Here is a 72089-nt window from a genome sequence, read left to right as displayed (position 1 = left end):
TTCAAAGAGTGTGAGTATTGCAATCCTTGCAAATGCTAAAGATATTTGACCTTAGAACATGCCCATGACAACTAAATACTTGTCATATCACGTTGCGTCTGTCCAGCAACCTGCCCCAACTCTTCTCGTAGGTGTTATGAAATACATCGATGCTTGCTCTACTTTCGCTTGTCACATCGCAAATTTACCATGTCATTTTGTTCTATACACAAAGCTGGGATAGCCATTTCTCACTGTCACCTTACGCTGCACCATAGTGTCACATAAATCAACCACCATAAAGTCTTCTGCCTTTTAATCTGTCCACCAGTATAGAGATATTTCAAAGCTTGCGTGGCTGTGTCCCAAGTCGCCCCCTTTATTATTTCGTTGTGGAGAATGATATAAACCCTTTTAATTTACCATCTTATACGTAGGCAGTGTATGAAAGGCACTGTGAAAGTCACTGCTTCTTCAGCATTGTCGGTTTTCGTACTTATGGTGGTTAAAATGTCCTTTTCTTGCGTTGTGACCCCTCCATTCTTTTCAATCCTCCCTGCAGAATGATCCCGTCGACCAGTAAGACCTTCCAGATCAACGACCTGGCCGCAGGGCGCGAGTATGACCTCTGTGTGCTTGCGGTGTACGACGACGGGATCACGTCGTTGACGGCCACCCGTGTGGTCGGCTGTGTGCAGTTCCACACGGCCAACGAGGTCAGCCAGTGTCGCTTCATCCACAGCCAGTTCCTCGGGGGCACGATGATCATCATCATCGGCGGTATCATCGTGGCTTCCGTGCTGGTGTTCATCATCATCCTCATGATCCGCTACAAGGCCTACAGCGGCCCCTACGATGGCAAAGCCAAGGTCAGCTCCAGCATACACTCTCAGACCAACGGCAGCCAGCACAGGCTCCAGCACTCCGCCTCCAAGCAGGTATCCGAGGAGGGCGGCCGCGAAGCAGCCCAGGCGCCAAAGGAGTGCATGGCGCTGGTGCTGAGGATCGACAGCGATAAGAGAGAGGACGTGGCAGCTACCACTTCCGTCCTGCAGGTGGAGCTGCCTTACCTGACCGCCGACAAGCTGAAGAGGAGAACCAGCCTGGATGCACAGTTCTCTGGCCCACCGTCTGAGGACACGCAGACGGACAGTAGCGTGACTGGCTCCACCATGTCCCTGTGTCTCATAGGCACCAATGCTGGTACTAAGGAGGCCCCGAGGCTCAAGGACAAGAAAAGCACCCTGGCCAATATGGGGCTGCTCCCCAACGAACTGGCACGAACTAGGCACAGGTTCTCATTCGATGGAGGTGATTACTCCATATTTCAGAGTCATAGTTACCCACGCAGAGCGAGGACGAGGTGGCACAAGTCCACCAACCAAATCGACGTGGAGTCCTCGCCGCTTGCCCACCGCAGAGTTACATTCAGCAGCACTGAGTGGATGCTGGAAAGCACAGTCTGAGAGGAGAAGTCTGGTCTCCATGGCCACAAGCACACGCAAACAAGCGCACACACACACACACACACACACACACACACACACACACACACACACACGCGTGTATGTGCACACTCACAAGCACACCACAGATACCCATGTGCACTCATACACACAGAAACAGACATACACGTACATAATGTGAACCATACATACATAAACATACTGTATACGCAAAGCACACAATTGACTGTACACGTCATACTATATACACACATGCATATTCATACATGCAAACTTTCTGTGAGTTGCTGGAGAAGAACACAGTCTCCTGTCATGTCCTGCCTCCCCATCCTACTCCCAGAGAGGTCGTTGACCATGTCATTTCTGTATGCAGCAGTGCCTTATTCTAAAAGATGTACGAATGGAGGATGCTGCTCACTGTAGTCATAAACCTTCCTCTCTGTCATTGTCTCCTCTCTGTTATGGGGAGCTTTTCGTTCAGTTGTTGAATTTCCATTTTTTTCTATGACATGCCAAGGGGTGTGGCTTTGGATGTGACTGTTTTTCCTGTTAATTGGTAAGAAAAAACAGCAAACAAAAAATCAAACAAACTACTACATCACACTGTAAAGTGAACAGCCAGGTATCATGTATGTCAATCATCCTTTGGGTTCTTTCAGACAAAAAAAAAATCGAAAAAAACTTTTGCACAGAAGACACGAGATACAACGACAAGTATCACCACCAGTCTATACAACAATAAAAAGATACTAGAAGTATACACATGCCGATTTCTAATGTTAGCATAGCGAGGATGGACCTGTGAACCGTGGATTCCTCCTTAACGGTTGGGACTGTACAATATTAATAGGTATTGTTCCTGATGTGACTGTATGATATTAATCGGTACTGTATCTGGCTGGTCTAGATAAAAAGACAACAAAAAAGACATATATAAGTATATTAAAACATTGGTGTATGTGTACTAACTATGTAAGTAAGTAAGTCATATGTCACATGACTTTTTACAAAGCATTTGGGTGCTGGCTGCAAGTTTTTACATTAAAAACCTGTGTCATCACACCTCCCCCTATATTTAGTATGTCAAAGTTTGGACCACTTAACCCTTATGAAAGGGTATTAAATTTTTTGTGTGAGTTAACTGTATTGTTTGTGTTCCCAATGGTGTTTTCTTTGTGTGCTTCAAGAGCAGTGCATGACTGCCAAAGAAGATGTCCTGCCACTTTTTAGTGGCCTAGATAAAATGAGTTCATTGTTCAGGTTGGTGTATCCAAGTGCGTCTAGGGAGGATTGTGGGATCATGGCAGATATAATTACCTGAATGTCATGATGAATACCAAACCAACCAAGGGTTATCGAAGGTGTACTACAGGTTGAATCCCACTAGGTGGAGACAAAGAACTAATTAATTAAATTAGCTGGTAGCTGGAGATCCATGGCATTTTATGTTTAACTTTAAAATAAGTTAGCTCTCAAAAAAGTCAAAATAGAGAGGGCCGTTTGGTCGTTTGTGGAATGTGTATTGTGGTGGAGGATTCCGCTTTCCTTCCAATTACATTCCAGCTGGCCCAGGAGCTGTGTCAGCCTTATTTCACGCTTATAGTCAAGTCCTCAAAATGTACACTCAATGTTGAGAATTTGCCCAGGATCTATGTCTTTAATAACTGTGCAGCTTTTGAAGTTGGTTTTCAGCTTGATGTTATTTTAGAGTGTAGGCCTAATAGCTACAGTTGCACGCTTTTCTTTCAGACGTCAACCCATATTTGGCCTGCTTGGGTTTCTTTCTCAGCACACACTGCCGCTGCTGACAATTCACAAATTGCTTCTAAATTACCTGTGCATTGAAAGGGCTCTGAATTATCTGCAGGAAGTTGCACCTGTATCTTGACAAATACAAAATCTGGGAGCCCTCAGGTTTTAGAATGTTTAATTAATTGGTCAGGGTGGCCCAGTTACAGAGTACAACAAAGTCCATAGTAAGTTTATCAGCAGTCTGTGTTAGGAGAACAGTGCCTTGGGTAAGTATTATCCTGGCTGGCACACTTCCTGTCAACACATTGATGTAATTCAAGGTCTTGAGGTATGAGATAAAAGGAAATGCTGATAATATATTCTCGGGGTATCAAATCTTCTGGTCCCTAGCTTCAAATCCATGGCTTTGGTTTGTATCTAGGTGCTATACTAGCAGCTAGACTTTGGCATTCGAATACATGCTTTTAAGAATAAGGATAACTCTCAAGCCGAGGCTGCTGTTGTGCCGAGATTTAATTCGACTCCCTGCCGAAACCCCTCCAGCTTCTCTCTTGAAAGAACCACCATCTTTTTTTGGCAGGGGGGGATGGAGTGTGACAGGACAGGGTCACACATTCGTCTCTAAGCTCACATTTGGTGTTTTGGGAAAATTGAAATAAATTCCCCTTGTCCACTGGCAGGGGTGGCAGTTCTAAAGCTGCAGTGGCACACATTTAGCACAACGGAAGCAACGTGAAAGTTTAACTCGTGCTCGACCTTACATTTACTCCAAGAGCATAGGCGTTTGCAAATGTCCATTGTTGTTAAATCCTCAATTTCACGTTACTCATTTAAATCTAGGTTACAAGATTCTAAGCATGAATGTCAACAGCATTTTACACTAAGTGAGGATGTGGGTTATCTTTTTCATAGAATACTCAATAATAGTCTTCTGTGTTCACACATCTAATCATTTCTACAAAAAACAAGACCCACCACTTATCCTAACTAAAATCCTGATCAACACACATCTTGTAAGTTCTGATAAACTGCTCCTGCTATACTGAAGGCCAAACATGCCTTCCATTATTACATTACATTACAGTCATTTAGCAGACGCTTTTATCCAAAGCGACTTACAATAAGTTCATTCAACATAGGTAGGGAACGAAACTACTAATCACCAGAAGTCTTTCATTATGTTTTATACAGCTGTACCACAGTTAATTCTACCAGTAGTGGTAATTTCTTCTATAAGGTATCTCATTTGTCATGTAATATCTTGTGCAGGTACAGGCCACAGAAGCAGTATATTTCTTGCAGATGTCAATGACGAGATAAACAGAAGAAAGTTCTGCTACAAGTGAGGTCAGTGTCCATTTTTGTAAAATACTATATATCTATACCTGCTTAAATAAATAAAAAAGGAGGGGATGCTTTATTCATAAGCATCCCAGTAAACTAAGTATTTGACTGATGGCATGGCATTGAGAATGTTGGCTCAACTTGCCCAACACCATATTGCTAATTTTGCCCTTGACAACGGTTTTGACATAATAGTGTCACTGAAAGAATAAAGCAGAACTTGGGTTTGGATTGTGCCATTTTACTAATGTGTAATTTAGAAGTTTTCATTAGTTAGGAGGATGATAGGCCTAACATCAATTCAGATTTTGCTTAAATGAACTATACTCTTATATTTGGTGTTAGATTAGCAATAACTTTAATACTTTTTCATGTTCAAGATATAGAGGGTTATTCAACCAACTGCTACATATAACTATACTCTACCCTACATCAAGGATTGTTGTGATTTTCAGAAACTGTCAACAGCTTTTTCAATGTTTTATTTAAAAATGCTTTGGTTGGTATTTAATTTTGTATACAAAGGTTGCCAAGATATTTTCTTTTCATGGTTTGGTTGATTCGATGTAGTCTACAAATAGTAAATATCTACTAAGTAGTGTAAAATAATGTATCAGTTATGAAATCCTCTTTCTAGACATGCCTCAGCAGTTCAAGGTCAATGTAAGGTTTGAATGTTGCTATTTTTTACATAGCCTGTGGCCGTCTGGCTTGGCCAGGGTATTAGTATGTCCCAAAAGGCTAAAATGATTCATCCTGTTAGCCATGGCCTAAAAGCAGAACACAGCCCAAATAAAAGTACCGGCTACTCTGGCATTTCAGTAAACGTAGTTAATGGTGAGATGGTAAGACGGTTTGACTATATCAGTGATGATCTGATCTCCTAAAAGTCTGACTCATAAGTCTGACATTACTCTGATGTTCTCAGAGTAATGTCAGACTTTTAGGTACCCAGACAAAGACAAATGTGTTTTAAGCCATGCTTAAATAAAGCCTTAGGCGTCATATTTTGCATCAGAGTCCCTAGGATTTGTTTCTCACTAGAATGCCCCATCCTGAAGAGCTACCTAATTGCCTTGGAACAGTTTGGACCTTTTTGACCCAGTGCAGCACACCTGGTTTCTTTTTAATGACTCATTCACTTTAATGACTGGATCATGCTTTGTTTGCAGTGTATTAATTGTACGAGTTTCACATAAAAGACAGAACATTCAATTTTTAACCAGGTTGTGGCAAGTGAGCCCACTTGAAGCCATAACAGTCTGCAGGTCATAAACCTAAGGTACCATTTCTTCAGCTACACAGTTAATATCTTTAACCACTTATGCCCCATTTTACACTCTCCAAAATAGAGAAAATAGCCTCTCCAAAATAGAGAAAATAGCCTTTCTACAAGCCCACAACTCACTACACTGTGAACTTGTTTTAGAAAGGTTTAATTAAGAAATTTCACCTTTGACATGCGACTTTGAAAGTGTTAAATCTGGAATGTAATTATTCTCAATATGCCAACACGATCTGTCATAGTTGAAAACATAATAAATTTGAGCCTTGAAACAAAATCTCTATTGATCAAATAAGCTACAACCATCTAAAACCAAACTTTCTTGATCATATAAAAAAAATACACAATCACAAAAATCATTTACAAAACAGTAAAATAGAGATTTATTTCTCACCTATGCCATTGATTTGCAGAAAAATGTTATGACAATTTACAAAAAAGTTAAATAATAAATAAAAAGTAAAAGAGCAGACACATCACCTCATAATTGGTCAGTTCAGTGGCATAATAAATCTGCTCAGATTTTCTTTCTTTGTTTTGTCCTAAAAAGAAATGGTGGTCAATTCAGGACACACAAACTCCCAAGTAAGAGGTACAATGTGGTGACACACAAAGTCAATAATCAAGCAGACTGATAGCCTACAGAGCTCTTAATGGAGTGGGTGGGAAGAAGGTCTGTCACAATACACTGTACACACTACACAGTACTTGAAACCTCAGTTACGGGTGGTGAGGTATCGGTGTTAGGAATGCCCACAGAATGGACTGACAAGACAGAGAACAGCATGGAGGAGGAGAGAGAATTCTGCACCGATAACAAATACAAAGGAACAGCCCATCAGTTTCCTTTGTGGTTACCTGAGTCGGGGGAGTATTATGTGTGATGCATGTTTCACGCAGTAGAGCTGTCGTGAGTGTTCTCCTCATTTGCTCTCCAGTTTTTCCTGTTTCCTTTGCGAGTCCAATCCCAAGTCTGAATCTTTATCATAGTCCTGCTTTCGCTTCCTGCTAGAACGCGCTCTCTCTCTTTGTTGTTCATCGCTGTCTTCAGAGCTGCTGTCGTCGTCGTCTTCCTTCCCCCTGTGCTTCTCGCTCTTCTTGCATTTGCGTTTAGTTTTAGTCCTTTTCCTCTTCTGCTTGCACTTGGAAGTCTTTGAATCGTTATCGCTGCTGTCGCTACTAGTTTCTTCGAGTTTCCTTGGCCTTTTCTCCTCTTCCACCTTCTTTTTCTTTTTCTTCTTTCTGGAGGATTTTTTGGAACCTTTGGACTTTTCTATGCTGGATGACTTGCACTTCTTGATTTTGCGATGTCCATTCCTCTTTGTTTCACGTGACTCTTCTCTGCAAACATAAGACAGAGATATTAAGAAACTAAATTAAATTACACAAAACCACAAGCCCACAGATCTTTAGCCCTCAGCTATTTATAATATGATGCAGTGCTACAGTCTACAGAATACTCTATGGCAGAGAAACAAGACAAATACAGCCTCATGAGAAGCTATGTTGATGGATCAATATTCACCCCAGCAACATAAAAATTCAACCAAATATTTTAACTAGTGGTGGACAGTAAACAAGTACATTTAACATGAGCACTGTATTTAATTATCATTTGAGAATCTTTTTTTTTTTACTCCAATACATTTCTAGGAAGGCTGTCAAGTAACTTCTGAATTTGTTGGTAACCAACAACGGTGTAAGACCACACAGTATAATTAAATTACTAACTTTTCCTTACCAGGCCAGGACCTGTAAATACATTGGGATGCCAGAAAAAATAAAGGTTTGGACCAAAATTAAAAAAAATCGCTAATGACTAGCTTTTTCCATTCAGCTCAGAGTTACAGCTAACTTCACCGTAAAAAAATAAATAGTGGTTCTACAAGAATGTCAGTTAATTTTTTTTATGTGGTTTCAGAGAGTTACATGGTTCTGTAAATGCATTGTGAACAATACAGCAATGCATTGATATTCCAAATAAAACGTACTTGAATATTTTAGTATTTTTTAAAGTAATTACTCTTTTTCTTGGTTAGAACAAAAAGGTTTTTATTATTAAAAAGTTAAAGCTCTAAATTCTGATCGTAATCATTGCTATAGAGTTTGTTGAATAACAGGGTTTTCCCGTCTCTCCAGCTCTTTAATAAACAGAAAATTCATTTTCAGGTGGGTTGCCAGCCATCCAATCAGGAGAGAGCACCCATTTTTCAGCTTCAATTTTGTTCCAGTGCAGATTTTGTGTGCTCATTTTTTCATTGTGTCATCACTTCCAATATCACTTGTTTATCTTATATAAGTCCTTTCTCCTGATTGGTTAAAATTGGAATCCGTGACAGCTGTTAACTGGTCTGGTTGCCTGTCTGTGAGAATTATCTCCCCATAATGTTAAATCTAAATTTAACTCCGCGAGGGTACAGATGGAACCAAATGGACCCGTGGTCCATTTATCTGTACCCTCTCACTCTCGGAGTAACAAAAACACAGACAACGGCTCTTCTAAGCCACCCGCTAATATTGAACATAATTCCTAAGTAAATGGTTTTTGAACAGCTATATCAGTGTGTGTGCCTCTGCTAGGGCTTGGGTGTTCTCTTGTGTTGCTGGTGGTTCTTCTCGGTCGGTGTTGGAGGCGGAGTGTGTGTGTATGAGAAGTCAAGTGACCGTACTCTCTTCATGTTGGTCGCAAAAAACTTACGTTTTTTGTCTTTCCATAGTTTGAGAACCGCTGCACTATAGCAATGATTAATATCAGAATATTGTTATTTAACACTTATTTTAACAAAAATATCACTTACTGCACCATTAAGTCAAGTAAATATTTGACTGACTTAATTTCACTTGTAGTTGAGGAATATTTGACCAGGAGTATCGATCTATACTTTTGAAAGTACTGGGGTTGAGTGCTTTCTCAACCACTGATTTTAAACTTAATTAATTTGTTTAGATTTTCCACAGTGTAATCTCGACATCATTGTAAACAAGGGTCACCCTCAATTATTTTTTTACAACAATCTCAAATAAGGTTGAATTCATGAATGACCTGTTTACTGTCATTTTAACTCATAGAATAGACAGAATAATCGCTTCTTACCTATCACTTTTGAATTCCTCAGGATAGAGCTCCTTGAATCCACTATGTCCCCATCTGTTTTGTGAGAAATCAAATTGAACTTGTCAGATCACATGGCACACTCACATCTGTGCCCTGTGCTTCCCACTTCCCACCCAGAGACCTGAAAGTGAATCTATGTGAGAGGTTAGTGTTTACCTGTCAGGATCGTTGGCCTCAAATTCATATAGTTTGCGAGACCAGTACCGAGCCTCTCTTTCATCCACATGGCCTGAGGTAGATTCTCTTCTTCCAGTTTTGCTTCTAGATTCTGACACTCGATCACAGTGCATACTCCCCCTGAAAACAATACAATAACAATGTCTTAACCCATTTAGACCTGGAAAGCCTATTACCTTGTTATACCTTTAAGTCCGGGAAAGCATCCGTGTCGTTTTAGTTGTTACTATATATCGTCACTGTCCGGCAGAAATTCTCCAAGTTTCAAATGAGTATTTTTTACCCCCACAAATTAAAGCCTTTCTTCATCATACAAGAACCGTTTTGAACATACAAGGTTTCCACCTGACAACGATATAATAGCTTTTCTTTTATTGTTTTGAAGAGAATCAAACGTTTTTCAGAAAACCTAGGTTAGGAGAAGGTGTTTGTAGAATCGGCCTCAGGTCTTAATGGGTTAATATAGTTATGGTATGAAACATAATATAATCTTAAACCTAAATTATTACTGTTAATGTAACAGACCTATTAGATTCTGTGGCTGGCAACTGTGTTGGCTGTTTCTCCCAAGTTCTCTGTTTCCACATCTCTGATTCCTCCTGGATCTGCAACGGGTCACACAGTTGACAAAGTATGTCAGCGAGTAATCTCACACAGACATTAGATATTCTCAGTGGTGAAAAAGGTCCTCAAATGTTTTTCCTTAAGTAAGAGTATCAATACTGCAATGTAGAAATACTCTGTAACAAGTAAAGGTCCGGTATTCAAAATGTACTTCAGTAAAAGTACAAAAGTATAGGCATCAAAATATACTTTAAGTACCAAAAGTAAAAGTACTAATTTTGCAGAAGGTCCCATTTCGCATATTTTCAAATCCTTTGAAAATAGCAAGGCTTTGTGAGCTTGTAGATCGGCTATTTTAAAATTGTACACATATACACACATATACATACATATATATATATATATATATATATATATATATATATATATATATATATATATATATATATATATATATATATATATATATACATATACACACACACACACACACACACACACACACACACACACAGGTCTGAAGAGGTTCGTAATAAAAAATAAAAAGCTACTACATAAAAAGTTTTCAAATAATTGTAGTGGAGTTAAAAGTAATATTTGCCTCTGAGATGTAATGGAGTAGAGGTAAAAGTATTGAAAATTGGAAAAACTCCAGTACAGTAAAAATATATATATACCTAAAAAATGTACTTAAGTACAGTACTTGAGTAAATATAGTTAGTTACTTTCCACCACTGGATATTCTTTGCACCCCCCCCCCCAATCCCATTATACAGTACCTTGTTGTGGGCACCTGTATGGCGAATTACATTCCTGAGTAATATCTTTCCCATCGGCACCCCAGACATGATGATAGCACCTGTTTACAGAGAGGATCAGAGCTTAAGACAAAAACAACAGAACCGCCTGTATATGGTTGTTATGCTAAGTATACAATTCGTCTGAGTCGCCTCAACAACAGAGATTAGCCGGGTATGCTATGCTATGCTAGTAGCGAGTGTTGCCAGGTTTTGAGAGAGAAACAAGCAACCAGGTCTATGATTATATGAAAACAAGCCCAAAAGAAGCGACTAGGCCACATAAATCTCGCAACATCGGTCTCCGGCACACATTAGGATTAGGAAACAAGCCCAGATAAGCAACTACACTTTAAAAACAAGCCCCCCAAAAAAACGCAACCCGCAATTAACCAATATTTACAAGCAACTTTACAGAAAAACAAGCCCAACGTCGCTTATAATAAGCAGACATGGCAACGCTGCCTACAGGCTAGCTAACGGCCGTTGACTTCATTTACTGTACAGTGGCTGCCTGGTCAATCCGACATCAAACGTTAAACAGTAACATATTATTCGCGTATTTGCTTCGATTTGTATATCTAGGCTCAAAACTTACCTAACTAACCTAGTTGAGTTACTGGTCCGGGTGTATGTATTCCTATGTAATGTAATAATAATATGCTAGTGCCACTGACTGTATGTACTGTTGTATTCATTACATGAATGAGCCTAGCCTATCTGTACTTCCGCTTCAGGGTTGCCATGTTGTGGGAGAGAAATAAGCAACCAGGTCTATGAAAACAAGCCTAAAATAAGCGACCTGAGGCCACATGAGCGCTTTAACCCAATTTGAAAATAGCAGATCTACAAGCTCACAATGCGTCGCAATGCGACACGTTGTGAGCTCGTAGATCTGCTATTTTCTTGATCTTGATCTGCTATTTCCTTTCTCCAAATCTTGGAGGAAAATAAGGGGTATTTTCAAATCCACAAAATCTTGTATGGGGGACGGGTCTCTGGCACAAAATATTTTCAGAAGGTTGGTTCTGCAAACAAATGCATATTAATTTGGGGGTCCTTGACATGAAAATGTTTGAGAACCACTGGTTCAAACAACATTTAGGAAACAAGCCCAAATAAGCAAATACACTTTAGAAACAAGCCCCCAAAAACGCAATACGCAACTACCAATATATACAAGCAACTTTACAGGAAAATAAGCCCAAAGTCGCTTATATAAAGCAGACATGGCAACGTTGACTTCCGTTTCCGTTGACATTGCTCCGCCTATAAAGCGAGCTCTCATTGGTGGGTTTAGAAAGTGGGAACTGTCGTTGGATGGAATCTATGTCCCCGCCCCTTCCGGGTTCCACCGCAAAATACTCAATGCATTTTTCCCATTGACATCAAAAATATTTATATCAATTAATTTAAGCCTAGAATCAAGCCATCCAGGGTCCTGGTGAATCATGACCATAAAACGTTTGATTCTGTGATTTTTTTTTTTGTTGAAAACGGCAAAACAAAGGGTATTTATTAAATATAGTATATCATATAATTAAATATAAAAAAAAAAAAATCAACGGTAGTCTTTTTGTTCGATGTATTGCCTTGTAAGCCACAGTTTTATGGGTTAAACATCCTTGTCTGTTAGCAGGATGCATTCAGAAAAACAACATCTAAAAGCTAATTCAAAGAAAGTGGTAGGCTATAGTAGCTGGTTTGCAAGTTAATTGTTTAATGAAATTCAAGTGGATTTGATGCATTTGATTCCTAGAAGCAGGATCTCAAAGTTGATTCAGGTAGAAATTGTCTCTTTTACATTTTAAATTAACAATGAGTATATCCCCCTCTATTTTAAACCGGAATCTGTTTATTGGCCAAATGTTAACATGCAAATAACATACTAAAGAAGATAAGAAGACAAGTATGTAATATAATATAAGTTGAAGATATGCTAAAAAAAATACATATAAGTAAGTAAAAAAATAGGGATATACGGATAGGATCAGTTGTGTGAGTAATGTGAACAACATTGGACATGTAAGATGCAATGAGAATTAGCTATAATATTTCACTGATTATATTACAGTTACAGTGTATTAGATATTGTACATAATATGTATACAGTGTTTATAGTATTGCACTTGGATGGTGCATGAGTGCTAAAAGTAACAAGGAGTACAGAGCTGGATGCAGTCCAATGTTATAGTCCAGTGTTGATAAGCAGTTCAATATCGTTGTTGTTTTTTAATATACCTACCTATCACATCCCACGGGGGAACTTCAGTTTTCAGCTTCACCCAGCTGAGTGCTGCCTACAGAGGAACACAGAGGGGGGAGCAGTTAGGATTTCAGTGTCTTGCTCGGGGACACTTCAACACATTGCTGAGAGCTGGAATCATACCAGGGACCTCCGGGACCTCCGGAGTCCTAGCGGTTATAAGTGAGTCCTAGCGGCCATTAAGCTATGGCCGCCCGATTGTTGGGTATGCTGCAACTGCACATGAGAATGAAGAAGTTGTTTGTGTGCCTGCATGGTTCTTATCATCTTGATAGTCCAGAGTTGCTTCCCAGAGAGAGATCCCAGGAGAGCTTTAAAGATGATGGCTAGGATGAGAGTGAGGATCTTGCCTGCTTCCTTCCTTACCCTGCAGCAGTAGCATACAGTTTGTTTGTTGGAGGGTGGGGGGGGGGTTACATTTAAGGTCCCTGGAGATGGTAGTTCCAAGGAATTTGACTGCCTCTGCAGTCATTGTGATGTTGTTAGTGAGTGGAGGGAGGGATGAGGTGACTCTCCTGAAGTCTACAATCGTCTTCACTGTCTTGCGCTCCATCTGCTCCAGGTTATTGTGACTACAACAGGACATCAGCTGTGCCACCTGTCTGAATGCACATTTGTCACCATTCCTGTCCTGGTTGGTCCGATCAGGGTTATGTCATCCGAAAACTTGAAGCGTGACAGACCATGCTGGAAGTGCATGCTAATGGTATCGAGGAGGGGGAAAGCACGCAGCCTTGTGGTGTCCCAGTGCTGAGGGTCATTGGGCTTGAGATGTATTTTCCCAGCCTCACATGCTGCTTCCTGTCTGTCTGGAAGTTGGTGATCCATTGACAGAGTGCGAGGCACTATCATCTTGGAGAGCTTAGAACAAGGATGGTGGCATGAAGCTGCAGTCCACAAAAAAAATCCATGCATGGGTCCCCAGGCATTCCAGAGGCTGGACTGGAGAATGAAGTGCAGACTTATGTTGACTGCTACTTCCTCTGACCTATAGTATGGCCCAGAATGCAAACTGCAGGGGGCCCAGCACTACAGGGTCTGTGGCTGCCTTTACTTGGGCCAGCCGCCCAGCCCAAGTATTTCAAAGGTCTTCATAAGAATACCGTAACGGTCGGTAAAACAACGTAGTCGCCCCCCTTTTTTTTCACAGAACGCTAGGTACAAGCGCTTCACTTGGTGAGAACAGTCGGCCCCTGCGACTCGGACCCAGCGAGGCAGAACACTCGCTCTGCTTGTTTCCATTCCGTGAGAACAGTCGGCACTCGGCCATACATATTAGCGAGGCAGAGAAGCCTGGAAGATGATGCAGACCAACATGTAAAAAGACATTTCTTGCTGACTAAGACTAAGTGTTTCCTGTGTAAACTGAATAAAACTTCTTCATTGTAAAACATATTCTGCATATACTGCCATGCACCGTTCTTGCTCTCTTCAGATTCAATAATTATGATAACTAGTCCATACCTGGGGATGTGAGCACTTAGGTGAAAGTAGCCTTAAAACACATGTAAGGCCACCACTGGGGCTTTATGGGTCAGGATTTAAAATGTAATGTCCTGACTATCTGTCCCTCTTCCATCCATCTCTTCACTGAGACTGAGGCATCTCCAGAGGAGGACACTGTTCTACACTGATTCACATCACATCTTCAGCTGTTTCTTGTTCACCTTCATAGCCTATTTGGATAATATAAGTTGATTTTCTGAAACTGCGGCCGTAGAGTTACAGAGTTACAAATTTACAAACGCTAATAAACAGCTTGAATTTGGGAAAAGTGAAAAATATCGTTCCTGACATGGTAATGATCACATGGTAATGATCATATGCCCGTGTGCAAGTTCAGATCAATTGCTCAACCCACTGAGGAGAAAAACGTGTTCAGACAGTTGACAGACAGACAGCGGTTTCCTTAATTATATTTCAATAATGTACTTTCTAACCCGCAGTGAGATCGCACATAGCGCTGGAATGTCGGAACAGCATCGCTCGGCGACTCTCTGCTCCGTTGCATCAATGAGTAAATAATGTAGACACTATTAGCACCGAGAGCTAACACAATGTGGATTCAAACAGTGCATTATGTCTATGTGCTACAGTATGGAGATGATATCCAAAGTGCCCTCCCGCTCATAAAATGCAGTGTGTGTGGACACAGGCCCTAAATGAAAGTCCTTCATACATTTGCAGTGTGTGTGTGTGTGTGTGTGTGTAAGCCAAGTCAGTGTAGCCAGCCGCTAGAGCTCCCATAGCTTGCGGGCTGTAACCATTGACGACAGATCCCACAGGCCGAACTGCCAATCTCCAGTGTTGACACAAAAACGCTAATAAACAGCTTACATTTTGGGAAAGTGAAAAAGGGCAAATGGTCAATGTCCGTGTGCAAGTTGAGATCAATTGCTCAACCCACTGAGGAGAAGCATGTGGAACAGACGGTCTTTCCGCGTGTGTGTATGTGTATGTGTGTGCATGCGTGTGTGTGTGTGTATGTGTGACTGAGACTGACTGACTGACTGACTGACTGACGGATAGAGGTTTCCCTAATATATAATAGGAAATTAATAATAATAGGATAGGCTGATAATAATAATAATAATAATAATAGCAGTGGTTCTCAACCATTTTCATTTCAGGACTCCCATTTGATATTCCCCCTTTCCATGCCGGCCGAGTAGGTTTTTGGTGGCCAGAAATACGTGGGTTTGACGGTTTCCGAGGTCGCCGGATTTGTGGGTCCGACCGTACCGAGGTTTCCGGGTTCGACTGGGCCGACCGTTCTGAGGTCACATGATTTGACAGGGTCCGACTAGGTTGTTGTACCGACCGTTCTGGTTACCCTTCATACTGTAACTATAGATGTCAGGGCGACATGCCACATGCCTGTAGCCATTAACCACTCAAGCTATTTAATACTTTGTCATACCCTGGTGTCGCTTGTAGATATTGTAGGTTGAAAATCTCATCCACCCCCATACTTTCTCACAATCAGAATTGTCTTGGTGATGCATTACAGTGAATAGACCGCCGAAGTCTGACGTCATTTACACATCCTTTGTTTGTCTACCTGGTTTGCAGTTTTCCACCCCCGTTCTGAATCCCATAGACGTATTTAATATCGCGTCAAATAAGAACTGTGTTCCAAAAATAAACACATGACCCCGGCGGGTTGACTCTTATGGATATGAAGCATCAACTGACGGTGAGAAAACGCTAATGTTACTTCCGCCGAATTAGTTACATTTTCGCCAGAAACAGACTGTATCAAATATAAGTGACTGACTATCATAAACGATACAGAACCTCCTCCCTGACAATAACGCCGACACGCTGTGTTTATTTTTGGACCACAATTCTTATATGAGACGATTCTAAGATGACCCAATGTTATTCTCCATAGAGACATTACTTCCGCAAACCTGGGGATGAACGAGTGACGTCAGGACTTCGGTGCTCTAACAATATTACAAAATATTTACATACAGTAGTAAGTTCTAAAAAATATAGCTACAAATAAAGATTAAGATAAGATATAGAATATATAATAATATTACAGATGCTAATAGCATTACAATTTGTGTGTGTGTGTGTGTGTGTGTGTGTGTGTGTGTGTGTGTGTGTGTGTGTGTGTGTGTGTGTGTGTGTGTGTGTGTGTGTGTGTGTGTGTGTGGTAGTCCCATGGTTCATTTGAGGAGCACAGGGCTTGTTGTGAGCCTCTGGTACTTGTTCATACTTCGGCCTTTCAGCTTTGATTTATTTTCTCAGCACTTCTGTATGCATTGAACATTCGGTGTTCAAGTATACAAATCCATTGTTTGGACATGATGGATTGCACATCTCTGTGCAATGGGTCACTTTATATTGGCAATAGGAATGTATCATTGTACTGTTCCACTAACTGCAAAAAAATACCTTTCAACCCACCCAAGTCCATTATATTAGCACGTTCATGACTGTGAACAAAATGGTCAGTCAGTGTATGCGTATCAGGCCCCCCATACTGAATTATGAGTTTAATAACTAATCCCTGTAATTAATTACACTAGATCATGTGGGTTTTTTGGGTTGTGGCACAGTCTAGTCCCCAAAGTGGTAAGGTTCACCATTATTGGCTGATTATAGAGCCATGAGAATTTCCCTTTAAATGATTTTGGATCCGGATCCTGGAAGAGAGGCGTGCAGGCTCTGTTTCTGCAACAGGAAATATCCCCAAGCTCCAGATGGTCAGTTTTCTATTGACAGGCTGTGAAACCATTATAATGACATGATGTTTGACTGGTTTAGCAGACAGATGGGCACAGAGACTGTCACCGAGGCATCGCCCTAATTTGGTCCAAACAATGTTAAAAGTAATTAAAATGAATAGATGAAGAAGGAATCTAATGTATCTAGATGGCCAAATGTTACAATTAGTTTCAGAAATGTATTTTCATTACCTTTTTGAAATAGTTGAAAGTTTCTTCTACTGAGTAGCCTTCAAAATGTGAAAGATCATTTGTGCCTCCATTGGTGTAGTGAGTTCAGCTGCTGGCCTACAGTCTAAAATTAAGTATTTAACGAAGTAAGTCAATAATGTTATGGTGTTTTTAACCACCACACAAAAGCCTCTGGGGTCTCACAACATTTCTTAATGTTGAATCAATAGCAGCTTGTTACACTTCTCCTTTTCTTCATGAATTTTGCTCAACTATGAGTATTCAGTAATTGATTATTTTGTTGGAAGTAGGGGAACATTTTTTCAAATTGTCAAAACAAATGTTTTTTCTAACCCAGATTTGAACCAGGTTTCCTGCGCTAGCGCTGACATGTTAACCATTGGGTGCATCCACAAATAAGATGCAAGTTGACGGTTGTTCTGGTTCCGGCCATTTCTGGCCGTTACTCAAGGAAGAGCGGAACCCGGATATGCGCTTCTGATGCGCATCGGGACGGTCTTTCTGGTTTTTCCTATAACATGGGAGTGGATGGGACTTCCGATGACTTGCATCTTATGTGTGGATGCACCCTATGGGTGCATCCACACATAAGATGCAAGTTGACGCTAGTTGTCGCAAGCCCTTGTTCCGGTTCCGGACATTTCTGGCCGTTACTCAAGGAAGAGCGGAACCCAGATATGCACTTCAGACACGCATCGGGCGGTCTTTCCGTTTTTTCTCATAACATGGGAGTGGATGGGACTTCCGATGACTTGCATCTTATGTGTGGATGCACCCATAGAGCTAATAGGGTGCATCCACACATAAGATGCAAGTCATGGGAAGTCCCATCCACTCCCATGTTATAGGAAAAAACGGAAAGACCGTCCCGATGCGCGTCTGAAGTTCCACAAGGGTTCCGCTCTTCCTTGAGTAACGGCCAGAAATGGCCGGAACCGGAACAAGGGCTTGCGACAACTAGCGTCAACTTGCATCTTATGTGTGGATGCACCCATAGAGCTTGCCTGCTTGCTCCGGGGATAAATTGAATCTTGACCATCAGGTAAAGATTTGTGTCAGATCCTGTGTCTAGGTGAGACATGACCTTTGACACGATCTATGTCTCAATAGAAGAGCAGGGAGACAAAATACAGCCACCCCAATTGTGTAAGTTATACTGTATCAACATACTCTTCCATACCAAATATTAACATACTCTACCATACAGATCCGATGAAAGCCGGAATTACACTCAATGTAAACAGGAAGTAAACAGGGGGGGGGAATGGTGTTCGGCCACAGATGGGATTAACACTTTTTTATTGAAAAATATGGACTAATACATTACACAAATACTCCGGACACCTAGTTTACATTTGGGGCAAGCGGGTAAGCACCTCATAGTTTGCATTTATATGTTTGGAGAAATACGGGCTTTACTAGTGACATTCCGGGGCAAACTGGGGGGGTGGTCGCTAAGACTCTCGTCGATATAAAAATGTAAAAATCGATAAAATACACCTTAATCTAAGGCTATGTATGTACGTATGTTCATGAATAATGACCTCACATGGGAGGAAAAAATCTTTAAAAACCCAATAAACAGATACAAAAATAAAAAAGGTTAAAACTCTATATTGTGACAGAAATCATTGCTATATAGTGTTTGCTCAGTAACAGGGGTTTCCCCATCTCTCCACCTCTCTATTAAACAGAAAATAAATGTTCCCGGTAAGTGACACAATTTCAGGCAATCAGGAGATAGTACCCATTTATTAGCTTCATTTTTATAGTGTTCCGGTTCCAATTTTGTCTGCTCATTTCTTTGTGCCATGTTCACTTCTAATTGCACTTGTTTCATCTATTATCTATTGTAACTTTGACATAGCTACTGTCTCCCACATGTATAATTGTGAAGTAGTAGTAATAGTAGCAGTAGTTGTCATCTCCGTCCTTAATTTCTCATTCATGAGATCACCGGTAACCCCATAATAACAGATCATCCCATAATAAAGGCACTGATTGATATCCAACGTTCAGCATTTGTTGATAGTGCTCTACATAGTTTTAGACACATGCATTGTGGGCACAATTGAAAGCTGTCAACTGGAGCAAAAGGGTACTATTGTTCAACAATTGTAGGCTACCAATTTTCTAACATAATTAGATAGTCTGCTCAACATCATCCTTCCAAAATAGTAGCCTACTTGCATTCCACTTAAACAAAACCCTGTGCTGTTGCCTGCTGTAAAACAATCTGCCAGTTTCCCATAGTTTGGTTTTAGTTGCTTTACTTACAGATTCAATGTGCAAGTTTAAGTGAAATCACATGCAGTTTCATTTGCAATTATCAATTTAGGTTTTATGGTAATAACCTAAATCATTTAATATTTTATGAAATGAATGGCTACATGTGAAACACTGAACATACATACCCTTTAGCGTTTTATATTACCCTGCTCTGTTATTCAAGTATAGCCTACCCTCGTGCGAATATATCATTAGACTCTCCCACACATGTTCCAACTTGTGTGGCTTCATGACTTCTCCATGCAAACCCAGTTTCAGAAACAACAACAATGGCTTTTGCTGGGTTTGAGAAACGCAAACCATTTTCATGATATTTTTATTTCTGTAATGCGTTTAAAATTTTTCAGCTGCAGTGACACACTGACACACAAAACGTACAGAGAAAGTCAAGAGAAAGTCCACCTCCTTCGTGTGAAAGGGGAGACCGACAGAAGAAGGAGGTACGTGAGAGAGAGAGAGAGGGGGGAGGGTAAACACTAGAGACAAGTCTCTGTGTGGGACGGACTGATACAAAGCAAGCAGTGCGACAGTGCTGGAAAGAGAGAAGGAGAAGGAGGGAGGGCGGTGGAAGGAGTAAAGGAGCCAGAGAGGGAGAGGGAGAGGGAGAGGGAGAGGGGGGGGCACAACAAAAAGATGTACAAGAGCCGGATCAGTTCTCACTCAGAAGGAACAAAAACATTGTGTTCGTGAATGGGAGCTAGTGAGCTCAGCCACAACAAGGCGAGTGCAATGAGAAACCAGGCAGAATTCAGCCGATGGTGGTGCTGAGCACCAATATCCTCCCTGTCTGTCTGTCTGTCTGTCTGTCTGCTGTCACGAGCCAAGCAGGACTGAAGCCTTCCAGTGTGATTTAGGGTTTGGGAATTTGAGGCTTTATGCTGTGTAGGAATAATATGCTGCTGGAGAGGATTTGAAACGTGTTGTTATTTCAGATTCAGGTGCGACGTGGTGGAGAATCTTGGGGGTCGCTGCTCCCTGCCAGGCTGCCTCCTGTTGGCTCTGTTTGGGGCTGTGGTCCTGACTTGAGAAGCAGGGCATCACCCAGATGGAGGGCTCTGTCTGTATGGGAGGCGGGTAGGAAATATTACCAACCAAACAAGAATGGGAGCCAAACAAATGAAATGGTAAGAGCATTCTGAATTTCAAGAGACATTATGTCATTGCTAATGTAATACTCGTGTCATTATGTCACTGATTAGTCAGGGATGAGGCTAATTGTTGTCATCTACAATGCATGTCAGGGCAAAAAAAAAATAGGCTATCTATAACCCAGTGGCAAAGAGCCTACAAGCTCTATCAGTCGTATACATTATGACAATTCTTTGACAAGGAATGTGCCAATTATAAAGGTACAATTAAGGTATTTTAGACTATTCAAGGACAGATTCTGCAGTCTTTGTGCCCTGTGTGTACAATCAGTGTGGGTGTGTCCCTCCCTGTAGAGGCTACCATTTGGAGCTATTGAATCTGTCTGGGCCTGCGTATAACCGCAAGCTGCTATTGCCTAGCAACATCTAGCTATGGTGTTGGAGAATGATGTGATTTCAATCAGCGTGAACATCTCAGAGGGATGAATGTCCTGAGTGAATATTCCAAAAAATATTGAATGCACAAGGTCTACATAGTTTACTGTTTTAATTTGATGCTTTTTAACATTACATAATTATAATGCACACATCATTCTTCAACCTAAAATAAATTACCCATACTTTCGAAATATAGTAATCTGTTGCAATTAAGCTCATCTGTTGCAAATCCATGTTTATAACCTAATAGTCTATATCTGTTTCTAATCTGTGTGGCCCTGTTGGCACAACAGGAACAGCTAAAATGAATTTGTTAAGTTTACAAAACTGGATTGGGGGGGGAATGATTGGCAATTTCCTGATAGCATCATTATCTTGTGATGAAAAACGTACTTGGCACAAACCGCCAAGCTCTTGGAAAACACTTAGGGATAATCACAGCAGCATCTGATAAGACTATCAGTCTATGTTCTTGAGGGTACATTTAGTGGCAGGAAGAAGGCTGGCTCAAACTTGAATTGCTCACTGTGATGAATGTAGCCAACTTGGCTTCTTGAGGCTTTTTACTTTTCATAGTTAAACTTATTCAAGTGAGTTCTTCTTAATAAACTTCCCTGTTCCCTGTACACGCTGTTACACAACAACAACAACAACAACAACAACAACAACAACAACAACAACAATAATAACTGTGATGCACATACTAAGTAATTGTTCTATATAGCACCCTTAAATTGAAATATATAGTACCTTTATTGAAAGGATAACCCCTTGAGATGTGTCATCTCGTTTTTGAGAGGGTCCTTAAATCATCTGTCTTGCTAATATAAAATACGTCTTGTTACTTATGTATGCTGGGAGAAATTGTGAACGTGTGAATACAGTCTTGCAAGCCCTTCTTTCAGTATTCAAGGCAATTTTCGCTCAGGCTAGGCTTTTTTCCTTCTAAAGTTCATTGCCTGAGGGTCATAGTGAGTAGTGACACATTTGATCCCTTGTCTCAGTGTCTGGCACAGTGCATAGGTCTTACTCCTGAGACACCAGGCTGTATTGCCACAGATACAAATTGAAGAGGAGGAATTCCCCATTAGAGAGCTGTATGTACTGCATAATGCCATGGGTCACAGTTCACAGATGGGTGTATCATATTTCTGAATACACACCAGAGTGAACATGAGGCCTGAACCTCGGGGAGTTGGAAATGTGCTCAGCACACGCTAAGATCAAAATGCACATACTCAGCAATAAGCTGGAAGGAAACCAGATATTCAGAAACTTCAAAAAACGGTATGCTTTGAAAGGGTAGCTCAAGGGAAAAGAAACTATGAACTGAATGATTTTACTGGAAAAAGTCACAAGGTTGTATAAATGCCTGTTCCTGACGGTTTCACATTTTTCCTTGTAATTAGTAGGCTATTGTATTGCATTTCTGGCAAGACATTGGTAATATAAATAAACATACTGCAAGAAGAAAATAACCAAATGCACATACAACTTAAGACAGAGATGTGCAACGTTTCTCAAGTTTAAAAATGTTCTGATTGTCAAAATGTTTTGAAAAATAATTCACTGGCAAACAGACATTCTTCACACCAGTTTTAGAGATGGAAAGAGATGGAAAATAATGTCTACTTTTAATGTGGTGTGTTCAAAGTTCAAGTATTCAGTTCAAGTGTTATTCAGCCCAGATGGCATTTCTGTAACTACATTGTGTTAATTAGAGAATAATTAAACTATAGTTTCTTGTCATGTAAATGTGTTTTATTGTTGCAGTTTATTTGACAATAGCAATACGAACTCACTTATTTGCTGTGTTTGTCCACCATCTGTTTCAGTCTCAGTTCAGCCAGCCCCGCACACTCTCCAAAAGATGAGTACATTATCACCCAGTCCACTCACACCTCTAAGGAAGCATTTCTCAACTCTCAATCTGAAGACCAGGGGGAGCCAAAGGACGATAAGACTGATTTGACTGAGAAGAAATCAGATACAGGTTGGCAGCACATTAATTCCCGCGCAACAAGATGTGCACACGAATGGGAGCTGTTCTCACACTCATCCTTCCCTCTGAGAGATAACAAGCTAACACATACGCCCTCCATCCTAATGGTTCATTCTAGGTGGTCCTTTTAAGCAGAACACTGTTCACTCTTCATACTTCATGCTCAGCATTGGTCACTGCACCTCAAATAATTGCCTAATAGCAATTATTTCAGATAATCGCAATTATTTTTGCATAATCGTCATAATCATTTCCATGTTAAAAAAAAATCACACATTTTCAAATATTTTCCAAAAATAGCAGGAATACCTGATAGCTACAAGCTTACAACTTGATCTACAAGCTTGTAAGATTGAAGATCAGCTATTTCCGCTATATTAACTTTTTTAAATGAAGTATAAAATGATTAAATATGTCAGTAATTTCTCTGTATATTCAAGTTATTTGCTAGATTTTTTACGAAGCCTTAAAAGGCAAACAAGAAATTAAACGTTTATATATATGTTCAATGTCCAATGTCCAATGCCAAAAACACAATTAAATCGTTAATCGCAATTATTTGTGTGACAATTAATCGTCAACTTAAATCTTGTAATCGTGACAGCCCTATGGACAAGAAATCAAAAACAATTGCTCCATTGATTAGATATTGATAATTCAAAATATGCTCCTCATTGACTTACATTGTACGGTGAAACAGCTCTCAAAGTCAATCTTTTAGCACATAAACGAACGCAAACAAAGTTGATTCAGACAATATAGAACATCACCAAACCCAGTACTGTTTATTTTTTTTATAAAAATGTCAACTTCCTGCTGATTTTAGTATTTTAAGATCCGGATCTGGATCCACGGATCTAGTCCGGGTTTTTTTTTTTATTAGCAAAATCAACAGGAAGTTTAACATTTTTATTAAAATGTTAAATTGCCCTTTAACTTATGCCTTTGAAGGGTTCAATGTTATGTTCATGCAATAACTCTACATCTGCTTCAGGGGGGGGTTAGTGATCTCAGATTCTGTGTCATACTTCCGCAGCGCAGATAATCTGTAGTGACGGGAGCAGAGCCAAACTGAATGCATTATCATTGTTAATCCTGATGAAAGTGTCTGGCTGAACTACTGTTGTTTCGCCTTTCAGAAGAGGTGGCTCTGTGTGGTTTGTGTCCTGCCCTAGGGCATGATGGGCCGGAGGAGGAGAAGTCCTGGGAGGAGCAGCTGGACGCCCACCAGGAACAGCTGGAGAGGGAGATGCAGGAGGCCAGAAGGATGGTCTTCCGCCTACAGGTAAAGCTTGTTCAAAGACCTACAGTACTTTCTATACCTACTAACAGAGGCATTCAGAGGAAGCACACATACACATTACAATCCTCAGTGCTCACCAGTGTTCTGAAAGTGTTCAAGTCCATTTGTATCTCCATTTGAGTTACAAATGGATGAACTGACACAAATGAACTGACATATGCAAATTGAGTATTCTACTGTGGGTCTGAGGCTGAGCAGAACTACAGAAATAAAACAAATATGTAACTGACTCAATTCATGAGTCCAGGATTGTCAGTTGAGTAACCGACAGCCTGGCCAGTGTAATGCATTATGTGATATGAAATGATTTAGATTATTATAGATCCATAGGGACTTAGTGAAAGATCGGAGTAAGTAAGTTGTATCAACCAACAACAGGCTTAGTGGTTGAGTAAATTGAGTGGCATGAAAACAAGTGCTACTAATACCCTTTTCCCACCAAAATGTGTGATGTTTTTTTATTTGTGGGGAAAGCCACAAAAAATAGGCCTTGATCGAGTCCTTTCCCCTTTCCAGCAATTACAGTATGCCTTTCAGATTTTTCCTGGTGTGTCACGTACACTTAAAGGGGTATTTCACTTTAAAACACTCCTGGTGTCATTGTAACGTCTACTCTGGCTTTTATGTGCACCCGTTTTAATTTACTTGATTCAATATTTAGATATTTGATATAAAGTTGATCAGACAGCCCCCTTCCTATATAAACCCATTGTAACTTCAAACTCTATTTTTACCATGTTAAGATTCATTGAAAACATACTTTGTTTCTGATAATTCCTTTTAACAGGACGTTCATGAAAGTCCTTGCTGGCTTGTTTCCAATGAGGGCCTGTGAGCAATTAGGGGTTAAGAGTCTTGCTCAGGGACAAATTTCATTTCATCGACACATGCTGGCGTGGCCTGGAATCGTACCTGGGGCAACCAGGGCTTCTGGCTCACTAGGCGGGCTCACTAACCACTCAGCTATGGCCGCCCCAATGATGTTGTCCTTCTAATGCACGAGGGTGTCATGGTTTTTTAGTTACTTTCTTCCTGTATTTTATTTAAAGATTTCCATATTTATTTTTATATTTACTAAGGCCATTTGAACCAGGAGCGTTCTGGTTCCCTGTTTCCTATCTTCTTGGCATTGTGTCAAAGTTGTCCTTGAGGTAGCTAGAGGAATCAAAATAACAATCTTTGCAATCTCTAGACTAGAAAACATTATGCATCCGATAACATATGTTAACAAAACTGGCACATCCATCTAAATATGCAACAAGTACTGATAAAAGAAATAAATGGCACAGCTCTGTTGAATCCCATGTGTCCCATCGCTGAACAATAACAGCCCTTTTCTCCATATACTAGCTTTCAGCTATGACAATGTGACTTTGTGTGTGTGTGTGTGTGTGTGTGTGTGTGTGTGTGTGTGTGTGTGTGTGTGTGTGTGTGTGTGTGTGTGTGTGTGTGTGTGTGTGTGTGTGTGTGTGTGTGTGTGTGTGTGTGTGTGTGTGTGTGTGTGTGTGTGTGTGTGTGTGTGTGTGTGTGTGACTGCTCTCTGCTCTCAGGCTCTACTCCTCCATGGCTCTCTCCCTGAGGAGGACCAGGACGGCTCTGCAGGCTTCGGGGATAGCCGAGCTAATACTGAGCAGCAGCTGGTATGTGTCCTCTGGGGATATACGTCCAACGAAACAGCACTTTCTTTGCATTATTTGTGAAGTATCAGTGTGTAAACCCTGCATGCTTATGCTGTCCCCCATGCAATAACACCTCCAGACGAACATGCATGAAACCTAAACCATGTGCTTAGACTGCAGGCACACTGCTTCTTTACATAAGCGTAAAGCGTATTCTAAATATAAACATTTATTTGTTCCCTCGTTATCGCTGCTCATCCCATTCTCTCTTGAGAAGGTTCTAATCCGCAGTCGTCTGGACCAAAGCATGGAGGAAACGCTTGATCTTAAGGTACAGTTAGTAAACCTGATGAGGCTTAATGTGGATGAAGTGCCATATGATGCAAAGGGTTCCTGTGCTCTACTGATAATCTCTGTGTGTTCATCCGTTTGCCTGCTAGAGGGAACTTCTGAGGCACAAGCAAGAGGCGCGCCACATTCAAGCCATCAAGGTAAACCTCCACAAGACCACCCTTACCCTACCAATGCTATGCACTGCTTTCTCTGCTGTGCATGGATTCGGTGGTGTAATCTAATCTCCTGCTCTCTTTGCAACCAAACTGAGGAAGTCATTTGTGAGATTTTGTATTCCATTGTCATGCCGTCTAAGACAATATCGATACGACACATCAGTCCCTTTGATAACTTCACTTTAGTCCTCAGTACGTTTTTTTTCTTTTTCTTTTTACACGCACGCATACATGCACTCACACGCACACACGCACGCACGCACACACACACGCACGCACGCACACACGCACACATGCACACATGCACACAGCAAAGGCTTTCAAAAATAGTAGCTTCTGTTTTCTACCCCTGAGCAATGCACATAGATGTGCAATGCAGAACTCACCTTCTCCATATAATAAAATAACAAAATAAATAAATATGCATCGATACACTATGATTACATTACATTATCCATAATATTTTTCATTTTCTAGTTTTTTTTGTTGCTGTTGTTTTGCTGCTGCTTTTAGAGGTTCTGTGCAAATTCAAGGTGGATATTGTATGCTAGACAGGCGGACAGACAGGCACAGTGCCCCTGTATGAAGGTGTTTGATCTCTTCTCTCACATTAGGATGCTCTGCAGCAGCGCATGGCACTGCAGGAAGACGCCGTCCTGCAATTGAAGCAGGAACTACTGAGGTGCAGCATGGCCAGAGATCAGTTGGCGGGGGAGAACGTGAGAAATCATAATTTCTTGTTTTTATTAAAGTGAAACATTTGACTATTTTTATGTGTGTGTGTGTGTGTGTGTGTGTGGGTGTGTGTATATAACATGTATTTAAGATGTTTAATTGCTTTTATAATTCTAGTTCTGCCTCTCATTTCCAGGCAGAGCTCAAGCACAAGTTGAGTGACAGGGATAAATTAATCAGCGAATATGAGGTAATTGGTTAATCAATTCATGCAGTCAGCATATGTTAGGACACAATATACAGAATGAGTGTAATTTAACTCATCGTCCCCTTCATCATCAGCAACAACTTGTGAAGAAGGACAGATTACTGCAACAACAGCAACAAAAGTCTGATGAAGCTCCGCACAAAACACACGAAGTCAGTCGTGTACGGGTATGGCTAAAAAAAAAAACACCAGTATCCTGTAATTTCACTATACAAAACAGCCAGTCTAAAACACAGTCATTTTGTGTGTTTTTCAGTCATTCAGAAACGAAAACAGCAGTTACAGTAACTCAGTGGGTTCAGGTCCTCCCCCAGTGTTCCAGCATAATGTGGTATGCTCAGTACAATGAAATCATCTCTTTTGTTTGTTTGAGTGTAACTGAAGAAATAGTCATGTTTCTGTAGCATGCTGCTCTTAGAAAATAGAATAGCTGTTTAACACGAGAGGTGATGGTCCTATTCACATAGAAGCCATTTTGCTTTGACTTTTGACTTTTTTACTTCATAGTTGCTTTTACCTCATACTTGTGGGTGGGGCACATCATATCAAGGCTTGCGTTTTGCCATCAGGGAGACGAGCTGCAGGTGGTGAGGGAAGCCCTGCGCAGTTTGCGGGACGGTTTCTCCGGCCATGACCCCCAGCATCATACCTTGGACACCCTAGAGCAGGGTGTGGCCAGTCTCATGGACCGCTTGCATACTGGGGACGCCCATCGCAGACAGGACAGAGGGGTACAGACGCACACGCGTACACACACACACACACACACACACACACACACACACACACACACACACACACACACACACACACACACACACACACACACACACACACACACAAACACTCACTCACTCACACACACACACACACACACACACACACACACACACACACACACACACACACACACACACACACACACACACACACACACACACACACACACACACACACACACACACACACACACACAGACCTCTCTACATCCAAACGATGGCTGATGAAGGAATCATTAGTGAACAGTAATTTGAGTGGTTATTTGGTCTTGATGATTAATCCCATAACCTTGTAGGATGCATTCAAGTCACCGGGGCGCCGAGCTAATTCAACAGACCGGGACTCCTGGCCACCAAGCTCAAGTGAGACAGCTTGTTCTTGTTTTGTGCAGAATTTGCCATCCTCTCTGTGTCATCATTACTAATTGTCTACTGTGTCTGGTTAATGTATTTACATTTATGAAGGACAGTAGTCACACACTCGTAGCCACTATGCAAGTTTTATTAAATAATATGTTATTTAATATAATATATTAAATAAATATGTCCTTGCATCGTGGCTACGAGTGTGTAACAGTTTTTCTTCATACTTGTAGGGCTGCAACTATTGAATATTTTCGTAACCGTTATTCTATTGATCACTTTTTTTATTTATCAAATGATCAAAAAGAGCGTAACTTAAATAAATATATATAATCAACTTGAAAAAAAATATATATATATTTATAATTTTGTCTTATTAACCACTTATACCCTATTTCATTATTCGCCGTACAACGGTGTTGTAAGACAAAATAGTGAAAATAGCAGATCTACAAGCTCGCAACACGCAACGTGTTGTCAGCTTGTAGATCTGCAACTTGTCATTTTGCTACTGTATTTACAAAAGGAGAAAAATAATTGAAAAAACATTATTTTATTACAATCATTTTTTATAAACAAAATTGTTTGATTAACTGTTGCACCCCTACATACTTGTATCCTCACCGTGGTCTGCAACTCTCCAACCCTGGTGTGCCTTCCTCCCCCTATTCTGTAATGTAATTACTTTGACATCTCTGAAGGTTGTCAGAGGCTCTAAGGCATGGGTTGACTTTGACTTGCTGATGTGTATTTGCTTCCAGAAATAGCACACTCTCACAGTAGCCCAGGGCTGGACTCCACGGTGTTCACTAAAGTGCTGTACTTCACCGATCGTTCCCTCACACCGTTTCTGGTTAACATCCCCAAAAGGTACTAAATACTACATTACTTATTGCATTTCCATCACACACAGGGATCTGAGAAGTATGATGTGCCTTTATACAGCATGCATTTTTATTACAGTAGTGTTTCCCCTAGGTTGAAGTTGTAGCAGCGGCGCTGAATATTTATCTTTCTTTTGCCTTAAGAAGTCAGGTGTCTTTGAGATTGACAGCTGGCACAGAGTGACGGTGGCCATGTGGGCTGCCTCCAGGCAAAACATGCGTATGGGCAATGCCGAGGCTTCTGTCTTTTTGTATGTAAGATCATTATTAAGCAGTGGTGGAAAAAGTACTCAAATTCTTTACTTAAGTAAAAGTATCAATACTGCAATGTTACAAGTAAAAGTCCGGAATTCAACATTTACTCGAGTTAAAAGTAAAAGTACTCATTATGCAGAATGTCCCATTTCACAAGTTTTCAAATGTATAAGATGTATTCAAATCTTTTGAAAATAGCAGATCTACAAGCTCACAATGCGTCGCATTGCGACGCATTGTGAGCTTGTAGATTGGCTATTTTCAAATAGCCAAAATGTATATAGGGCTGAAGTGGTTAATGTATGTTAACTTATAACTAAAGTGGAGTAAATACAATATTTGCCTCTGAGATGTACATTACATTACATTACATTACAGTCATTTAGCAGACGCTTTTATCCAAAGCGACTTACAATAAGTGTATTCAACATAGGTAGGGAACGAAAACTACTAATCACCAGAAGTCTTTAGTGCATTTTCTGCAAAAACAAGCAACCAAGAGTATACCGAGCGCTAAGGTAAAAGTGCAATATATCAGCTACCTATTTCCTTAAACAGATGAGACAAAATAGCTAAGTCAAATGAGCATGAGCTAAAACAATTCAGTGTATCGACTAAACAAGATCCAATAAACAATACAACAATAGAAAACAAGCGTTCGTACAACTAGTTAACAACAAGTAGGTCAGGCAGAGAGGAAGGGTAGTGTTTCCTGAAGAGGTGGGTTTTCAACCTGCGGCGAAATATGGGCAGAGATGTAGTAGAGTAGAAGCATAAAGTATCAAAAAATGGAAATACTCAAGTAAGTTTAAAGTAGCCCAAAGTTGTACTTGTAGTTGTACTTCTTAACGTAATCTTCAAATGTTTATTTCACAGATGTTTCTTTACACATCCCAATCAAATGATTATGTATTTGTTGTAATCAAGCTTAATTTATACTCCATGCTCAACGGTGTTGCTTTCTTGACAAAACGAACACATCTACAAGGTATATCCACACACCTTGCAGTGTGACGCGATGATGACTTGCAAATGTGTTCTTTTGGGAGGCGATGCAGTCAGCAGTCTAATGGAGTGTAGTTGCAGGACTCCTTTCTGGTCTTCAGCAAATGCTAATCCTCCCAATCAACGTTGGTTTGCTTTAATATTCATTTATTATTCATTTATTTATTTATTATGCCTGATGTAACTTGATTTAATATGCTGAGATGATCTGGTAACCGCAAAGTTAATTGACCTGAATATGAAGCGATATGCCGTTCTGGAAATAGACATAGCCCGATCTATTGAGAGAGTATGCCTATGGTAGACTTCCGTTGTAGACGGAGAATATTAACATAATATTCAAGAATGTATTGCCACAACCCACCTGCAGTTGATTTGGAATTTATTTGTGGGATCTCAGAGATAACAACAAGAACCAAAAAAAGCTGAAGTACAAGCGGTAGCAAGATCAAAGTGTTGTCTTGTACGTTTCAATAAGTCTAGACTCTGGAGTTGTGTACTCTCTCTTTCTCTTTCTCTCTCTCTCCTCTCCTCCACTTACAAGTGTGTAACACGGCATGAAGAGTTCGTACTGATAACGCAAAACAATGTAACTTTAGTTTATTAAGACAGGTTGGAGCCGTCTTCCATCGTTAAATATATAATATTAATAATTTACATAAACATTCAGCAGCGGAGCTCAGGAATCCTGGAGCGGTGGCGTGCTGCTGTTAAATACATATAGGGGAAACACTGATGTAAGATGTTGCATGGTTTCGTGTTTCTCTTTGGATGCACTCATTAGGTTCATAACTTTTCACGATGATGCACAATTGAATAGAATGTATTTCTTTTTCATGGAAAAGCTTTGTTCCTGTTTGCGGAATAGATCCTTTTCAAAGCAGACATTAATACGATGCAGCTGAAGCTAATCACATTAATCACGGGTGTGTTTCATTTTGGTGTTCTGTTAACTGTGTGACAGCATATGGAGACTATCTCCAACCACTGCAGAGGTGCTATTATATTGCATTAACATACTCTTCTATACAGGTTCTTTAAAATAACACTTCCTGCTTTAATGTTGCTACCATCAGCTCCATTTACCATCAAAATTTCTGCTGTGAAAAGGGTCCACAGACCAATTTACTGTAGCTGATATACTGTATGTGTGAGCGTGTCTGTGCACGCATCATTGCACCTTCCCATCTCACGGAGTGTATATTTACAGGTTGGGTGAGGTGACACTGCGAGACTTCAAGGCAGCTGTGGACAGACAAGGCAGTTATAGATACCACTTCAAAGCTCTTGACCCAGAATTTGGCACGGTGAAAGAAGAGGTGGGCATGGGATTCAAATGAGATGATATTTGAAACTTAAATGGTCCATTCTCTGTGGCTGGCTGGAGAATTAAGACTGCTTTAAATGGATTTATATTCAGTGTCTGTCTAGACCGTTGTGCATTATAGATGAATGTCTTGCTTAGGGGCTGTGGTTCTCAAAGTGGGATCTGGGGACCCCCAGGGGTCCTTGAGGGGGTTCCAAGGGTTCCCCAGCAAAACATACTAGCATCAAAATCAGTTTAAAAACTTTTACCCTACAGTATATACATTGGCTATTTGAAATTTAAACATAGCCGATCTGCAAGTTCACAACGCATCACGATGCGACACGTGAGTTAGTATGATGTCAGTATCATGTCAGATTCATGGTTAGTCATGGTCAGTATCATGGCATGGTGAGCTTGTAGATCGTCTATTGAATTTACATTTTCTGAACATTTTTACAACAAAAATCTTGTATTGGGGGTCTCTGCAAAAGATATTTCCGGTTGGGTGGTCCTTGACATGAAATCGTTTGAGAAGCACTGGTCTGGACCGTGGTGCATTATAGATGAAAGTGTTGCTTGGGGTTTTTAAAGGTCAAACTTCATGTCTGCTTTGACTCCTCAGGTGTTTCAGGACGGAGCATTCGTGCCAGGTTGGGAGGGGAAGATCGTGGCCTGGGTGGAGGAGGACCACGGGGAGAGGCGCTAGAGCAGGCGGACCACAAATCACCACTACAAACCTCAACCATCTCCAGGCCACACTGGACTGGGACTCCACTGAAAATTCGTATTCAACAGCAGAGAGTAGTTATTTACAATAAACAGGGACCAATGAACTGCCATTTCGATACAAACCCCATTTTTCTTTTCCACGGTTAATGTTTACTACGAACAAAATGACTTGACATTTTGGTACTTTATCAGAGGGACACATCAGTGACTTTGTTGCAGCTTATAGGCGTGAAGTGTAGTGCTTGATAATGGCACAAGACAGTGTTATGGGAGAGCTAGCAATAAGTGGTGTGAAATAAGTGTGAGAAAGGTACTGAACAAAAGCAGTCAGTAGGTGACAGTTCCTGGTAACGCTGTCTGTCAGCCATGCGTGCACCTTTAAGCTGTAATAAGTACTTAATTACACTGTAGAATCCTGTGTTAATTTATCTCTGAGAGTGTACAAATGGGACCCAGTGTTAAATTAAGATTGAGGATTTTACTGTGGAGGATGTGGAGGACCTTAGAATAAAGTGTTACTGACATGTATTCACTCGAGTTGTAGATTGCCAAACATTGATAATGTTGTTCTGCATAAATTTTGACATTTTAATAAACATGAAATATTGCATGATTATTGATTCTGTTAATAGTTCTTCAACAATTCAATTATGTGAATAAACACCATCTCAGTTTTAAGCAACCCCACCACCCAAAGCCCACATATTCATAAGAAACACACATATTTCACTGTAGTGGTCAGTTAATGTTCCGTGTTGAGAGCTAAAAGCACTACATCTGTTCAGCCCAACCCAAACACAACACCAAGGAGCAGTATTGTTGCGGTAAAGCAGCATTTTTATCAATAAGCTGTTTACTGCCTGTTAACAGAAGTTCAGAGGTCGGGGTTGTGTTGCTTCATCATGACACATCACTTGAAAAGCATTTTCCAAAGCTTTACAGTAAATCACATTTCATGGTCCATTCACTTAATTTTACTCTTAGCTTCATCCCAGCAGCAGGACTAATCACTTCCTCGGTATGTTGCCCCACTTAGGCAGACAGCTTAAATCAGAGCGTTATATCCCTCGGATCATTTGAGGTTTTCATTGAACATCCACAGTCAAAGTTAGCCTGCGTTTCTTTTTGTGGAAGGTGGCTGAAGCAGTGTCTTCGATTACTTTTTCTGGAAGCTCCACAAGGAGACGCTGCAGATCCTTCACTTCCAATAGTACGTCATCCTACAAACAAAATAGAAACCAATACACACAACTTTAAGACCAGCAAAATGCAAAACAGACCCATGATGAAGACCTGTTATGAAAGTCAAGAAAGTAAGTATACAAATTGAACTGCAATGAGACAAACTATATTTAAAAAAATATATAGCGGTGGAAGAAGTACTCAGATTTGTAACTTAAGTAGAAGTAGCAATACCACAATGTAGAAATACTCCTTTGTAAAAGTCCTGTAAGTAGGAGTAAAAGTAAAAAAGTATTGGCAAACGTAAAAGTACTCATACGTGTATATGTTTTCTCCAAAAAGCACATTTACAAGCTGAAAATATATTGCATTGTGACGTGCTGTGACCTTACAGATCTGCTATTTTTGAATAGCTGAAGGCTATATAAAATATGTTTTGTATCAATAATACAAATTTGCAAAGTAACTAAAGTGGAGTAAATACAATATTTTCCTCTGAGATGTAGTAGAGTATAAAGTATCAAAAAATGGAAATACTCATGTAAATTTAAAGTAAATGTACTTGTAAATGTAATTTTACTTTAATTTAGCTGTAATGTTACTTTCCACCCCTGAAAAAAAAAACTCCATTGAGAGAAGAATGTAATGAATTGCTCTACCTGGGAGATGGCGAGGTGACATTCTGACATGGAGCAAACATTTGGCAGCTCAACCATCAGCTCCACCCTGCGGCGACAGCCTTCAGAGTCAGGCTTCACGCTGAGATGGTACTCTAACTCTGATGGGGGGTGTGCTGTGATGGAGCTGGAGATCACCTCAATCAAATTCTTCTTTTTTTCTTCCACAGGCCCAGCAATGAGCTCAGCTGCCAGGCCGGACTCCTGCCCCTCCTCCTCACGCAGAGATGAAATCCGTTGTAGGAGGGAAGCAGGCGTCTGTGTGGCTGCAGAAAAATCAAAAAAAGGATCATGACGAGGACCACAGACCTTCCTGATGAATCTGGTAACGAATTATGGATTTTAAAGCTGCAATCCGGAACTTATTTTAAGGAATAAAATGTAATTTTAACCGATCTGTAAGGTAGAGTGTATTATTAAGTAGTAGAATGTAACTAGCACATCTGCAGTTGTTGGAGATGGTGTGCTTACGCTTCCATTGAAAAATGTACACCCCATGGTGACAAGTAGTACTGCCTGAAGCTCGTAAGCGCAATATCTCCCCTGGCCAAGCAGGGATGGCCTCTTGGCTGAGCTGAGAGACCCAGGTTCAAGGACATGAGGTAGGCCATAACAACTACAGATTACAGTGCGGATGCCCTGTGAAATAAGGAGGGGCATCTATATAAGCAGCTAAAACAACTGACAAATACTTTCCCACGGCATAACATCATCAAGCTATGACGGGTCTGGCTGCCATACCTGTGTCAGGTTGTGTGCTCCGGGGGGCAGACCATTTTGACGGCTGCCAAACCCCAAGGCGACGGTGCATATCTTCTAAGCTCCCCTTGGGGCTGCTGCCGGTGACTGTGTACTGTTGAGATAACTTCAGCCCATGCTGCTTCCGGGCAAAACCCAGTGCCAGCATGTATAGCGTGTCCATTGCTCCGTGTTCCTGACACTGGTCCAGCACCGCCGGGTTTAATGCCACGTCCAACACAGTGTACCAATCTATGCAAACATAAAAATGCATGAGCAACATTTCAGTGTATCCGCTGAGATGATGTGACCCTGATGCAATGTGGGCAACACAGCACCTCTGCTGCAGCCTGGAGGATTCAATTTGAGCTTGATGGAACACGCGCGTTGTATTTCACCTTTGCGGTGATGGACAGTAATGAAGAACATTTAATGGAGCACTGTCCTTTAGTACTTTTGAGTATCTGTACTTTACTTAAGTATTTGTGGAGACTCCACTCCACTATATTATATTATAAGTCAAAGATTATACTTTTGACTATATTTCTAGGAAGGGAAAGGGTACTTTATGAATTCACCACTTAAGCCCTATTTCTTGTATTCTTTGGAATACTTAAGTATTTTTTTAAAGCGTGTCCTTTTGAATACTTAAGTATTTTTAAAAGCAAGTACTCAAGTACTTTAACTCAAGTACAATGCATTTAACAATTTGACAGAGCAACTTTGACTTTTATTTGTATTTTACCTTTGCCTTCTGTGATTCTTTCCAGTTTGCCTCCACACAGAGGCGTTGGTTTGCTGGGGTCCTGGGGTGCAGGAACACGTCTCCAGGCACATACATTGATGTGCAGTAACCTTTGCTTTGGTCCCTGCATGTGTTACAGGCACATGTATTTATGTGTCAAACTTTCACCATTGGGTAATCATGCACTGGCCACTGGACTCATACACAGTGAGGATATGATTGACATAAAGGTCAGTGTTGTAATTTTGTGCACAATCAATGCCATGCATGCATGTGTATATATGGGGGTTGTGTGTGTGTGTGTGTGTGAGAGAGAGAGAGAGAGAGAGAGAGAGAGAGAGAGAGAGAGAGAGAGAGAGAGAGAGAGAGAGAACTTATTCAGAGAGAGAGAGATGGAAAGTAAAATACTTATACTCAAGCGGGTACAGGATAGGTGGGCACTAGGGAATGTAATGAGATGAATGACTGGATATACAGGCTTTGTAGCAATTTAGCAATTGTAGGAATATTAGACCTTAAAGGAGGAGTTATGACTTATTTTCTATCAATTACACACCCCATGAAGCCTTGATTTCATGGATTTATTTTAGTTTTTGTGGCATTCCTAGACAATAATTTGATGACCGTGTGTATTTCCGGTAGGAGACACAAATAATCTACTTTGTGTCTCCGTACCGGATACATTAGCCGGTAGGAGACGGGAATCAAATTATTAGCTTAGGAATGCGACAAAAACAAAAAAGAATCCAAAGCTTCATAGGGTGTGCAATTGATAGAAAATAAGTAATTTTTGGGGTGAACTCCTCCTTTAATTGTAGAATGTTTAATCATGTTCTAATCATTTATACTTTACTTTACTTAAAAGCATTTTCCAAATATTACATTTTTCAACATTTTGGAAAAATAAATAGCCACGTAAAAGTCCAGTAATCAAAAGGTACTTGACTAAAAGTACAACAATATTGGCTTCAAAATATACCTGAAGTACCAAAAATAAATGTACTCATTATGCAGAATGTCCCGTTTCACAAGTTATCATATGTGTAAAATCGATTTTAAAAATATTTTAAAAAAATCTGATGCGACGTGTTGTGAGCTTGTAGATCTGCTATTTTCAAATAGTCAAAGTTTAAATAGGGCATGCATGTTTTGTAATAATAATCCAAATCTACAAAGTAACTAGTAACTCAAGTTTTCAAATAATTGTAATGCAGTAAAAAGTACAATATTTATTGTCTCTGAGATGTAGTGGAGTAAAAGTAAAAGTAATGGAAATTGGAAATACTCCAGTAAAGTAAAAGTACAGTATTTGAGTAAATGTACTCAGCTACTTTCCACCACTGTCCACAGGCAAATATTGTACTTGTTACTCCACTTAACATCTAGGAAACTGAGTAGCATCATACCAACCATGAGAATGTGTGTGTGCAGACATGAATGGAGCTCAGGCTGGGACATGGACTCGGCTCCTTTCTTCATCTGTTGTTCAATAAACCTCTGGTACGCGTTATGGTCATTTTGTGAAAGATCGTCCAACATGGACCAGAACTGGTTGACTTGCTGTAAAATATCCTCTGAACACCCCATGGACGACATGATTCTTCTATACACCTCACGCAGCAGAACACAAAAACAAACTTCAATAAATAAATATAAGTTATATAGACCGTTGTGATGAGCAGTAGAACAGCCAACAATTCCACAAAAAGCAAGAAAATGTCAGAACACCATCTAAAAGGTGTTATGCTGAAAGAAAGCAACTCTCATTGCAACTGTTGTTGGCTACAACAGTTGCAACACTGTTTCTATAGCAACAAAGCAACAACTTGTTGCTTTGTTGCTATAGAAACGGTGTTGCCAGGTTTTGCGAGAGAAATAAGCAAGCAGGTCTAGGAAAACAAGCCCAAAAGAAGCGACTATTAGGCCACATGAGAACTTTAAACCTATATAATGCATCGGCTATCTATTTTCAAAAACTCTTGCAATAAAATGTGGAATATTTGGAATATATTTTTTAAACATTCTAACAACACAAATGCTCCCCTGTGGCACAAAACGTTTTCATGAAAATATTTGAGAACCACTGGTTTAAATAATAATTACAACATTTGGAAGCATAAATAAGCAAGTACACTTTAGAAACAAGCCCCAAAAAAACGCAACCCACAACTAACCAATTTTTACAAGCAACTTTACAGAAAAATAAGCCCAAAGTCGCTTATAATAAGCCGACATGGCAACACTGTATAGAAACCAAATTGGAGGATCGCATACGCCACCTAGCGGCCAGAAGGCATCATGAGCTGGGTTTGAACGAAATTCAACACAGACAGTTTTCTTTTATATGTATAATTTATTTTCATCACAAATATAACGTAGACATTTTAAAAATCGCTCAAGCCCGTGTGGTACATTATTACAACATACATGTATAGTTAAAAAAAGAAACAACAACCATGAATCAGCAGCATCCACTTTCTGTTTCACTCATTTTCACCCTCAATAATTCTGCAAAAAGAGAGAGAGAGAGAGAGAGAGAGAGAGAGAGAGAGAGAGAGAGAGAGAGAGAGAGAGAGAGAGAGAGAGAGAGAGAGAGAGAGAGTTATTGTCATCAATATAACATACCTTTTAAACATTATTATGGAATTAAAAATTTTTGAGTATTTTTAAACAGTGGTGTAAAGTGACTAAGTGCATTTCCTCAAGTACTACTGTACTGTACAATTTTGAGGTATTTTTTACTTTACTGGAGTATTTCAAATTTTCGGTATTTTTACTTCTACTCTATCTCAGAGGCAAATATTGTACTTTTTACTCAAGTAAATTTTGAATTCCGGATTTTTACTTTAACAGCAGTATTGATACTTTTACTTAAGTAAAAAAAAATGTAGTACTTTTTCCACCACTGTTTTCAATACAAGTAGCTAATTTGACTCAATTTTGTTGCTATCACTACACTAACTTCATGAAAATATGTTATTATCAGTATATTTTACTTATCATGTTCCTAAACATGCTATGATCATTTAGGGAGAACCTTGTACACTTGTAAGTGTGTTGAGGCTATGCATGCTTGTTTGAGGGAGGTTCATTGGAACTGATGCTGCAAAATGCTCTTGCCTCTTACACTCACTAGATTCGTGCTGTTTCACAGTCAGGTAGGAACAGTTGTATTTGGTGCATGTTGAATTCGGATCAGTTTGTTAAATCATAGTTTGGACTAAATGTAATTGTAATAGTTGTATACTGTACTATAAGCTCCGAAAGCATACTGATACTCATTTAAGCCTATATTATATTGTATGTTAATCACTATCCTTGCCTATATAAATGTGATTATTTAGGCTAATACAGTGGTGTAAATGCATTTTGATTCTGTAGAAAAAAAGAAAAAAAGAGGGGGACAGGCATTGATGATGAGGATACCTCACTTGCACTTAAAGTCTTCATGTTTCACTATGAGATTGAGTTATATCAAGACCCACTCATGTGACCATGTTTATTCCTGTAATCTGCAAACAACGCAGATCAAGGACTCAGAGACACACCGGTTACACTTACCTCTATCATATCATAGATCCAGCCCAGGAATTCAGCCACTTTGGTGTAAACTCCAGGATGATTGGGCTCAGCGCATCCTGTCCCCCAACTGACGACACCCAGCAACCTCCATACGTTGTCATCCTGGCACACCAGGGGCCCCCCGCTGTCCCCCTGGAGTGGGAGTACTCTCTTTTACGGATGGATTTCTACATTGCTGGTAAATGTTAAACATGCAAAGACCTACGTTTCACAAAGAAACGTTCCCATGTGGATCTCGAGATCCGAGATCTCGAGATCCACATGGGAACGGCATGGCTCCCATGTGGATCTCAGACTTCCAGTCTGTGACTTCAGTCATCTATGATGTATGATGTATGATATATGATGTATGACATGACGTATGGAAAAGTTTCATATCAGCAGTGGCTCGGGAGGTAGAGCGGCTGCTTGGGAAATGGAAGGTTCTTGGTTTGATCCCTGGCTGGCTCCCCCCTGTGTTACTGTCAAAGTGTCCTTGAGAAAGACACTGAACCCCTAACTGGTCCTGATGAGCAGGTTGGTGCCTTGCATGGTTTCCTCTGCTCTGAATGTGTGGGTGGATGTAATGCACAGCACATTATAAATGCACCATATTAACTTAGATTATAAAGCAATGTGTGAAGGTACTTCGTTGGCCTGCTGGCAGTCTGCTCAAGAGATTTGGTTCAGCAGTTTGCAAGATTAGCTCTGGACACACACACACACACACACACACACACACACACACACACACACACACACACACACACACACACACACACACACACACACACGCACACACACACACACACACACACAGACACAGACACAGACACACAAACACACACACACACACACACACACACACACACATGAATGTGTAATTCACCTGAACTAACCTGGCATGCGTCTACTTTTCCCTCGGTGTACCCGGCACAAAGCATCCGCGGGGTGATCTCACCGTTGTACATGCAGGAGCTGTTGCACTTCTTTGTGCTTATTAGCGGAACAGGTGCTTCTTTGAGAGTGTCAGGGATGTGGACTGAAAACAACACAGCATATAATTAATTATGGAGACAGATATTAATCTCCATGGGGAAATTCAGTTCATGAGAGGCTTACACCATGCTGTGTTGGATGTGTGGATGGTGGTGTGTTTGGGCGTAAACCTTTTTTCTCTACAACAGTACAGGGTTGACCTACCATCATCAGGCTGTGTGTAGCCCCATCCAGAGATCCAACATTGTGTTCCTCCTGGAAGATCATAGTCATATTGAGGAAGACACACAGGTCTAATGGTATCTAGAGAGAGGAAAACATGAGTCTAATGATCAGAAACCAAAGGTTGCAACTTTGTAGTTTGTTTCTGGAATTCTAGATCACAATTTCTCAACCTGTGGGTCGGGACCCCCAGGGGAGTCCCCACATGATTTCTTTTTTTTTGGGGGGGGTCCCCAGATGGCAGTTAAGTGACAATTTAAGGACTTTTAAGACCTTTTTAATACTTAATAAATGTTAGAAAAAAGACCATTACTGCATCAACAAACTGCATCAACAAACTGTACTATAAAAACTGGTCAAACAATGGCCAAATTGTCAAATAATATAAGAAAGAGGCAAAAATTGTGAAAATAGCCGATTTATCTGTGGATCTGTATAGTGTCAAACTAAATGTAATGCCTCAACTCCTACAATTCCAAGCGCTTGTCAGGGTGGGGGGTCCCCAGTTCAAATATTATTATTTTGGGGGGTCACGGCGTGAAAAGGTTGAGAACCACTAGATCATGATTGGGAAATGATCACTAGTCTAATCTGCTGAGTGCATTTATCAGCATGGGAGCTCTGCAATGGCATGTCATTATAACTGCAATTATGAAGCCCTTGCAATGACCTGAGAAATTCAGTGGGGTCCGCAACTTCATTAGGGCTATGTCACTATCATGGCTCCGGTGGTTGTAGTTCTTGTTGTAGATGATCTTCTCCACTGCGTAGCCAGTGTACTGAGACATTTTGGCAGAGCTGCGTGTCACAATACCGGCATAGACCACCCAACTGGATACCTGAGGTAATCTGTAGCTGACATTTGAGAAGCAAGGAAAAAGGGGGGGTAAGTATCAATGACAATAATCCTGCTTTGTTATGACATCTAGTTGGTAATGGCATAAGTGGTTACTCTCTCTCTCTCTCTCTCTCTCTCTCTCTCTCTCTCTCTCTCTCTCTCTCTCTCTCTCTCTCTCTCTCATGGTGTGTAACCTTTGATCTTTAATCCTGTTGAGGTAGGCAGGGTCTTACTTGTGCACACAATGGGCTGCTGTGATCACCCATTGGCTGGTGATGATGGAGCCCCCACAGGTGTGGCGGTTGCTGTAGTAGAGGCTAACTTGCCAGGGCCACCTTCCCAGTGTGGCCTCTACACCTCCGATTATTCTGGGCAACTTTGCTCGTGTCCCACACTCTAACATAAAAGACATTGGGAATTAATTAAGTCTAATCGCTGCACAGCTTACAGGATCATTTACTATATAACTGCCACTAATATGATGCATCTTCCTGAAAATTACACAGGGGACTGAAGCTTAACTTCATCCTAGCTCACTATAATCCCAAACAAAACGCTGTGTAAGGTTTACTTACCAAAACATTTCAAAGCTATAACCTTCCCTGTGATGCAGCTCCCCCTAAATGAAAATAAATAAGTTACCGTAGCTAACAACGGATGAATAATGGGTTGTCATCATAATGGGTTTCATGCCCCCAGGACAAATTGCCTTACCTGAATTGCCATATATTTTCGAGATTGCTCTTGTGTTCTGAGGTAATTTGTATAAAACCATCGGTATAGTTTGGCCCAATATCAGTTAGATTCACTCCTTTGTGCTTGGTCAGTCTGAAAATGAAAAGACATTTTCTTCTAAGGCTATAACAAAAAGAGGTGTGAATCAATATTAGGCTTGTGAGGCGTGAAGAGAGTCTTATAAACACAACATCAACATTCCTTAAACAAGCCAAGTTTTGAACTTTTCTAAATTAGGCTTCAGATGGATGTGTAAGTTAGCGAATGGGTGCCAGCTCCATGTCAGTTTTGAAGTGTTGAAGTCTATGGGGAAGTGGTGTGTGATTCTGTCAGCAGAATAGACCAACCTCAGATAGCCCAGCTGGCGGCACACTAATGTTCCCAGGGAAGAGTTCCATCTTTCATAGCACACAGGCAGCCAGGTGGGCACTTTCTCCAGCTGGATCTCCAAGAGGGAGTTCTCTGAACTGATTCTGTAAAACACTGAACCTGATTGATTGTAAATCCCTCCAGAGACAAGTCCATTCACCACTAATGAACTAGCCTCTTGTTTAAGTGGGAAGTGTAACGTAGAGAAAAACACTGATTATACTAATGTAGTCAATACAAGCAGATCATTATGTGCAATGTTTTGATGTCAGTCCAAAGATATTATGTCCAAAGTGACCAAAGGGTTATTTCATGAATAATACAATTTGCATTGTTCCATTTAACAACTTGAACCCTATCATCTCTATTCTGGGGAGAACTACAAGCTACAAGCTCACGTGATGCATCGCAAGCAGGATAAATAGTAATAAAAATAATTAAATAATTTAGCCATGTTTGGTCATGTATATAACAATAAAACACACGCCACAGCTCAACACTAAAAAGATGAGGTAACACAGACCTTTCCTGGGATCAGTGACAGAGATGTCCTCAGTTACATTGCAGAAGGCTGTCTCCTTGGTGTCCCCTAGCCCTGCTGGGCTCTGGGAAGGGTACGGTCGCAGCAGAAGTTTAACTAAATGTTGGAATGGATCCGAAAGTTTGTCAGCCACCCAGACAGACAGAAGGATACATCGCATTAATTCACTATCTGAGAAAATAGGACTACGGACAAATTCTGTACTTGAATCCATAATAATACATATGAATAATGGAACACACACACTAACAAATTAAATTACTCAAGTACATTAAAGTAGAGAAATCAACTTCTTTCTTTCCACCTCTGATTCCCAATTGGTGATTTGTCCTTTAGCAGAATACCTTACCTAGAAACCAGACCCCCACAGCTAAACCTCCCAGGAGACCAACTGCACACACTGCTGCCAGGACTCTCACCAGCCTATGAGCTGATAGCACAGAAATAAATTAACACTATCTGATCCCAGATATGAGTTGGGTAGGATGGTAAATGTCAGCCGATACATACATTGACATATAACAGACACACATTATCTAACATAGGCTACAGTATTAACACATTGATTAAAATCAAGGGCGAACAAAGTGGCAAAGATCAGTGCAATTCAATACTTGAGCAAATCGGTTTGTGTGCAAGAGAGGACTGTCACACTTCATTTAGCCTTGGAAAAACAGTTGTATTAGCAAGCAACTGATAGATAGTAGATTAGCTAGCTAATGCCTTACAATTCCTGTGATTGTGTACACTTTAATATCCATATGGTTTTCAAAGCTGGGGCTTACAGTACCATGTTTTGTAGAATGAATCCCTTTTAGCCAAGTATGACAGCCATGGACTCCCCTGCCTTCCCCTCCTGTAGTCTTCTCTGTGCGAAACTGGTGACTGACAGCTACAGGGTTCTCGATCACTGATAATGTGTCTCCATCAGGACTCTGCAATGAGTGTAGTGGGCATATCATATCTCGCTTTGGCATCTTTTCAAATGAGTTACGTTCATAGTTAAGTTCCGTCAGGTTTGCCCACTTGCAACAGGTCTTTTTTCACCACCTTTTCCTCAACTACAGCAAACACGTCAGGTACAATTAGATTGAATTTGGAGTACTTTCAAGTGAGATAGATAGGCTATGTCACAACATAACAGTACAGATTTAAGGAGCCAAAATGTGTGTGTAATTTATAAAGATACGTTACATCTCCTGCTGTGTGATGTATAAAGTGTAATCCTAAATAACCTGCATGTTGCATTTTATTTCCATAATGACAATTTCTAATTGTGCTATACTTTGCAGAAAGTATTTGCATCTCTTTGCAGTTGTTACCATTAGTAATTGCAATGTACAGTCATTATAATAGTTATCTATGTGTGTGCCATTTTACAGTTACAAAGTCTCTAAATGCCATCTAGGGCTTCCTATAGCTGCTAATTTTACAGTATAATTACAGCGGTTTGTTACACAGCAATGGTGATTACTCATTTAAACCAACTATACATAAAATGTACATCATAGGAACAAAATGTTTAAAAATGGATGCAGCAGCATAGGTGCATTCTGCTAAAACAAACATGCTCTAGTCTATGCAGCTCTGAACCTCATGTGTAAACAACATCTGTTAGCCGAGATGCAGAGGGTGCCATGACAGGTAAAAGTGGAACAAGTATTGTGATCTGTACGGCATGACTTAATACTTTATGAAAGCAATAGCAATAGATGAAGATGTTCAGAACGTGGTCTGAAGTCTTACCATGATTTCCTCGCGTACAGCCCAAAATAAAATGTGTCTCTTTAGTGTTCATCTGTAGGCCTGTGTCAGAGGTAGGTCTGGTCCGCTCACAGCTGATGGACCGTTTGCCATTTAACAGAATGCAACTCTGAATTTCCCCTCACAAAGAGACAATGAGGTCAGCAGTGGTGCAGAGAATGAGGCTGTTGTTTGTCCAAGGGGTGCATGGGGGCCTATGGAGGCAGACTGAACCAGGTCTTTGTAAGGGGGGGGCAGGGGTGTGGGGGGTGCATCTCCAGAGATACCTTCAACCTGGCTATTGATACGACAGCAGGTTGCTAGGTAACGCCTTCAGCTGTGCCAAAAGAGCATCCATTTCAGCAAGGAACTTATTAGCTGACAAGTTGTAGGTTCTTCTGAGCAAAGGTCATAATTGCAGATTGTTGAAAAGTCTCATGTCAATCCCACGCATTTGGAATCCAAAGGAATCGTCTCTCAGCAAGGCACTCTGGAAGAAAATTAAGTCTGTGCTGTCTATCTGATGACAAATGGGTCTTTTTCTTTTTTCCTCTTTCCTACACATTGTGAAAGTACACTTTCACATGTTTCAATCAATCTTGATGATAATTCCTTTTTTTTCCAAATTAGCGTTTGAAAATTAGTAGGCCCACTAAAAAGAAAAGGAACGTTTAAATGAAGAAAGTAATACATTATTGCTTAGATAAAGCTATGACATATGAGATATGAGAACACAGTTTGTTTTCACAGGGATAAATGATGGTCCAGACCTTACTTTAAAAAAGTTCTTAACTACTGTGCAATTTTTTAAAATTTATATATATTGTTTTAATAAAATTGTCTCCGCTAGAGTTTGAGTTAGTTAAGTGTTGTATACAGTATCTTCCCATATGCCTGGTATGGGATTAGGCAGAGACCAGGTGAAGAGGATCACTGCCAGTGGGAACATTCCTTCTTGTCTTGACTGTCAATGGTGCATCCCAGAAATGAACACATCTATTTGGCCCATCTACTCACTGTGATATGGAATGATCTTTGAAGATAAATGCAGTGTAATGATCACAGAAATAGTGGCATAAATTGTCTGTCACAGAAAAGCATCCTTGGATTGAAATTTAGACCATGGAGTCATATGAGGTTAATTACGATGGTTGATTAAGTAATCTACAGAGGAAAATAGAACAGCATGAAAGTCTTTTCACTTCTGATAGAAGTCTAGAGTCTAGTAGTACATGTCGTGATTGGAAAGGCAGTTAATATAGCATGATGGTTATTTATTTCCTGTTTTGGATGAGTATATATTATGCCTTTTTTATTTGGATGACATGGTAAAGTATGACCCTTGTCATGTTTTGATGACATAATATCATGGCTATTTTAAATTCTTTGGACGACATAGTGTACCATGGTATGACTTTTTTTCTACATATTTGGCAACATAGTAGCATAGTATGATATGAACCTGGGCTGGCTGCGGCAGGACTGATTATATTCGCTCAGTTGACCCCCGTAGCACGCCCTCAATACACTAATATTCAAAGATTATAGTTAAAACAATATATAAACAAAAATAGTTGCCCACTTGAAGACGTTGAGTAAACGTCTCATCCACTTGTTTTCTGCATGCACATTTTCAGTTCTCTATAATTTTGTGAAATCTTAACATTATTTAGGTGGAGGCTACAAATATACCTGCTGGCTTTTCTGACTGTACTTGCATAACATATTATTTGCCATTTTCTTTTTTTCTGTCATTTCATATTTTAAATGATGCAAAAATAGATTTTTAAGCAAATTCGAAAAACTGAGTGACAGCCTACCCTTAACAAGAATAGTTGGTCTGTATCATGCCTGGTTAGATGTCTCCCTCTTCTGGTGAAAAGGTGTTGATTTTGGATGTATTTGTTTTGAGACAACAGGTACAGTATGATCCTTAATAATTAGTCATTTTGTGTAACTAATATTTCCAAATGTCCAATTCGCTACTTGACAACACAATGAAAGCATTTAAGGAAGATGAATGTAGGATGAAATAAAAATAAATTAGAAAAATAGACCTAAAACAGTAACATTGTGTTTCCTTTATGTCTAAACATACTGTACTGTATGGTCATCTGACAAGCAAGGCACACACATTAATCTTGCCTGTCTCTGAATGCAGTGTTTCTGGGGGAGAAGGTATGGCTTATCTGAGCCTTATCAGATGTCCTTTGAATGGGTCTACAAACCAACCTCCCCTCTTGTTTCCTGCATGATTTAATGTGCTGTCTAAATAATCGTATCCACCATGTAGGAGGTCTGTACATCAAAAGAAAAAACGATGAACCTATGTATCATGTCAGTATCATGGTCAGTATCATGTACCTATGACATACATAATTATATACATTATCTAAAATATCAATTATTTGGATTATTAGGTAGCTTTTCACTACAGAAACACACAGACACAACACTGTCATCTCAAAATAATGTGACTAAATATATATTGCCAGCAACTGACATGTTTTCCCCCTCACATTCATCGTTTGACCAAGTGGATAAATATGCCAAAAATAATTTCCAACCCCTTAACTATCACCAATGAATCTCCCATTGGTTGTACTCATAATAAACCATAATGAATTGCATTTATATGGCGCTTTTCTAAGTACTCAAACTTACTCAAAGCGCTTTACAATGGTTCATTCATTCATACAGGGGGGGGCATTGGGAGGTGGAGCGGCGAACAGTCGACGCCAGCGTCCCCACTTTTCCCACATTCACACACCAATGGTGGCAAGCTAGCGCCGACCGAATCATTGGAGGCAATGTAGGGTTCAGTGTCTTGCCCAAGGACACTTCGACATGTGGACAGGAGGAGTTGGGATTCGAACCGCCGACCCACGGATCAATGGACGACCTGCTCTACCTCCTGAGCCACAGCCGCCCTACTGTATACACATGAATATTTGACCACATTGCGGGGGACTAATTAACACTGATTTCCCAAAGGGGACTGCATTCATCTATGACATAAACAACCAATGGTCTGAGGCTTAATTGATTGTAAAGTGCCTGGCTCCATCTGAGTTTGGATATAGATTTGTCGCTCAGCTCTGAGGGGATGAACTCACCATCTTTCATGTGGTGAGATTTGATCAGCTTTGCTTTAATCTCTTTAATCTCAGTCATTAGCATTGTGTGATAATTGTGTCCAAGCCTAGAACATCAGACATCGGTCACAGTCTCTCATCCTGCTTTTAAAAGTATCTTCTTTCTTTCTTTCTTTCTTTCTTTCTTTCTTTTGAAATGGACAGTACTGTACATCCCACCAAGCCTCGATGCCTTCATACCTTTATTAGTTGACAAGTCTGCACATAGTTAAGACACAAGTTTAGAATTCAAACCCCTAACTTAAATGTGAATTTTCACAGCCATTTTCTCAAGGAAAGCTCAAAGCTCTTGAGGAACAAGTAGACAGTTCCAGTGGTAGAGTCTATTCCTTCTTGCCAGGCTCATTAGCAAAAGGAGAGAGTCAATATAGGACCAAATTCTGTCATATTGCAGGTTGCCTTCTAAAATTATAGGATCTTCTGAGGAATAGCCTACAACACGGTGTAAGTTCATCTAATGTAATCCCTACACACCTGGAACTGCAGTTAAACAAAAGTATTTATTGTTGGTGTTTAAATTAAATATTTGTATTCACATAGAGATCATTCGTACAGTGTACACTAGGACACAGGATAAACAGTTATAAAGGTTAAATTAGTGATGAAACAAAAACAAAATATAGCTGCAAGCAGCAATAAGCGGGGCCAGGGAATGCAGAAAGAAAAAAGAAAGAAGCAATGATAAGTAATATGCACAATAAGCCATAGAAACATAGAAGAATGAACTTGAGAGAAAGAAGACCATGCAATTAACAAATGAGCATTTTAAACCATCACTAACCCTAACCTCAGTAAAACAACGCCTAAGCCTATCCTCAAGAAACACTATGTGTAAACCCAAGAATGCCAAATCATGATCACCTCAGCACATCGTCGGGGACAGGGATCGAACTAGTGACCTCCGGACTCATGGGCTGCCTTTCTTCTCATTGAGCTATAGATATGATAACCCTGTTAGTGTCTGTTGATATATATAAGTCTTTCCGTCCCTGATGGACCAGGCCTCTGTTTTGCTGACTACTCTAGATCACTGGTTCCTTAACCATCTACCGAAATTGTAAGTCTCCTCGGAACAGAAACCAGTGAAAGTAGCTGATCTACATGATGATGAGAGAGAGAGAGAGAGGCAGAGAGAGAGAGAGAGAGAAAGAGAGAGAGAGATAGAGAGAGAGAGAGAGAGAGAGTAAGAGAGGCAGTGAGAGAGAGGCAGAGAGAGAGAGATAGAGAGAGGGGCAGAGAGAGAGAGAGAGAGAGAGAAAGAGAGAGAGAGAGAGAGAGAGAGAGAGAGAGAGAGAGAGAGAGAGAGAGAGAGAGATAAACGGAATAGATTGAAGAGAAAGAGAGAGAGAGAGACATGGAAACGGAATAGATTGAAGAGAGAGAGAGAGAGCGAGAGAGCCATGGAAACGGAATAGATTGAAGAGAGAGAGACACACGGAAACATAATAGATTGAAGAGAGAGAGAGATGGAAGCAGAATGGATTGATTGGACATCTCAACCTATTGCCATTAACAGGAATCGAACCATCAACCTTCGAATTGACAGGCTGCAACACTACCTATAGTGCTATAGCTTTGTCCAGGCTGAGGTTGTCTGTTGAAGATAAAAGTGAACCAGTGAAAGCAGCCGATCTACAAGCTCAGAAAGAACGTTGCTATCTGAAAGGTTTTGAGATTGTAGATCGGCTATTTTCAGAATGAAGTATGTCATACATACTTCATACCCTCTCAAATAAGCATTTCAGGTTATCTTTATCAATTGCATATGTATTAATTGACACAATTACTGGTAGTGTCCGTTGATATTTATAAGTATTTCCGTCCATTATGAACCAAGCCTCTGTGTCCCGAACTACTCTAGATCACTGGTTCACAAACCATTTACCAATAAAGGCATTTTTGTGTCTCCTCGGAACGAAAACTAGTGAAAGTAGCCGATCTGCAAGCTCACAAAACGTTGCTATCTGTAAAGTTGTGAGATTGTAGATCGGCTATTTTCACAATGAAGTTTGTCATACATTGCAAAAACATACTCTCTCCAAGAAGCATTTCATGTTACCTTTAACAGTTGCACATGCATTAATTGAGAGAGAGAGACATGGAAACATAATAGATCGAAGAGAGAGAGAGATGGAAGCAGAATGGATTGATTGGACATCTCAACCTATTGCCATTAACAGGAATCAAACCCTCAACTTTCGGATTGACAGGCTGCAACACTACCTATAGTGCTATAGCTTTGACCAGGCTGAGGTTGTCTGTTGAAGATAAAACTGAACCAGTGAAAGCAGCCGATCTACAAGCTCAGAAACACGTTGCTAAATGAAGTCTCCACCAAGTAAGGCTTGAACCGGCAACCTCGATGTTATGAAACATTCACTTAAGCGGGAAGCCATTGGACCAACAGACCTGATCCAGTGAAAACCGAGGTCAGACAGATGATACCATTTCACGCAAAAAACTGAAAAATCCTGGGTTTAAGTGTTTTTCAAACTGCTCAAAATTGCGGACAATCTAAGGGTGGAGAGAGAGACATGGAAACGGAATAGATTGAAGAGAGAGACATGGAAACAATAGATTGAAGAGAGAAAGATGGAAGCAGAATGGATTGATTGGACGTGTCAACCTATTGCCATTAACAGGAATCGAACCCTCAACCTTTGGATTGACAGGCTGCAACACTACCTATAGTGCTATAGCTTTGACCAGGCTGAGGTTGTCTGTTGAAGATAAAACTGAACCAGTGAAAGCAGCCGATCTACAAGCTCAGAAACACGTTGCTAACTGAAAAGTTTTGAGATTGTAGATCGGCTATTTTCAGAATGAAGTATGTCATACATTGCAAAAACATACCCTCTCAAATAAGTATTTCAGGTTATGTTTAACAATTGCACATGTATTAATTGACACAATCATGTTGTGTGCAATGCAACTGTAATGAAGTCCGCATCAAGTGAGGCTTGAACTGGCAACCTTCAGGTTGTGAGGCACACGTTTAAGGGAGAAGCCATTGGACCAACAGACAAGAACCTGTGAAAAAGGAGATCACACAGATGATAGTTTCACGCAAATAGCTGAAAAATCCTGGGTTTAAGTGTTTTTCAAACTGCTCAAAATTGCGGACAATCTAAGGGCGGAGCTTACTGGTCAACGTGATACATGTGTTCCTCATGAGTCAAGGCACATGTGTAAGCAGGTTTAATGGCTGTCGGCCAAACGAGGCATGACTGTTTAAAGTTTGCACTTTCAAAAAATCGCTATAGCGCCCCCCTTTGACCAATTGGAGTAAGATTGGTTTCAGTAATATTTGGAATGACCCTCAACATTAACGCAAAGTTTCAAAGAAATGTGAGTCTGCATGTATGTGTTAGGGGCAGATGAATAATTGTCATAAAACTGCAATATTCATTGGCTCATTAAAGCTTCATTTTTTCACTTATGGAAAATCTTTGCTGCTTGTTTGTCGGCATAGGTCCAAAGTTCATGTGTAAAACGTTTCGTGCAGATTACTCAAAAATCCCAGGAGGAGATTTCGTAAAAAGCGACAGCACGGTTCAGCCAGAACTGCGAAAAGTGGCAGAAACAGAAGAATACAGGCAATATTAAAACAGGTCCAGAGCTGAGCTCTGGCCCCGTAAAAAAGAGCATACACAATTGTAACTGGAATGCTATAAAATTGAAGCTGAAAACTATCAGTAAAAATGACAGTATCATGGTCAGTATCATGTCAGTAAGCTATCATGTCAGTATCAGTATCATGTTAGCAGGCCTATCATGGTCAGTATCATGGCCAGTATCATGGTCAGTATCATGCCAGTATCATGGTCGGTATCATGGTCGGTATCATGGTCGGTATCATGGTCAGTATCATGGTCAGTATCATGGTCAGTATCATGTCAGTATCATGGTCAGTATCATGGTCAGTATCATGTTAGTATCATGGTCAGTATCATGGTCAGTATCATGGTCGGTATCATGGTCAGTATCATGTTAGTATCATGGTCAGTATCATGGTCAGTATCATGGTCGGTATCATGGTCAGTATCATGGTCAGTATCATGTCTGTATCATGGTCATTATCATGGTCAGTATCATGTCAGTATCATGGTCAGTATCATGTCAGTATCATGGTCAGTATCATGGTCAGTATCATGTCTGTATCATGGTCAGTATCATGGTCAGTATCATGTCAGTATCATGTCAGTATCATGTCAGTATCATGGTCAGTATCATGTCTGTATCATGGTCAGTATCATGGTCAGTATCATGTCAGTATCATGGTCAGTATCATGTCAGTATCATGGTCATGGTGTTTCTGTGATAGATACTAATTTGTTATGTTATTTTTGTTACATTTGACAAATCCCCTTCTCCATCTACATTATCTTAAAAAGTGGTCTTTCATTGATGCCATAAACCTTTGTTAGTAGTGTATGTAGATTTCCAATGTATTATCCGCCTGAAATGTTTTGAAAGATGAACTGAAACCTTGAAATATTGTGTTCTATTTGTGTATTATCCATGCTGTTCATTCCTGCACCAGGAGTTCTTGGGCTATTTTAAATGCAATAAATATGCTTGCTTGGAAACAGACTCATCATTTAATTCTAGTCTGCTTCCCAGGAGGGGACCCATCTGTCCTTTGTCCACTCATTAATTTGCCTTTCTGTACAAGTTCAAGATTAGTTGAACTTAACTGCCAAGTAGGAGGTTCATACAAGGACATCTGAATATAATACATATAGTAAAACTACCACCAGAGTACAGTAGTAGGGTCCATTCTTTTGAAATAAGGAAATTAGAATTAGACTCTTGTTATGTCTGTTGTTAATGCATGTCACATTCTGACACAGTATAAAATGATTGAATGATCAGTCTTTAGAAACAAAATTAATGTATACAGTATACACATATTTTTGGCCTGTATAAATAACAAGGTGAGGGTAAAACCTCATAAGATAATAACCTGTGCAGTGGATGCATGAAGATTACAGAAACATTCTGGCTCTGGGAAGAGAATACTCTTCATAAATACTTTTACTTACAAATACATACTTCAGAAATGTGAGGACCAGTGGACTAGACAATACTCAACCCCAGTACTGGCGTCAAAGTATAGATACTGGTCAATATTACTCTATTTCTACTACAAGTAAAAGTTGCTCAGTCAAATTTGTATTTGTGAGTACTTGCTTTTAAAAAATAGTCGTGTTCAAAATAACAAATTACAAAAAATATAAATAATAACATATAATAAATATAAATATAATAAATAACAGATCTAAAACCTCACAATGTGACAGTGGAGTCAAAAGTACAATATTTGGTGTGTGAAATGTAGTGGAGTGAAAGTATCCAATGACACAAATAATACTAAAGTAAAGTACAGAGGAAATGTACTTTGTCACTTGTCCACTATACTGCTGGTAAGACAGCAATAAACATATCAGGAGATTGTTGTCACTCCTTGGAATGAAACACGTTGGCTCCAAGCTGACCAGTGGTGAAAGCATCCTATTCTCAGTGGTTCTCAAACCTTTTCATGTCAAGGACCCCAAGATTAATATGTATTTGGCCACGGAACTGCATCTGAAAACATTTTGTGCCAGGGAGTGGGACCCTTAAGGTATTCCAAATGTTTTTTGCTAGATTCTTTGAAAATACGTGCAACGTGTTGTGAGCTTGTAGATTGGCTATTTGGCTATATCCAATGTATATGGGTTTAAAGTGGTTAAACTGATTTAGATGTAGATATATTAACACATTTTGCGGGAGACCCCCTGGTTCCCCGGGCCCCACTTTGAGGATCACTGATCTAGATGACACAACAGACAACACCACAGTATTCTGCTCCCAGGTCCAGAATGGCATTGCCATTTGTCAATGTTTGGTTATCTTAATTTATCAGCTGTACAGGTGATTAGATAATGATTGTGTTATAATATGATGATCTGCATGGCAAAATATTGATCAGATGACACATACATAGTCTTTCAAGGTATTTATTATGAGTCTGGATAATATATTATGTCCACCATATATGATGTTTTGATATGTATATATATGATATGTTTTAAAAATATAATATATACAACTCTAAAAACTGACAAAGTAACAAGTTATTAATTATGTACAATACACTCTAAACAATCCTTGGGTTTATTGCACAGTCTGAATGCGATTTAAAATGGCACCATTTGATTTAAAGGTAGTATTTACATTGTGCGTGTGCGCGTGTGTGTGGTAGTCCCATGGTTCATTGAGGAGCACGGGGCTTGTTGTGAGCCTCTGGTACTCGTTCATACTTCTGCCTTTCAGGCCAGGCTTTGATTTATTTTCTCAGCACTTCTGTACCATGCATTGAACATTCCAAGTATACAAATCCGTTGGTTGGACATGATGGATTGCACATCTCTGTGCAATGGGTCATATTATATTGCCTGGCTGTTCCGCACCGTATGCCAGATCCATGACAGCAGGTGCTGCCTCTCTTCCTCGGCCTCAGCTGAGGGTTCAAGATGGATGGCAGCCACCGCACTCGTCCTGCTGTTGCTCCTCCCAACCCACACCCTGTCCGGAGCCAGCACATTTCTGTGCATGAAGGGTTGGTGGTGGACCCTGTGGAACTTCCATTACTGTCTCTCTGGGATGACAATAATGCCTCCGCTCTCTCCCCCTCCATCTCTTCCCGCGCGTAACTTGGGTGGAGGCGGCTCCAAGCTGATGTCCACTTCGATCCTTGGTGCACGAAGGGCTCCAGAGAAGGACTCTGAAATCTGTTGCTGTCCATTAGCAAGCAGAGTGAAGCTATAGGCGGGGCCAGACAGTGCTTGCCATAGCCGTTGTTTGATTCTAAGGCCCAGCTCCAAGGTGTACTTGCAGGGCCTGCCATCGGCGTGCTGCAGCATTGCAGCACGCCGATCACCACGTCGCCCTTCTTATACTTCGGCTTTGCGGCCATCAGTGGCGTGCGCAAACGCCGGGAGGAAGACAACGTGCCTGGACCCAAGCCTCCTCTGGCTCCTAAGGAGCTGCCTGCTCCCAAGGAGCTGCCTACTCCACCGCCATTCGAGACGGAACGTTCTGCTCTGGAGAAGGTGGTTGGTGGTGGTGAAGAGGACATGGTTGGCAGAGGATAGAGCTGGATGGTTGGGAGAGGACGGAGCTGAAGTGCCATCTGCATTATTGTCTGATCACCGTTCTCTGAACTGCTGATGTCATTTCCTGTGGACCCTTGGCTTGTGACCCCACCAGTCAGCGGAAGTGCGGGATGGAGTGGGGTGGGGGCGTGACGGAGACACGGTTGCTATGGTTACTGAAGATGTACATCTCAGGCAGAGCTACGAAGGTGGAGGTCTTTCTGCTGGAGCTGCTGCTTCTGTGGTCATTGTGGCCGTCTCTGCCCACAGCTGATGATGATGATGATATGTGGTCTTTGTTATCTAGAGACCTGCTCCTGACGAGTGTCCTCTTCTTCTTTTTCCCTGTCCTCTGTTCAGAGAGGTGACGGCTGCAGAATCCCTGTCCCTGGGACTCCTTTGAGCACCACTCGTGGGAGCACAGCGTCCTCCACTGCTTCCCATTGAACTTCTTGCGGATGCCAGTGTGCAGGAGCACCACATCGCCCTTCTTGATGGGCTGGTGTGGATTCTTTATTAACTTCATATTTTCTCCTTTTCTTCCTCCTCACGTCTTCCGCACATTCCTCACACGTCTTCCGTGATTAATTTCACAAAACAATTCAACAAAAGTGTATTAGATGGTAGTTACACTTGCATCTACAATTCTGAGGTCAAGGGGGCAACTTTTATATGGATATGTGACGTGGCGCCATGCTTTGGTTACTGTACACGTTTCCATGGCAACCCCTAGCTCTATACACAAAACTACACCTGCAACGGTCACCGGTGCCGCTATATTGACCTTACTCTCTCACCTGAACCTGGCTGTTTTCTTGAAAATGTTAATTGAATATCCATATATATGGAAAAACTAATAATCAGTTAGTGATTATTCGATTCGTTGTCCATAAATCTGCTGTAAATATACCATAAAGCCTACTTTACTTTTTTTCTTTCACTCCTCTGCATTTCTAAGACAAATATTATACTTTGAACATTCAGGTAGAACTATAGATGAATCCATAGAGCATTCCACAATCATAACTGCGGTGTCAGAAAGCACACCGCAGCAGGGCTTTGACACCGCAGTGTAAGCAACCCCGGCTAATAAGGATGGATCTCAAACTGATGATTTTAGAAAGTTTATTCCTGGAACCACCGTAGGAACTGTAAGGTGGGAAAGCACAGTAACAGTACAATCATTACAAATATGTCTGACAAACACATCATAAACCATACTGAAATAAAGCTGAATGCTCTATAAGAAATGCAAAGTTACACAGAAGAATCAATAAACATTTGACTATATAGCCTGTGTTACAATTACTCAGCATGAATTGAATTTAAACCAAAATGACAATCTCTCTTTAGAGTGCAAAACATATGAAATGAGTAAATACTGCAATTATCTTAATCACAAAAAAAATAGCTTTTAACTTATTAAACCACAACAATGAAATGTAAGTCATTATTTGTAAAATACATCTCCCTTTAGCAAACATGAAATGTACCTTTTACTAAATGCACCTGTTATTATGAATTACAATCTAAACCAATCATACCTGCAGTGACTTTGGCAGTGTTTAATTCAAGAGAGGAGAGAGAGAGAGAGATAAAGAGACATTATTTGGAACCAATTTTGTACCAAAGCTACAAAAATCTATCCATCATGATGGACAATCTCCAACATGGGAAGGCCAAGCAGGCAACACGAAAGAAGACAGCTCCAGCCCTCTGCCCTTTCCCCGGGTGCGGACTAGTGAGGTCCGACATGAAGATGCATTTGGAAAACACTCACCATCTGCAAAATCGAGAGGAGATACTTATTTTCCTCAAGTTGGCCAGGGGGAGGACCAAAATTAACTTGGTTCCTTGCCCCACCTGCCAAAAAAAACAACACAAAAACTGGAAAGGCACCTTGACATTCATGTGAAGGGGGAGGAGGACCCTGCAGAGCGGGCCCGCACTCTCAGGCTCATCTTGCACCTCGCCACCTGGCAGGAGGTAAAGAGGTTGCTTGGAGAGCTGCGAGCCTCTGCCCCAGCTGTTGCAGTGGTCTCCACCTTCGATTTATACGAAGGAACCCCGGCGGTGGCCCAGGTAGCCCCGGTTCCTGGTCCCTCTGGGGGACCTCCCATCTCCCCCAGAGGACCGAACCCCTCCCCAAATGGTCCATGTGTCTCTGCCGCCTGCCGGCGCAGGCGGCAGAGATCCAGGGAGGCCCGCCATGAACTGGAGGACACTTTGGAGAAGCTACAGCAGGCAAAAGACAAGTGGAAGGCCAAATATTTTGCCATGCGGCGTTCTCTAGAGGTGGAGAGTCGCGAGGGGAAGGCCAAGAAGCGGCCTGCCTTAGAGGTGGAGAGTCGCGAGGGGAAGGCCAAGAGGCGGCCTGCCTTAGAGGTGGAGAGTCGCGAGGGGAAGGCCAAGAAGCGGCATGCCTTAGAGGTAAAGAGTGGCGAGGGGAGGAAGAAGGCCAAGAGGCGGCCTACCTTAGAGGTGGAGAGTCGCGAGGGGAAGGCCAAGAAGCGGCATGCCTTAGAGGTAAAGAGTGGCGAGGGGAGGAAGAAGGCCAAGAGGCGGCCTACCTTAGAGGTGGAGAGTCGCGAGGGGAAGGCCAAGAAGCGGCATGCCTTAGAGGTAAAGAGTGGCGAGGGGAGGAAGCAGGCCAAGAGGCGGCCTACCTTAGAGGTGGAGAGTCGCGAGGGGAAGGCCAAGATGCGGCATGCCTTAGAGGTAAAGAGTGGCGAGGGGAGCCGGAGGAAGGCCAAGAGGCGGCCTGCCTTAGAGGTGGAGAGTCAGGAGGGGAGCCAGGAGATGGCCACTGCAGAGGCCACCGCCACACGCACGCCTAGATGGGACGGGACTGTATGTCCCGTCCCATCTAGGCCCTAATCTAGCTCTCAGCCTCTCTTTCAAGCTTAATTTTGGACTTAAGACCGGGGCTGCTGCCTGGCTTTCGCGGATTTCATGGATATATACTTCAACTTTCTCCGCGAGGTCGGAATGTTCGGGCATATTTTCCGGAAAGTAGATGGCTTCTGACTTAGTCAGCATTGGAATCGGCGCCTGCTGGATGATGTCAAAATCTTCACCGCTGAGCTCGAGGAATTGCGATGGCTCTCCAAAAAGATTTTCTCCGGTGGCCTCTGCAGTGGCCATCCCCTGGCTCCCCTCCTGACTCTCCACCTCGATACATCTCCCTTTAGCAAACATGAAATGTACCTTTTACTAAATTCACTGTTATTATGAATTACAATCTAAACCCATATTTATTTAATTATTATTCACGTTACTGAGGCTTCTCAAAGGGTCTAAGAATAGATAGCAGAACTACATTCAAAGTGACTATTAACTTGGTCACTATAAATCCACAATGGACACAAAGTAACAGATGCAAACAACACAATGCAGCAACAATAAACTATACCTTGTGCCCTTAGCCAGGTGCTTAAACCAGTCTTTATCAACCTTTTTGGTGCCAAGGCACACCTGGCATAGCCAAAAAATCCCAGGGCACACCTAGATATACGGTGTGTGTGTGTGTGTGTGTGTATATATATATATATATATATATATATAGCTGGAGCTCTCATCATCTTGTAGTAATAATACTGAGTGCCAAAGCATGTACCCTGTGCCCCCTATACAGTACCAGGTAGGACAACATATTTGCATTCCTATGGGTGATGGTCGCTACACTGAATGGACTCGGGCGTGGCTGTGTGTGAAACGGATGATGGCCGTATCGATTGACGGACGATCGCCGCTATTGTTCTCGAGGGGCTGGGTTAAAACTTTCTTCAAACGGCGCGGCACACCTCAGCAGTACTTGCGGACCAAAATTGGGCCGTTTGCCAGGGTTGATAAACACTGGCTTAAACAAATGAACCCTTTCGGCTGGAACATGGACATCCTCCTCTACTCTGACGTTGTTTTCATTCATACTGACATCTTTGCAAAGACGCGCTAAATGTACGCAGTAGAGTCTACATCCTTCCTGTTTTGGGCGTTTCAAAATAAAAGCCTTTACCATAACAGACTAATTAAAACGAACTCAAATACAATTCTTTCAACTAAAACAATGTAAAGGTGTCAGTTGAGGCATCAACAATAAAACATTATATGTCCAATGTAAACAATAAAAGGACCCAAATAAAGTGATAATATATCAAACTTGGCAAAAGTCCACAGTAAATGTATCTTTGAAAGTCCATAGGCTTGTCTTGTTTAGGGTGACAATAGCGCCGCCTTCTGGCCAGGAGGTGCATCTGGTGGGCTTTAGTGGGCTGTAGTCTGGCTCTTGCTACTTTTACATCCCTTAGTGCCTTTAGTCTTTCCAGCTCCTGCTCCATTTGTGCTATGCTTATAACCTTCTGTGCTGGACTTACATCCTTCTGAGCCTCCTGAGCCTCTAGTCTTTCCAGCTCCTGCTCCTTCTGTGCTAATTCAGCTGCTGCTTCTGCCCGCTTAGCTGCAATAGGGTTTGTAGACCTTGACGACCGTTTACTTGATGCTCTGCTGGACTTGTGTGTTGTATATGAGGCTGTGGATCCGTAGATAGAACGAGCATAATCTGGCTGAAGTAGCTTATGGAGGCGTTCTTTTGCATTTTGACTGTCAAAGTCTCCATCAATGCCTGATATCCTTTCAAATATGACCGTCACAATGTTTGTTGTCATCGCCTCACAAGCATCAATCCGGCGTCGTGTGTCACTGGATGGAGTGATGTAATCTCGTATTTCTATGTAAATGCTCATGACATCATCCTTTGCCTTTTTAATGGTGTCAACAAGCTCTCCAAGTTGACTCTCAGGAATGTCTGTCTTTAGCCGTTCTCTTGTTGTGCGAGCCTGCACCTTCCATTGTTTGTACAGTTGGGTGATCCTTTTCTCTTCTTTCTGGGCCTCCTCTCTCATGAATGCAAACATCTGCTCCGTGGAATTCCGTTGATGACCAGTGCGGTGAAGCTCCTCCTCTTCCGTTCCGTCCTTATGAGGAGGCTCCATCGGCTGGTCTGTGTTTGCTGATGCTTCCATTTTCCTTACAGGAGAACCACAGTCTTCAGAAACGTTGTAGGACCTCTACTGTCATCATACAATGTAGGGTGAAACTCTTCTTGCTGTCATCAGACAGTAAGGGGTGGAGTTGTTACTTGCTGTCATCAGACAGGAAGGGTAAAGTTCTTACTGTAAGCAACCCCGGCTAATAAGGATGAATCTCAAACTGATGATTTTAGAAAGTTTATTCCTGGAACCACCGTAAGAACTGTAAGGTGGGAAAGCACAGTAACAGTACAATCATTACAAATATGTCTGACAAACACATCATAAACCATACTGAAATAAAGCTGAATGCTCTATAAGAAATGCAAAGTTACACAGAAGAATCAATAAACATTTGACTATATAGCCTGTGTTACAATTACTCAGCATGAATTGAAACCAAAATGACAATCTCTCTTTAGAGTGCAAAACATATGAAATGAGTAAATACTGCAATTATCGGAACATTTCAACCCTTTAGAACAGGGATGGCAAACTCATTTTAGCTCAGGGGCCACATGGAGGAGGGCCAGAGGGCCAGAGGGCCGGACCGGTACCGGACCGGGACCGGTAAAATCATGGCATAATAACTAATAATAACAATAACAACAACTTCAGATAGTTTTCTTTGTTTACTTTACTTAGTCTTAGTTAGTACAAGCACATTCTGAAAATGTAAACTTCACAAATAGGTATGGCCAAATGGAGACATTTTATTAACCGTTTACCGTTAGGCCTTACCGATTAATTAATCGATAACCGTTAATTATTATTTTTTTGTGTGCCAAAATACATTTTATTTCAAAGGGGCAAGTCTACACAGTTTGTTTTGTGTCTCCAGCAGAGTTTCTAGTGTCTCTATCTCTCTCTGGAAGAGGTTGCACATGAACTCTGCAGCCGCACTGAGGCGCTCCAACACAAACAATACCAATACAAAGACGAGGAAGAAGAAGAGGAAAGTGGAAGTTACGTGTGGTTGCAGGTGTAGACTTGGCCAAAAAACAATTAAAACATTTTTGGCAAAAAAAAAAAAAAAAAAAAAAAGTTAATTTCTTTTTTTTTTTTTTTTTTTTTATGCTTTGCAAAATCATCTCGCGGGCCGGATTAAACTAGTTAGCGGGCCTGATCCGGCCCGCGGGCCGTATGTTTGACATCCCTGCTTTAGAACCTTTCCAACCTTTAGAACCTCTTAAACCTTTCAAACCTTTCAAACCTTTCAGACCTTTCAAACCTTTCAAACCTTTAGAACCTTTCAAACCTTTCAAACCTTTAGAACCTCTTAAACCTTTCAAACCTTTCAAACCTTTCAGACCTTTCAGACCTTTCAAACCTTTCAAACCTTTCAAACTTTTAGAACTTTAAACCTTTCAAACCTTTAACTCTACTAACAATATCAATACTCAATACCATCAACATTCTTAGGGACCAGTCGAAATTTACATAAGGGGGGGCATGGAGGAAATGTATGTGCCCTGATCTAAAATGCCATGACCCTCCCTTTGACAAAAAAAAAAATCAATGACCCTCCCCAAGTGATTACAAAAAAAAGAGTAACCCTCCCCGCCTAGAAGTGTCACGATATATTGTGTCACGATATAGCCTATCGTGGTATTAAAATGTGATGATAGGTATTGTCATGATGTCATACTGTATCGTAATATTTTTTAAATTGTTTTTTTAAAACAAAAAAAACACTTTCTTTTTTTTTGCCGGTGAAAGTTAGGAGTTTTTACTGTATGATATGAAATGTAAAGCTTATCATAATCATAGTAATTATTAATCATGTCCTCCATCATATTCAAGGTATTTTGGAGAGAAATGAAACAGACTCCAGTCAGTCACTTTCAGTTTAAAGCACTGCAGAGGGGAGGTGTTGTGTGTCAGCTGATGCTCGTTGACGCTCGTGGTGTCCCACAAGGAAGTATACTAGGACCTTTACTGTTCCTGATATATGTGAATGACATGTCATCGGCCTGCGACTGCAAGCTGTTCCTGTTCGCAGATGACTCGGCCCTGCTAGTCTCGGACAGGGACAGGCTGCAGGTTGAGAAAACTCTCAGCTCCGAACTCAACAAGATCTGCATCTGGCTCTCTGACAACAAACTTTCATTACACCTGGGTAAAACTGAATCCATCCTCTTTGGGTCCAGTCCTAACCTTAGCAAGGCAGAGAGTTTCACGATCAAAGTGGGTGATAATGTCATCAAAAGAAAGGATGAAATTACCTACCTGGGCTCCATCTTGGAGGCAAACCTCTCCGGTAACAAAAACGCAGAAAAAGTGATCAAAAATGTCAACCGAACAACACGCTATTTGTGGAGGATTGATCGCCTAGTCAGTAAGAATACTCTGAAGATTCTTGCAGGGGCCCTCATTCAAGGTCATTATGATTATGCATGCACTTCATGGTATCACAACACCTCCAAGGCCTTAAAAACAAGGCTCCAAACATCCCAAAACAAACTTGTAAGGCTACTTCTTGGCCTCAATCACAGAACCCATCTAACCCCTGCTCATTTTGCTAGGATTGGATGGCTTAGGGTTGAGGACAGAGTACAGCAACTTGCTATGGGCCTGGTCTTCAAGATACACCACAACATTGGGATCCCCCTGTATTTGTCAAAATACTTCAAAAATGTTAATGAAGTCCATGATCATAACACCAGAGGCAGCTCCACTGATCATGTTCAACCCAGATTTGGCTCAACTAAGGGTATGAACTCATTCTCATGCTATTCATCAAAAATGTGGAATGCCCTACCAAAAGGAGTAAAGGAGTGTAAAACCCTACTCACTTTCAAAACTGCCCTAAAGATACACCTTCAGGAGGCTGCAATTCGAAAATGGCCCCTGTCTAAGTCTTAACCTACCCCTCCCTACCCCCCCCCCCCCTCTTTCATTTTCCTCTTTTGTATATATATATATATTTTTTTTTCTCTCGTCATACCAGTAACCTGAAAGCTGATTGTATGACATTCTGTATAGTAGTGTGTATATCTGCCTGCCTCTTATATTTCATCATGATTTGTGTGCATGGGGTCCTCATCTTAAACAAGCGTAATGCTTAATGAGGGTTTCCAGTTTAGTAGACCTTGTATTGTGAATTTGTACTTCCATGTACTGTTATGTACTGTCATGTACTATTCTCATGTCTTTCTAAATAAACTACATCAATCAATCAATCAATCGTTAATGTGACATGCATCTGCACTCTCAAATAGGCCTACATCTAATCTAAGATTGTATTATACTGTATCTGGTATTATAGATGTTTTTTAGCTGTTGGAAATAACTAGGCTGCACTTGGTTGGTAAAGTCCAGATGACAAAAATATGAGGTTTGTGGAATGTATAGTTATGCAGTCTTATATTATATTATTGTGGGATCGCTAAAGCGATCACACTAATGTTATTGCCACTATTTATATACTATATTCCGCCCGTTTTTTGATGGCTAACTAGTCCTTCATACTTTTAGCTACAAACTCCGTTCCAACTCTTCAACGTTCGGCCTACTCAGGACATATCGGCTACCATTTGAATTTTTGAAATCATTTGTACTTTTAGAGATATTTCACTTTTTACTTCTAAAAAACTCCCATTCATTTCAATGGAGAAATTCAAGTGACTAAAAATACTTTAAAGTAAATGCCTTGAGTAAAAATACTTAAGAGTACTTATATTGAGTAAAAATACTTAAAAGTACTCAAAATGAGTAAAAATACTTAATAGTTGAAAAAAAGAGTAAAAATACTTAAAAGTTGATAAAAAGAGTAAAAATACTTAAAAATTGTAAAAATGTGTAAAAGCTACTTTAAAGTAAATAAAGTGACTAAAAATACTTAAAAGTAAATACCTTGAGTAAAAATACTTAAGAGTACTTATATTGAGTAAAAATACTTAAAAGTACTCAAAATGAGTAAAAATACTTAAAAGTTGAAAAAAAGAGTAAAAATACTTAAAAGTTGATAAAAAGAGTAAAAATACTTAAAAAATGTAAAAATGTGTAAAAGCTACTTTAAAGTAAATAAAGTGACTAAAAATACTTTAAAGTAAATACATTGAGTAACAATACTTAAGAGTACTTAAATTGAGTAAACATACCCAGTAGTACTCAAATGAGTAAAAATACTTATACCTTTCAAACTTTTCAAACCTTTCAAACCTTTGGAACCTCTTAAACCTTTAGAACCTTTCAAACCTTTAGAACCTTTCAAACCTTTAGAACCTTTCAAACCTTTCAAACCTTTCAAACCTTTCAAACCTTTCAAACCTTTAGAACCTTTCAAACCTTTAGAACCTTTAGAACCTTTAGAACCTTTCAAACCTTTCAAACCTTTCAAACCTTTCAAACCTTTAGAACCTTTCAAACCTTTAGAACCTTTCAAACCATTCAAACCTTTAGAACCTTTCAAACCTTTCAAACCTTTCAAACCCTTCAAACCCTTCAAACCTTTCAAACCTATAACACTACTAACACTATCAATACTCAATACCAGCAACATTCTTAGCGATCCCACACTGTTTCTTCAGGAACAGTACCTTCTAGTATTTGTTATATTAGTGTCTATCTGTCCTCTGAAACAATGGGTTTATAGTTAGTGAGAACTTCACTTCTCCATTAAGCTTGCACAAATGTATTTATTTGTGTACAAAGCACTTTGTAATTGTTTCTAACTTGCTTTATAACGTTATTTATAAGATGATGGCCAATGTTGATGATACATGAGAAAAGAACATTAATAATATATCATATCGATATCATGCCCAACATCATGTATCGTATTGTGAAATTCTTGACACCCCTAACCCTCCCCATCAAATACAACATGACATTTAAAACTGATATGTCCAATGTTTTGCTTTCCACATTGATTAGAACATTGCTGTAGTGTAGTCAGTCTTGCTAAATGCACAGTGTATCTGTAGTAGTGGTAGCAGAATGGATAGTGTTCTCATCTTACATGTGGGAAACCCATTGAATCCTGGTCAGATTGAAGAAAGTTGAATATTTGGTAACGAGTAGTTTAAAACTTTTGTCACTCTGCCCTTTTAATTATCAACTACAGTGACTACAACTACACTGTTGCCTACATAAAACAAATTAGGCTATCAATTATGGCCTGATGCTTCTGGTTTTACTTGTGGAGCTATAGGCATCTATACACAACTGTCCATATAGATCCACATTAATCACATGCACAGAATTACTTCAAATGATTATGAATATCCAGTTATAGTAGGCCTATTTATAATGCATCTCTCCAATAACGCCTGTTGAAGTTTTGCTTAATTGTTCAACCACCATCGTTAAGACGCTGAATAGATTTGACTCGGTGGTTCACACTCGCTGTGCGTTGATGGCTTGTTAACGACCGTCATTGATTCTAAATAGACAAGGTGTTACTTGATTTGAATTCTTTGTATCCTTTGAAATGGAGAGGGGTTATTGACCACTGTTCTGCTGTACTAAAAAGGTATATAAAAAACGGACTATTTTATCAATTCAAAATTGCATGACCCTCCCTTGGATTCAAAGTAAAATTAGCTGACCCTCCCTTGGACCAAAATTAGAAAGGCATGACCCTCCCCTATTTTCCTCCATGCCCCCCCTTATGTAAATTTCGACTGGTCCCTTAGCGATCCCACACTGTTTTTTCAGGAACAGTACCTTCTAGTTATTGTGGGATCGCTAAAGCGATCACACTAATGTTATTGCCACTATTTATTATATCTTCCCACCGTTTTTTGACGGCTAACTAGTCCTTCATACTTTTAGCTACAAACTCCATTCCAACTCTACAACGTTCGGCCTACTTAGGACATATCGGCTACCATTTGAATTTTTGAAATCATTTGTACTTTTAGAGATATTTCACTTTTTACTTCTAAAAAACTCCCATTCATTTCAATGGAGAAATTCATACTTTTAGCTAGAAACTCCGTTCCAACTCTATAACGTTCAGCCTACTTAGGACATATTGGCTACCATTAGAATTTTTGAATTCATTTGTACTTTTAGAGATATTTCACTTTTTACTTCTAAAAAACTCCCATTCATTTCAATGGAGAAATTCATACTTTTAGCTAGAAACTCCGTTCCAACTCTATAACGTTCAGCCTACTTAGGACATATTGGCTACCATTAGAATTTTTTTAATCATTTGTACTTTTAGAGATATTTCACTTTTTACTTCTAAAAAACTCCCATTCATTTCAATGGAGAAATTCATACTTTTAGCTAGAAACTCCGTTCCAACTCTATAACGTTCAGCCTACTTAGGACATGTTGGCTACCATTAGAATTTTTGAAATCATTTGTACTTTTAGAGATATTTCACTTTTTACTTCTAAAAAACTCCCATTCATTTCAATGGAGAAATTCATACTTTTAGCTAGAAACTCCGTTCCAACTCTATAACGTTCAGCCTACTTAGGACATATTGGCTACCATTAGAATTTTTTTTATCATTTGTACTTTTAGAGATATTTCACTTTTTACTTCTAAAAAACTCCCATTCATTTCAATGGAGAAATTCATACTTTTAGCTAGAAACTCCGTTCCAACTCTACAACGTTTGGCCTACTTAGGACATGTCGGCTACCATTAGAATTTTTTTAATAATTTGTACTTTTAAACCTTTTGAACCTTTAGAACCTTTCAAACCTTTCAAACCTTTCAAACCTTTCAAACCTTTCAAACCTTTCAAACCTTTAGACCTTTCAAACCTTTAACTCTACTAACACTATCAATACTCAATACCATCAACATTCTTAGCGATCCCACACTGTTTCTTCAGGAACAGTACTTTCTAGTTTCTCTTGTTAACTAGCAGATTAATGTTTAGCGATCTCAAGCAGTCTGTCTCTCTCCATAAGTAGCAGCTGCAATCCATCCAGTAACGACCAATTTATGCTTCGACATACAACAGTCAGTGCATGGTGGGAAAAGTACTCCGATATTTTACCTAAGTGAAAGTATCAATTCTGCAATATAGAAATACTCCGTTACAAATAAAAGTCCGGAATTCAAAATGTACTTGAGTAAAAGCACAAAAGTATTAGTATCAAAATGTACTTAAAGTACCAAAAGTAAAAGTACTAATGTTTGAAAATAGCAGATCTACAAGCTCACAATGTGTTGCGATGCGATGCATTGTGAGCTTGTAGATCGGAGCCTATGTAGGCCTATAAAATAGGGCTAAAGTGGTTAATGTATGTTTTATAATATAATAATTGATAATTGCAAAGTAACTAGTAACTAAAGTTTTCAAATAATTGCCGTTGGGGTGTAGTGGAGTAGAAGCAATACAATAGTACTGAAAAGTGGCAATACTCAAGTAGGCCTAAAGTAAAAAATACCAACAAATTGTACTTAAGTACTGTACTTGAGTACACGTACTTAGTTACTTTACACCACTGACAACGGTGTTGCGCCCCGAATATATTCAATCTGCGCTGCAGTGTGAGCTTGTGGATCTGCAAAGCGATCCTGATGAATCATGCTTAATAATGTGACGTTGTAGCCTACGTCTGGCATTGGCAGACGGGGTATAATGAGAATAAAAGTAAAATCATTCAAATTATTGAATGATTATAATTATAACTAGAAAGCACTGTTCCTGAAGAAACAGTGTGGGATCGCTAAGAATGTTGATGGTGTTGAGTATTGATAGTGTTATTAGTGTTAAAGGTTTGAAAGGTTCTAAAGGTTTGAAAGGTGCTAAAGGTTCAAAAGGTTTGAAAGGTTCTAAAGGTTTTAAAGGTCTAGGGTTCTAAAGGTTTGTCGGTGTTGAATAGTGTAAAATGTAGTTTTCTAGGGTAAAACTGTGGTTGCTAGGGTCTGATAGAGGTTGCTAGGTTCTAATAGGTGGTTGCTAGGGTCTAATTGGTGGTTGCTAGGGTAAAACAGGTGGTTGCTAGGGTAAAACAGGTGGTTGCTAGGGTCTAATAAGTGGTTGCTAGGGTCCAATAGGGGGTTGCTAAGGTCTAATATGCTATATGGTCTAATATGCGGTTACTATGGTAAAACAGGTGGTTGCTAGGGTAAAACGGTGGTTGCTAGGGTCTAATCGGTAGTTGCTAGGGTATGATAGGTGGTTGCTATGGTCTAATATGATGTTGCTAGAGTCTAATAAGCAGTTGCTAGGCTCCACTGTAGCTAAATAGGATTTCCCCATTGAAATGAATGGGATTTTTTTAGCAGTAAAAAGTGAAATATCTCTAAAAGTACAAATTATTTCAAAAATTCTAATGGTAGCCAATATGTCCTAAGTAAGCTGAACGTTATAGAGTTGGAACAGAGTTTCTAGCTAAAAGTATGAATTTCCCCATTGAAATGAATGGGATTTTTTTTGTAGTAAAAAGTGAAATATCTCTAAAAGTGCAAATTATTTCAAAAATTCAAATGGTACCCGACATGTCCTGAGTAGGCCGAACGTTGAAGAGTTGGAACGGAGTTTGTAGCTAAAAGTATGAAGGACTAGTTAGGGGCCAAAAAATGGGGGGAAAATGGGGTGAAGATAACATTAGTGTGATCGCTTTAGTGATCCCACAATGAGGACGGTAGGTTTTGGTACATGGTCAGTCTTGGAAGGGGGGAAACCGCTCGTTTACGGTTTATTATGCCACCTAATAGCTTACATTTTGATTCATTCTCTGTGAGAGTACCACAAATGTATGCCAAATATATAAGGCGTTCTGTCTTGACTTGGAGTTCCAGTACATTTTTTAACTATCCATTTCTTAGCTATGTTCTAATGCTAATGCTTTAGAAAAAAACTTCATGTTGGTGCACCCTTCATAGTTCTTAAATCCATGAATTTTGCAAAATGTTGCAAGGGAAGTCTCTCTGTGCCAGCCAGGATTATTTTTCGTCGCACAATGGTTTTCGAGTGGTTAACATTATGCAATATACAAGACCACTATAGCCTACCGCGAATGAGACGCGTTGTGAGCTTCTAGATCTGCTCTGACGCTGTGCACCGTGTATGTGTGCGTGTGTGCGTGCGTGCGTGTGTGTGTGTGTGTGTGTGTGTGTGTGTGTGTGTGTGTGTGTGTGTGTGTGTGTGTGTGTGTGTGTGTGTGTGTGTGTGTGTCGCTGCTCAGGAGCGCAGCTGTGGAAAAAAACACTGAATTGACGTATGAAAATGTACGGATTCGGATTGTAATGTGTAACTTTATTTAATATCAAAATAATATAGGCTACTGATATAATAATATTCATTATTTTTTTTAATATATTTTCTATTTATTATTGCTGTGTTCGGGCAAGCTCGAGAATCTGGATAGAATCTTGTAGTGAGAGATGCCCCTGATTTTTTTAATCGTGTAGTGTGTGCATGTTTAAGATAATCTGATAAGAGAATCTTGAAAGATTATCTTGTAGTGTGTGATGATACCCGATTTCAAAATCGTTTAAGACTGAAAAAGTCTTGTAGTGTAAGGCCAGCTTTAGTAAGCCTAGTCTATTCAATCAATCGACATTAGCCCAGTTTGGAACCTCACCCTCCTCCACCATAGCTCCGATAGCGGAGGGAGAGGTTCCGATCGGAGTTATATGAACATATGGTCATCCATAAACCTACAGTAGACCTAGCCCTGGTCCATAGCGTTAGAAGGAGTTCTCCTTAATGCTATGGGACTTATAGCCTTTGCGCCGTGCCACAGGCTGCGCAGCCTCTAGTCTTTAGTAAAAAATAAAAAATACAATTTTGTACTTATTTATATTTACTCTTAAATATACTCATTACAATGAGGCATACATTATTATTTCATTTAGAAAAGAAGGTTTACAAAAAAACGTATTTTAAAAAAAGTATGCAACTGGGGGAGCATGCTTACAATATTTACTCTTAAATATACTCATTACAATGAGGCATACATTATTATTTCATTTAGAAAAGGTTTACAAAAAAACGTATTTAAAAATGTACTTAAAGTACCAAAAGTAAAAGTACTAATGTTTGAAAATAGCAGATCTACAAGCTCACAATGTGTTGCGATGCGATGCATTGTGAGCTTGTAGATCGGAGCCTATGTAGGCCTATAAAATAGGGCTAAAGTGGTTAATGTATGTTTTATAATATAATAATTGATAATTGCAAAGTAACTAGTAACTAAAGTTTTCAAATAATTGCCGTTGGGGTGTAGTGGAGTAGAAGCAATACAATAGTACTGAAAAGTGGCAATACTCAAGTAGGCCTAAAGTAAAAAATACCAACAAATTGTACTTAAGTACTGTACTTGAGTACACGTACTTAGTTACTTTACACCACTGACAACGGTGTTGCGCCCCGAATATATTCAATCTGCGCTGCAGTGTGAGCTTGTGGATCTGCAAAGCGATCCTGATGAATCATGCTTAATAATGTGACGTTGTAGCCTACGTCTGGCATTGGCAGACGGGGTATAATGAGAATAAAAGTAAAATCATTCAAATTATTGAATGATTATAATTATAACTAGAAAGCACTGTTCCTGAAGAAACAGTGTGGGATCGCTAAGAATGTTGATGGTGTTGAGTATTGATAGTGTTATTAGTGTTAAAGGTTTGAAAGGTTCTAAAGGTTTGAAAGGTGCTAAAGGTTCAAAAGGTTTGAAAGGTTCTAAAGGTTTTAAAGGTCTAGGGTTCTAAAGGTTTGTCGGTGTTGAATAGTGTAAAATGTAGTTTTCTAGGGTAAAACTGTGGTTGCTAGGGTCTGATAGAGGTTGCTAGGTTCTAATAGGTGGTTGCTAGGGTCTAATTGGTGGTTGCTAGGGTAAAACAGGTGGTTGCTAGGGTAAAACAGGTGGTTGCTAGGGTCTAATAAGTGGTTGCTAGGGTCCAATAGGGGGTTGCTAAGGTCTAATATGCTATATGGTCTAATATGCGGTTACTATGGTAAAACAGGTGGTTGCTAGGGTAAAACGGTGGTTGCTAGGGTCTAATCGGTAGTTGCTAGGGTATGATAGGTGGTTGCTATGGTCTAATATGATGTTGCTAGAGTCTAATAAGCAGTTGCTAGGCTCCACTGTAGCTAAATAGGATTTCCCCATTGAAATGAATGGGATTTTTTTAGCAGTAAAAAGTGAAATATCTCTAAAAGTACAAATTATTTCAAAAATTCTAATGGTAGCCAATATGTCCTAAGTAAGCTGAACGTTATAGAGTTGGAACAGAGTTTCTAGCTAAAAGTATGAATTTCCCCATTGAAATGAATGGGATTTTTTTTGTAGTAAAAAGTGAAATATCTCTAAAAGTGCAAATTATTTCAAAAATTCAAATGGTACCCGACATGTCCTGAGTAGGCCGAACGTTGAAGAGTTGGAACGGAGTTTGTAGCTAAAAGTATGAAGGACTAGTTAGGGGCCAAAAAATGGGGGGAAAATGGGGTGAAGATAACATTAGTGTGATCGCTTTAGTGATCCCACAATGAGGACGGTAGGTTTTGGTACATGGTCAGTCTTGGAAGGGGGGAAACCGCTCGTTTACGGTTTATTATGCCACCTAATAGCTTACATTTTGATTCATTCTCTGTGAGAGTACCACAAATGTATGCCAAATATATAAGGCGTTCTGTCTTGACTTGGAGTTCCAGTACATTTTTTAACTATCCATTTCTTAGCTATGTTCTAATGCTAATGCTTTAGAAAAAAACTTCATGTTGGTGCACCCTTCATAGTTCTTAAATCCATGAATTTTGCAAAATGTTGCAAGGGAAGTCTCTCTGTGCCAGCCAGGATTATTT

The 72089-nt window shown here is 40.3% G+C and overlaps 5 protein-coding genes across 11 annotated transcripts in view; 2 read left to right on the top strand and 3 right to left on the bottom strand.

The window, feature by feature from the left end:
• Window positions 1-1771, top strand: part of lrfn1 (leucine rich repeat and fibronectin type III domain containing 1) — a 158986-nt gene extending 157215 nt beyond the window's left edge. The window contains exon 5 of the mRNA XM_080429619.1: window positions 542-1771. Within this exon, the coding sequence (XP_080285745.1) occupies window positions 542-1445 (904 nt within the window). The 3' untranslated portion in view covers window positions 1446-1771. The remainder of the gene's footprint in view (window positions 1-541) is intronic.
• A 4411-nt stretch (window positions 1772-6182) lies between these two features.
• On the bottom strand, window positions 6183-11201 carry nkapd1 (NKAP domain containing 1). 2 transcript variants are annotated; one of them, XM_080429633.1, is made up of 6 exons: window positions 11078-11201; window positions 10462-10541; window positions 9644-9723; window positions 9098-9238; window positions 8921-8974; window positions 6183-7167 (listed from the first exon to the last, which is right to left on the bottom strand). In XM_080429633.1, exons 2-6 carry the CDS (start codon window positions 10528-10530, stop codon window positions 6750-6752), a joined length of 762 nt encoding a protein of 253 aa, XP_080285759.1. In that variant the 5' UTR covers window positions 10531-10541; window positions 11078-11201; the 3' UTR covers window positions 6183-6749. The 2 variants fall into 2 exon arrangements, with proteins under 2 accessions (XP_080285759.1, XP_080285758.1); XM_080429632.1 differs by having other exon boundaries at window positions 11087-11183.
• Window positions 11202-20076: 8875 nt separating this feature from the next.
• Window positions 20077-33303, top strand: dixdc1a (DIX domain containing 1a). 6 transcript variants are annotated; one of them, XM_080429626.1, is made up of 16 exons: window positions 20079-20184; window positions 20397-20588; window positions 22826-22983; window positions 24132-24277; window positions 25846-25935; window positions 26192-26245; window positions 26355-26405; window positions 27038-27142; window positions 27295-27348; window positions 27441-27533; window positions 27623-27697; window positions 27936-28097; window positions 28442-28508; window positions 29270-29378; window positions 31863-31971; window positions 32584-33303. In XM_080429626.1, the coding sequence occupies exons 2-16, from the start codon at window positions 20566-20568 to the stop codon at window positions 32665-32667; spliced, it is 1380 nt and encodes a 459-aa protein (XP_080285752.1). In that variant the 5' UTR covers window positions 20079-20184; window positions 20397-20565; the 3' UTR covers window positions 32668-33303. The 6 variants fall into 6 exon arrangements, with proteins under 6 accessions (XP_080285756.1, XP_080285753.1, XP_080285755.1 ...); XM_080429630.1 differs by having other exon boundaries at window positions 20077-20588; window positions 24168-24277; XM_080429627.1 differs by having other exon boundaries at window positions 20077-20588; window positions 24135-24277.
• A 472-nt stretch (window positions 33304-33775) lies between these two features.
• Window positions 33776-37635, bottom strand: pih1d2 (PIH1 domain containing 2; the record flags this gene model as incomplete). Its single annotated transcript, XM_080429159.1, has 5 exons — window positions 37443-37635; window positions 36033-36156; window positions 35291-35539; window positions 34532-34815; window positions 33776-33910 (listed from the first exon to the last, which is right to left on the bottom strand). The coding sequence occupies exons 1-5, from the start codon at window positions 37626-37628 to the stop codon at window positions 33776-33778; spliced, it is 978 nt and encodes a 325-aa protein (XP_080285285.1). The 5' UTR covers window positions 37629-37635.
• A 797-nt stretch (window positions 37636-38432) lies between these two features.
• On the bottom strand, window positions 38433-54794 carry LOC308085847 (transmembrane protease serine 5-like; the record flags this gene model as incomplete). The annotated part of the gene is made up of 13 exons (XM_080429158.1): window positions 38433-38540; window positions 39594-39746; window positions 40493-40635; window positions 40797-40895; window positions 41485-41669; window positions 41886-42048; window positions 42228-42271; window positions 42367-42480; window positions 42735-42876; window positions 43280-43393; window positions 43647-43727; window positions 44088-44232; window positions 54651-54794. The coding sequence occupies 13 exons, from the start codon at window positions 54792-54794 to the stop codon at window positions 38532-38534; spliced, it is 1536 nt and encodes a 511-aa protein (XP_080285284.1). The 3' UTR covers window positions 38433-38531.
• Between the last annotated feature and the right edge of the window lie 17295 nt (window positions 54795-72089).

This window comes from Gymnoscopelus braueri (assembly GCF_963280865.1).
Source record: "Gymnoscopelus braueri genome assembly, chromosome: 5".
NCBI lineage: Eukaryota > Metazoa > Chordata > Actinopteri > Myctophiformes > Myctophidae > Gymnoscopelus > Gymnoscopelus braueri.
Note: the sequence above shows the minus strand (reverse complement) of the source record. Positions and strands in the feature narration are given on the sequence as shown.

Coding starts and splice junctions, on each gene's coding strand:
- nkapd1 (XM_080429632.1), bottom strand. CDS start 11,177: ATGAATACAACAGTACATACAGTCAGTGGCACTAGCATATTATTATTA. Junction 10,542..11,086: donor CGGACCAGTAACTCAACTAG/GTTAGTTAGGTA, acceptor CTCTGTAAACAG/GTGCTATCATCATGTCTGGG. Junction 9,724..10,461: donor ATACAGGTGCCCACAACAAG/GTACTGTATAAT, acceptor GACCCGTTGCAG/ATCCAGGAGGAATCAGAGAT.
- dixdc1a (XM_080429625.1), top strand. CDS start 20,566: ATGGGAGCCAAACAAATGAAATG. Junction 25,936..26,191: donor CTAATACTGAGCAGCAGCTG/GTATGTGTCCTC, acceptor TCTCTTGAGAAG/GTTCTAATCCGCAGTCGTCT. Junction 26,406..27,037: donor GCCACATTCAAGCCATCAAG/GTAAACCTCCAC, acceptor CTCTCACATTAG/GATGCTCTGCAGCAGCGCAT.